Source organism: Camellia sinensis, chromosome 11 (assembly GCF_055761805.1).
Source record: "Camellia sinensis isolate YWXY chromosome 11, ASM5576180v1, whole genome shotgun sequence".
In the NCBI taxonomy this organism is placed as follows: Eukaryota; Viridiplantae; Streptophyta; class Magnoliopsida; order Ericales; family Theaceae; genus Camellia; species Camellia sinensis.
The window spans coordinates 108,314,148-108,386,236 of record NC_138971.1 but is presented as its reverse complement, the minus strand read 5'-3'; the positions used below and the strand labels follow the sequence as shown (position 1 = coordinate 108,386,236).

The following is a 72,089-nucleotide window of genomic DNA, read 5'->3' as shown; positions in this document are numbered from 1 at the left end:
CAGTACTTAACGGTGAAGCCATGTAATTTGGTGGATCTGGCCCAGTACAAGAAAATGGCATAAGAATGGTTCCAAATCCCATGTTCGAAGCCATACCTGGCACAAGAGGGTTCACTAATCCTTTATTCGAATTTATACCCGGGGGGTTAAAAGTTTTTCCTACAAATGGAAGAGACACAACACCAGTTCCAGCACTTTTCGCAGGTCTTTTCGCAGGACAGGCTCAAAGGGGTCAACCACACCCCCAACAACAACCTGCACCACAGGGACAACCAGTCCCAAATATACCACCTTATGGACCAAGAGGACCACAGGCACAGTTTTGCCCACCAAATCCTTTGTTTGCCCCTCCAGTAGTGGTTCAGCAAGCACAAAATATGGTCCCTAGAGACCAAATTGCTGATATTGTTACAGAGATGTGTAGATCAATGGCTCGGGGGGTCCAGACTTCAGTGTACAAGAAACCATACCCAGAATGGGTGGACAGGGTACATGAATACCCAAGAGGTTTTAGGATACCAAATTTTGCCCCTTTTTATGGGAATGGAAACCAATCAACAGTGGAGCATATTGCTAGGTTTGCTGCTCAATGCGGTGAATTTACTAATAATGACTATATGAAGTTAAGGTTATTCTCAAATTTCCTAACTGGGGGAGCATTTGTATGGTATATTAACCTTACACCTAGCTCTATCCAAACTTGGCAACAAATAGAAGAGGCATTTCATGCCCAATTCTTCCAATCGGAACCAGAGGTTTCCATGGTAGACTTGGCAAGATTGAGTCAAAGGCCTGACGAAAAGGCTATTCAGTTTATTGCCAGATTTAAAGGGGCTCGAAATAAATGTAGAGTCATCCTGCCAGGGTCAGAATTTGTGAAATTGGCTCAAAATGGCTTAGAGTTTAGGCTTTGAAAGAAGTTTAACTCGACTGAGTTTAGAGACTTAGTGGAACTCACTTATAAGGTGTCTAGATACGAAGCATTACTAGAGGAGGAATAAGATCGAAATAATGCATCGTACAAGACATATTATAGAGATCCTAACTATGAGATCGATGTAGCAGAGATTGTAAGGAAGGAACCTGTGATCTATGAAGTATTGATTCATAAGGATACAACAATTGACCAGCAGTTTAAAAAGAAAGACCTTCACAGGAAATACTCTTTCGATTTAACTAAAGCAGATGACATTTTTTATCATTTGCTTGCAGCCAATTTCCTTAAGTTACCAAAAGGGATTAAAATTCCATCTCTTGATGAACTTAAAGGAAAAGTATATTGTAAATGGCATAATTCTTGGTCTCACTCGACTAAGAACTGTATTGTTTTTCGAGACAGGATCCAAGAACAAATTCGGCAAGGAAGTTTGAAATTCCCAGCCAAAGCTGAAAAGGCCATGGGAATCGACAGTAATCCATTTCCAAAAATTGGAGAGGTAGCAGCCAATGTCATTATGTCGGACTTTCAGAACCTGTCTTTGAAAGAATTGGAAGAAGTCAATGTGCAGATGCATGTGGCCAACCAGACAGCTATCAAAAAAGACACTGAAAATCTACCAGCTATTGGACAAGGTTTCTCATACCAAGGGGAAGACTCTGATGAAGAAGCACTGGATGACGATTCCTTAGAGGCAGCTGTAATGCAAAGGATGTGTCCTAGGTGCGGACTAAGCGACAAGTGGTTGAAAGGACTTCCAATTGATGGGAAGCAATATTACAAGGATGTGCAGAGACGTCCTAAACCAACCAATACTTACAATAAAAGGCCATATCCATCTGGTGTCAGGCAACAACCATTGAGGGTTGAACCAACAGCTGATAGAAAGCATTCCAAGGGCAAGAGGCCTTTACATGAGTCCAGGCCACCTAATTATTATAGAATGGAGGGCAGTCATTCTGAGAGAAGACTGGAGAGGGGTTCAGTTTATGGGATCAAAGCCAGAGATTGGCCCCCTAGACCAGCCTCACGCAGGACAGAAAGTGGACACCTTCATCAAAGGCCTGAGTTAGGCCCAAAGCATGAAGCCAGGGCCAAACAGTGGCCTTCACAGCCAGCTTCGAGAGTGGCTTTGAAGGAAGGAAGAAGCAGTTCAACAGCTGGGTCAGTAAGTTCGTGGGTACCTGGAGTTCCAGATTGGTTTGTGATGCAGAACAAACCTAGGGAAGTGTTTACCCAAAAAGAGGTAATTGGAAACCAAGGTAGGATGGTCAAACCTCCTTTGGTGGCTCCAAACAATTGGGTATTGCTTAAACACCCAAAAACAAAGGAACTAGATATGGTCCCCATAATTTCTAGATTACAAAGGAGGAAAATTCAGCGTAGGTACACTCAGTACCAGCAAGACCTGAAAGAGAGTGGAGAGAGTATTTCATTGGTACAGACAGAAGGAAAGAAGAGTCCAAAGTCAGACTATAATCCAAAACCAACTCTACAAGGTAAAATAGGTTGCAGCAGAGAACAGTTGGCCAAAGTTCACTCTGAACTAAAAGCCAGAGAGAAGTCCAGTTTAGCAGGATTGGAGAAGACATTGATGGAGAGTGACAGCGAGACAGAGAAAGAAGTTGGCTTAGGCCAAAAGAAAGAAATGGTTGAGGAAGAAATGTTCAAAGCCTTCATGGCTGAACAAACATTTTTGGTTGAAAAGCCAGTCGTGACAGACCATTCAAAGGATGAAGTGCTAGAAAGCAGCATGGAGGATGCTTCTGGCGTAACTGAACAAGGTGGCCAAAAGGAGAAACAGACACAGCCAGCCATCCAATTTGGCTCAGTGTCAGTGAATATGGTACACATACTACCGCATGAATTCCAAGCTGGAGATGAGAACCAAGAGGGGCAAGAAATTGACCCAATTCCAGTCTCTAGTGAAGACTCACAAGTGAGTATGGTGCAGGATGAATCCGTAATGGCTACCCCAATGGAAACTGAATATGAGAGTGAAGAAGAGGTAAGCATTAACCTCTCATATCCTTTTGAGTATCCCTCGGATTCTATGACACAGCATGTCAAGCTTTTGTATATCAAGGCGTTTTTTGATGGGATACAATTGAACCGAGTCTTGGTGGATAATGGGGCAGCGGTGAACTTACTACCGAAATCTTCTTTGAAGAAACTAGGGAAAAGGAATCTCAGGTTAATCCCAACCAGTACAAATATTGCTGGTTTCCCTGGAGACAGAGAGATGGCTCAGGGAATTTTGTCCATCAACCTGAGTGTGGGAACCAGGGACTGCATGACGGCATTCTTCGTGATCGACAGTAATGCTAAGCACAATGCTTTACTTGGTAGAGATTGGATCCACACTAACAATGTGTGCCTTCCTCTTTGCATCAAAAAATAATGATGGCCTTGGGCAATGGAGAGACAGAGGAAATTGATGCAGATCCTCAACTTTTCATAGCCTGCATAGACTTCGCAAAGGCCAAGTTGTATATTAAGAGAGTGACACCACTTAGTATACTGAGGAAATTTGATGGCTCAGCTGAAGTGACGGCTGATGAGGAAGTGACACACCCGAAGCACTTAGTCCAGGAGAGTGCTGATGAAGAGGTTGTTGTTAAAGATAACAATGATGCTTGGTTGTAAGCAAAGAGGTGAAGCACAAGGAGCCAAGTCTTTGGCTCTAATTAAGTTCTCAATATTGGATGTAAAATCAATAGTCCAGAAAGTGCAAGAGCAAGAGAAAGATGCCATGATAATTGGCTGCAAGTAGGAGCAGCAACAGGCCAGAGTTTTGGCCCTTGATAAATACTGTGCATTGGACATTGAAACAAAAGTCCAGGAAATACAGGAAGAAGAAGCTTTGTGGACAGACTTTGTCTATGAGGAGGAGGGTAAAGATGTTGAATCAAAGAATCTGGGAATAGAACACAGCAAGGAGATTGCTTCGAAGCCAGAAGGAATCAAAGAAGGAGCTTCAGTAAGTTCTCAGATGCAAGACCCCTTAGAAGAAATAAATTTAGGGGAAGGTTCTATATAACAGCCCATTTATATAAGTGCTTGGTTCGGCTCTTCAAAAATTCAAATAAACATCATTTTTAAGGGCCGCGGGGGTAATGTTAGCACCATAAATCTGCAATTATTATTATTATTTATTATTTATATAATTGCAGGACGTGTGGCATCCTCCTACTCATTTGGAGGTTATGAGAAGTTATGAAGGCATGGAGGGTTATGTGGCATTATGGGAATGAAGATGGAAGAGTGGGTAGTTTTAGGTGGTTATTGGGTAGTTATTACTGGAAGTTTTTTCCTACAAATATTTGTCTATAAATAGTCATTCATGGCTACATTGTAATGGACCCAGAATTCATAATCAAAGACAATTGATTTCAACATTTCTTGTTATTTTCCTTATCTTAGGAGTAGTTTAACATAGATTTATATTTCGAAGCATTTATTTTCAGCATTTCCATTTCGAAGCATTTTATGCACTTTCTTTTCGAAGCATAGGAGCAGAGGTAAGTAATTATTACTTTGATTGTTTACTCAATCATGTTTCTCCATCCCTCTTTCTTCTTTTACTTTTTCTTTTCTCTACACTTGACAATTTTGAAGTCCTCTTCGTTGAGGCAAAAGAACCGTCAACACAATCGCTTGATAATTGCCTTGAATTTAATCTATAAGGATTTTTCAATCTTTGTTGGCACGCTCGCATTTATGATATTTTCCTTCGTAGGAAAAATAAGCCAATAGATGTAAAAAGATATAAACAAAGAAAGTATGCTAAGTTTTAATTTAATATTCTATCACCAAAATACCACCTAATAAAATTAAAATACAAATATCACTCTCATCAAAATATTTAGGGTAAATTACAAATACATCTCTTGAGATTTGCTTAAAATACAAATTGCCCCTGTGATTTGAAAAATTATAAATACCTCTCTGTGAGAATTTTTTATTTAACAAAATTAATTAAAAAAGTAAAATTTCTAACTATTCACCTATACAATAATAAAATTATCTGAATTATTAATTGAAATAAAATTTTAACATTATTAAAAACTATTAATTAATTTGATGATTTATTAATAAAAGGACCAGTTTGTTATGAAATTAGAAATCGTAGGGGGTATACTGTAATTTCTAGAACCACAAGGGGTAATTTATAATTTAAGTAAATTTTAGAGGATGTTTATAATTTACCCAAATATTTAATACTTAAAAAATAAGGGATTTCAGAGGTAATTGTAGTAGAAGTAGTAGAGGGGATGGTTGATATAGTTATGGTGGCATTGTGATTGCCATGGATTCGAAATTGCTGATGAGAGAGAGAGGCATTGTAAATTGCTGAGAGAAAGAACAATGCAAGAAAAAAAATTAGAGATAAATTCTAATTATTTACCTTTTTTTATTCATTTGAAAAATAAATAATATGTAAAAAATGAAATTTATACATTTTTTTAAAATTAAATATAAGGATGTGGTTGTTGGATTAAGAAAGAAATATATACAATAATTATGTAGCATATTGATTTTTCATTAATATCTTTTTAAATTAGAGAAAATTAGTGATAAATCCAATCTAAAGAAAGTAAGACATTAGTTCTAATGAATATTTTTTTGTTGGTGAAAGGTCTGCACTTTGTAAAATAATTTGGTTAGAAGTGTTGAAGGACATGTTATTTTCAATTTTACCTATTGACTTTTTTTATCTGTTTGACTTTTCATGGACTATCTGTTTAAATTTTTTTAACCTGTTCAAATTTTATTACTATCTGTTCAATTTTTTGCTCTTAAATGCTATCTATATGTTTACTTTTTTCCTGAATGCTATCTATTTGTTCAATTTTTCTTATCCGTTAAAATATCAATTTCTTATCGGTTACTTAAATTTGGAAGCCCATTTTTCCTATTTGTTTGAAATTCACAAACTAATTTTTCTATCTATTAGAATTATCCACCACTAACACTCAAATATTATACAAAAATTCACAGACTATTATTATCTATTCAAATATTACACAAAATGATTGTAATTTTTTTTTTAATCTATTCAATACAACAATGATGAATCTAATTTTTATTTTATTTTATATAATCTATCTGAACAAATCAAGAATGGTGAATCTAATTTTTTTATCTGTTCAAATCTCTCTCTCTCTCTCTCTCTCCCTCTCACACTCTATTTGTTGCAGTATGTTTCATCATCATCAACAACAAGAAGAAGAAGTTTCAACAATAACAACAACAACAACGAAGTCGTTCAAAAAAAAAAACTACGATGAACATCTTCAAATCGATTTGAGAGAAAGAAATAAGATGAACATCAAAATATTATCAGTAGTAATTGATTTTGACAGTCCAATACTACAAATCCCAATTTTTTCGGCATTTTTCCAACTTTTCTCAATGACCAAATAGAGTATAAATCACCTTGTTAGTGATAACAATTCAGACAGAGTAGCCACAAATTAAGAGCCGGTTCATGATAGCGAGGCCGAGGAACGATACGCTATTAGTGACGCAAACTAGTTTCTCTTCGGCGACGACGTCGTCTCCGCCTAGCGCCGCTGTCACAAGTTAGTCCCTGAACTTCACTTTGTGTTTCCTTGTTTGAACCTCGCCAGCGTAAGATAGCAACATCAGATCTGGGCGATGGTGGCGCGGCGGTGAGAGAGAGAAGGGAGATGAGCTGCAGAGAGGGAAAGAGATGTTGGACAATCTTCACTGTATTTGAAATTAAATTCTGTTGTGTACTTAACAACAACCAGAATACAAAAGAAATAAAAAAAAAAATGAGAGAATTCGTTTGATTACAAAAATCAAACCAAACAAATAAAATAAAATAAAATAAAATAAAAAACAGGTTTTTATTTTGTTACAAAAACAAAATCAAAATATGATTTAAATAAAAATAATAAAATAGAAAATCAATAAACAACTTACTTGATTAATTCTTGAATAATACTTTGATCAAGTCCAGTGTTCGACATTGTGTCCTTAAGACAGATTCGTCCTCTCCACAGTACTTTCAGAATACGGACATCTATCTCCCAGGATAAAATGATCAAACAACAAATAAATGCAGCACTACAATTTATTTGTACAACGAACACACTAAGTGTATATACTCTTTCTCACAGAAAACTAATGCAGCAATATGAAGAGAATAACAGCAGAATTATTTGGGACAAAAATAGTGAATGAGTTCATCAAATGAGGGCTAGTCTATTTATAGATGTAGTGGCACCTTTTAATTTTGAATTGAATAGGTAGCATATCTGTTTGAACAGGTACTGAACCTGTTGGTTTGAAATTGGTACTGTTTGAGTTCAAATTCAAATAGATGAAACTGAATTGCACAGATTTAAATATGTCTGGGTTTTCTGAAATTTAAACAGATGTAAATCTGTTCGGGTGGGAGAAAAACGGACCCAATTTTGAATTTTAATTTCCGAAAAACAAATTGGAAAAATTTGAATTTAATTTTAGAAAAATAAAATTCAAATGTTTTTGGCCAAAAAAGATAGGTATTGTGCCGGACAAGCCCAACCCAATCTCGCACCACGCACCCGCACCCAAGCCAAGGCCAGGCCTGGCCCAGCCTAGCCCGCCCAACCGGACGGACGGCGGTGGCGGCATACGCGCGCGTGTGGTGATTTTTGGGTCTAATAGGTCTAGCCCATTTTGCCCATAACCTTCCTCTCTACAAAACTTGGGTACCCCTTGAGACACATCCCAAATTCCAATCCCATGCCTTATAAACCCATTCAAAACTTCCCACCAAATCAATGTGGGACAAGCCATTTTTCAAACCTTTAAGAATTTTTCACCAAAACTCCATTTCCTTGGAGCACACTTTGGCTTCAATTTCCCATTCACTCGATAATGAATTTTAGCAACCAAATATACCACGTGAATCACAACGCGGCATAAAACGCGTTACCACTTTGACCTGCAAAAATCGACGCACGGGTTCCACCTAAATATTAGACCAAAGTTAGAAAAAAATTCTGTTTTACCCAGAATTTTTCCAACCATTTCTAACAATCCCCCACATGAATGGAATTTGATGACAACGGAAATGCAACAATATGCAGACTTTGTTCAAAGAATATAAGTCGAAAATATCTTGCATCAGGATAGGTAGCTTTCGGCCTTGAACCTTTCCTAGTGATAACTTATCAAACTTACTAGCTAACCAATAGACGTGATGCCTTGAATTGTTCAGCCATTTGTGTAAACCAAGACAATAGATTTCACACAAAATATCTTCTAACACATCGTGGTTCTCACCGTTGTGTTCATTTTGGCCTTGAACGCTCCTGGTTTTCATGAGTGCTTCTAGAGAATGTAGCCTTTTCATTCTCATAGAACCGGTCCCAGCTCAACACTCATATAGGTGATTCTTATTGTGAGTATCTCCTTATACTCGTCTTGATTTTATGCCTTAATCAAGATGTAAGTAATCATTAAAAGCAAAGCTCATCCTTATACCCCTGCAAACAATACATGTTACAGATATCACTCTCACCATAGGAATGAGTAAGGAATTTTAATCCCTTGGTAATTTCTGGCGAGCCATACATAACTTAGTTGTCCCTTTGAACTTAGTTCTTGGGGATCTGTAGTCATATAAGTAGGGTTACCATTATGACAACTCTTATGTAATAGGCTTTAATCCCATCCCCTTCGATGAACTATACACTTACTCTTTTGTCAAACCTTTTGTTAACGGATCCACAATATTCCCTTTAGATTTTATATAATCTATTGAGATTATTCCATTTGAGAACAATTGCCTTATGGTATTATGTCGACTACAAATGTGTCTTGACTTACCATTATACATATGATTCTGTGCCCTGCCTATTGCAGATTGACTATCACAATGAATGCAAATAGCTGGCATATGTTTAGGCCACATTGTAATGTCTTTTAAGATGTGACGAAGCCATTTTGCTTCTTTTCCTGCTTTGTCTAAAGCAATGAACTCGGATTCCATTGTGAATCGTGCAATGCATTTTTGTTTCATGGATTTCTAAGAAACAGCAGCGCCTCCCAAGGTAAAAACATATCTACTAGTGGATTTTGAATCTTTAGTATTTGATATCCAATTGGCATCACAATAACTTTCGAGTACTGCTGTATATCGAGTAAAGTTCAAACCATGATCACGAGTAAATCTTAGATATCTAAGAACCCGAATGATCGCTTTCCAATGGTCTTCTTCGGGATTACTAGTGTACCTACTCAATTTACTGACTGCATAAGCTATGTCAGGACGAGTACAATTCATTAGGTACATTAGGCTTCCAATGATTTTGGAGTATTTTAACTGAGATACCGCATCACCTTTATTTTTCGATAAATAATGACTGATATCTACAGGTGTTCTAGCTAAATTCATGTCATCCTTGATAAATTTGCCAAGAATTTTCTCAATATAATGTGATTGAGATAATGCATATCCGTCAGATGTTTTAGTAATTTTCATTCCTAATATAACATCTGCGACCCCCATATCTTTCATATCAAATCTTTTGTTAAGCATTTGCTTAGTTAATTTGATCATGTTTTGACAATGATAAGCATGTCATCCACATAAAGACAAACTATGACATATCCTTGGTCAGTGTTTTTAACATAGACGCATTTGTCACATTCGTTTATCTTAAACCCATTAGTAAGCATTGCATGATCAAATTTTTCATGCCATTGCTTAGGTGCTTGTTTTAATCCGTAAAGAGATTTTACAAGCCGACAAACTTTCTTTTCTTGCCCTGTCATTACAAACGCTTCGGGTTGCTCCATATAGATCTCTTCATTTAGATCACCGTTTAAGAAAGCTGTCTTAACATCCATTTAATGTATTTCTAAATTAAACAACGCTGCTATAGCAATAAGCATGCGAATGGATGTTATTCTTGTCACAAGGGAATATGTGTCAAAATAGTCCATACCTTCCTTTTGTCTGTAACCTTTAACTACAAGTCTTGCTTTATACTTTTCAATTGAACCATCTGCTTTCATTTTTCTCTTGAATATTCACTTATATCCAAGAGGTTTAGAACCAGGTGGAAGATCTACCAATTCCCAAGTATGATTTTGCATAATGTATTCAATTTCATTATTAATAGCCTCTTTCCACAAAGGTGCTTCAGGACCTGTCATTGCTTCCTTAAAGCTTTGAGGTTCATTTTCTAACAGGTATGTCAGAAAATCTGGATCAAAGAATTTTGATGTTCTCGCTTTCTTATTTCGTCTTGGTTCATCATCAGTTAAATCCTGTTGGTTGAGACCATTACTAGTCTCTTGTGTTTGATTGTCATTAGTCTCTTGACTTTGTGTACAATCATAAGTTCTTTTCTATGAACTTAATTCCTGTCCTTTCTTGTAAGGAAAGACATGTTCAAAAAACGCAGCATTCCTTGACTCTATAATAGTGTTCATATTTATATCAGGTATTTCTGATTTATAAGTCAGAAACCGATATGCACTACTATTCTGAGCAAAACCAATAAACACACAATCTACTATTTTTGGTCCAATCTTAGTCTTTTTAGGAACATGAACTTCAACTTTTGCCAAACACTCCCACACTTTTAAGTATTTGTAGGAAGGCGGTCGACCTTTCCACAATTCATAAGGAGTGCTGTTGGTTTTCTTGTGGGGTATTCTATTAAGAACATAATTAGCAGACGATATTGCTTCCCCCCACAAGTTCTGTGGTAAGCCTGAACTTAGTAACATGGCATTCATCATTTCTTTAAGGGTTCTATTCTTTCTTTTAGCAATTCCATTTTGTTGTAGAGAATAGAGTGTTGTAGTTTGGTGAATAATGCCATGTTGTGCACAAAATTTATTTAGTGGTGCATCATATTCACCACCCCTATCACTTTTAACCATTTTAATGGTTTTACCAAGTTGATTTTCAACTTCTGTTTTGTAGAATTTAAACATTTCTAAGGCTTCATCTTTACTTCTAAGTAAATAAACATAATAATATCTTGTGCAATCATCGATAAATGTTATGAAATAATTTTTGCCTCCTCTAGTTTGAACAAATTTAAAATCATATACATCAGTATGAATTAATTCTAGAGGTTTGGTTTTCCTTTCAACCGATTTAAATGGAGCCTTAGTTAGTTTCGCTTCTACACAAATTTCACATTTATGATTAGGATCAATTTCAAACTTTGGTATATAATCCATACCAATTAATCTACACAAAGCATCAAAATTCACATGTCCTAATCTACCATGCCATAAATTCAACTCAAGAATATAAGCAAAAGATGTGTTATTCTTATTCATAGCAATTTTTGGTACAACTGTCATTACATTTAATTTGAAGAGACCATCACTCATGTATCCCTTACCAACATACATACCACTCTTTGATAATACAAATTTATCAGACTCAAATACAAGCCTAAAACCATTTTTACTTAACAAAGAGCCAAAAACCAAATTCTTCCGGATGTCAGGTACATGCAGTATGTTGTTGAGGGTCAGTTCTTTCCCTGATGTCATCTTCAAGATCACTTTTCCTTGTCCAACCACAGTAGAAATAGAAGAATTTTCTATGAAAAGTTGTTCACCATTTACAGCCTCATTGTAGGTAGTGAATATTTTCTTGTCCGCACATATGTGACGAGTTGCTCCAGTGTCAACCCACCACTCCTGGGATTTCCAACCAAATTAGCCTCAGACACCACAGTAGAGAGGTTGATGTCATTCACCTCATCAGAGATGTAATCTAGTTCAGTTACATTGGGCTGATTGGTAGTCTTCTTGCTTACACTTTTGCGATCTTTCTTAGGGCAGCGTCAATCAGAAGCTTTATGTCTAGTCTTGCCACAATTATAGCATTTTTCTTTGAACTTCTTATTGCCATTGTTGTCACCTTATTTAAGACCATCTCCAGTAAACTTCCTCTTTTTGTTATGTGGTTTATGAACTTGTTCAACCATATTAGCCTTAGACACAATGAGATTTTTCCCATTTTTCTTTTCAACCTTTCTGTTATCTTCCTCCATTTTCAATCTTACAATCAACTCATCCATGGTCATCTCCTTGCGTTTATGTTTTAAATAATTTTTGAAATATTTCCAAGCCGGTGGTAACTTTTCCACTAGAGCAGCGAGTTGGAAAGACTCGCTAAGAGACATACCTTTTGAATGAATATTATGCAAAATTATTTGAAAATTTTGAACTTGAGAAATTACCGTTTGGAAGTCTATCATAACAAAGTCTAGAAATTTACTGATAACAAATTTATTTGTGCCGGCATTCTCTGTCTTGTATTTCTTCTCCAAAGAATCCCATAATTCTTTTGCTGACTTCAGAGGGCTGTAAACATTATACAGCATGTTGTCAAGGCCATTGACGATGTAGTTTCTGCATAGGAAATCTGAATGTTTCCAAGCATCTACAGCGACAACAACTTGCTGATCACTTTCACCCTCTTTAAGTGCTGGAGCCTCTTCATGGAGAAACCGGGCCAAATTTAGAGTTGTAAGATAGAACAACATCTTCTGTTGCCATCTCTTAAACTCAGTACCGTTAAATTTTTTTGGTTTTTCTCCATGATTTATTGGTACTTGAACATGGCTCTGGATAGGGACCGGTGTTGGTGTAACAATTGGAATACTACTTCCAGTTGCAGTTTCAGTTGTAGTAGCCATAATATCTAATTACAAAAATCAGAAAAACAAACCACAAATTAATTTTCTAGTTACTAAAATCAGAAAATAAATTATAACACAAAATAATTTTATTTTCCTTATTACTAAAACTAGAAAAATAAAATACCAAAATAATTTTCTGTAACACAAATTAATATTCTGCAATTGTTAATGACACCAGTATATTACTACTAGTTGTCAAAGAAACTAGACAGTATATTACTACTATCTGTCAAATAGTTTATAAATACTATTTATATTTTCCAACAAGAATATCACTTTGTGAAAACATAGAAAATTAAATACAATAAAGATACAAAAAATATTTATGTCTTAAGATTGTTGGACAATCTTCACTGTATTTGAAATTAAATTCTGTTGTGTACTTAACAACAACCAGAATACAAAAGAAATAAAAAAAAAATGAGAGAATTCATTTGATTACAAAAATCAAACTAGACAAATAATAATAATAAAAAAAAAAGATTTTTATTTTGTTACAAAAACAAAATCAAAATATGATTTAAATAAAAATAATAAAATAGAAAATCAATAAACAACTTACTTGATTAATTCTTGAATAATATTTTGATCAAGTCCAGTGTTCGACACTGTGTCCTTAAGACAAATTTGTCCTCACCACGGTGCTTTCAGAATACGGATGTCTATCTCCCAGAATAAAATGATCAAACAACAAATAAATGCAGCATTATAATTTATTTGCACAACGAACACACTAAGTGTATATACTCTTTCTCACAGAAAACTAATGCAGCAATATGAAGAGAATAACGGCAGAATTATTTGGGACGAAAATAGTGAATGAATTTATCAAATGAGGGCTAGTCTATTTATAGATGCAGTGGCACTTTTTAATTTTGAATTGAACATGTAGCATACCTGTTTGAACAGGTACTGAACCTATTGATTTGAAATTGGTACTGTTTGAGTTCAAATTTAAACAGATAAAATCGAATTGCACAGATTTAAATCTGTCCGAGTTTTCTGAAATTTAAACAGATTCAAATCTGTTCGGGTGGAAGAAAAACGGACCCAATTTTGATTTTTAATTTTCGAAAAACAGATTGAAAAAATTTGAATTTAATTTTAGAAAAATAAAATTCAAATGTTTTTGGCTGGACAAGCTCAACTCCAGCCCGACCGACCGGACGGTGGCGGGCGCGCGTGATGATTTTTGGATCCAATGGGTCTAGCCCATTTTGCCCATAACCTCCCTCTCTACAAAACTTGGGTACCCCTTGGGGCACACCCCAAGTTCCAATCCCATGCCTTATAAACCCATTCAAAACTTCCCACCAAATCAATGCGGGACAAACCATTTTTCAAACCTTTAAGAATTTTCCACCAAAACTCCATTTTCTTGGTGCACATTTTGGCTTCGATTTCCCATTCACTCGATAATGGTTTTTAGCAACCAAATATACCACATAAATCACAACGCGGCAGAGAACACGTTACCACTTTGACCCGCGAAAATCGACGCACGGGTCCCACCTAAATATTAGACCAAAGTTAGGAAATTTTTTTGTTTTACCCAGAATTTTTCCAACCATTTCTAACAATCCCTCACATGAATGGAATTTGATGACACGGAAATGCAACAATATGCAGATTTTGTCGAAAGAGTATAAGTCGAAAATATCTTGCATCAGGATAGGTAGCTTTCAGCCTTGAACCTTCTCTAGTGATAACCTATCGGACTTACTGACTAACTAATCGACGCGATGCCTTGAATTGTTCAGCCGTATGTATAAGTCAAGACAATAAATTTCACACAAAATAAGAAACTCAATAAAATTAATAATTAAAATATAAATAAGGTAGATGTAAAAGTAAGAAATATATTTAATATTTAATTTTAAGAAAATTGAATATTTGAATAAAAGAAAAAAATATAATGAGTACTTACAGATTAAATAGAAATATTTTACATAAAGATATATTGTTGTGACATTTGTTAAAAAAAAAAAAAAAATGGGAAAAAATAAATAAATAAGAGAAATGCGTCACATGGAAAGACAAAAAAAAAAAAAAAGGAAGATAACAATGTTTTTAATAATATATACTCTTTCCGTTTCAAAATAATAGTTTTTTTTGAGAAATTTAATTTTTTTTTGTAATACAATTATTACACTTTAAAAAAAATTAATTTTTCAACATTACCCTTTGATAGTACATGTTTTGAAAAATATTAATTATCATAATTATATTTTTTGTGTTGTTAATGAATTTAAAAGAAGGGCAAAATAAGAAATTCATATTATTTTAGTCCTTGATTTTTGAAAATAGACTAATATTTTGAGATAATAAAAAATAAAATAAGGAATTAATATTTTTAGACGGAGGGAGTATATAAATAATATGATATAATTGTATAATATATATATATAGAGAGAGAGAGAGTATCTTTTTTAAAAAAACTTTAAAAGCAAACACTATTTTTTAAATTGTTTTTTAAGCAATGTAAAGCCCAGCGTAAGAGGGATAAGCTTATTTTCATAACTCTATCTCTCCATATTTTTTTATCCTCTTTTTATGGGTTTTAATTTAAATCTATATTAATGATTCGAACTATTTATCTCTTAGGCAAGGTGATCTATATAAAAAATTACAAAAATTATCTTTATTACGGTGCATTTTGTTTTATAAAATGTATGATTTAAATTTAATTATATTTACTGTTTATTTTATAAAATAAAAATGTGATTGTTCCCCTTTTTGTAACTGTCCAATATAACATTTTTTTGCATGAATAACCTTCATTACAAGACTTACGAAATAGACAATTTTAATCATCAATGTAAATCCAAACTAAAATTCATAAAAATAATATATAAAAAACTATAAAGTGATAAGGTAGGAAAAGAAGTTTATTCTTTACGTAAAAACTCCAACCCGGTGCGTGAAGGGTGTTTCACAATACCCAAACTCAATGAACTTGTTTTTTATTAATATGTTTCATTTCAATACTTATAGAGGGTTGGGCTTCTTTAGAGTCTGTATCAGACCGGAGGATACTGTTCGAATCGTGGGAGTTCACTATAGGTTTCGTTTCAATAATCTGAACTATTTAATGTGTAAAATTCATTGAGTATTATATGCTTGTAAAAAATCATATTAATTAGATATCGGTAGCTATTTTATCGGATCAGATTTCAGTCAACCGTTTATTTTTTTACCGTCTATTTTTTTTTATACAAAATTGATTTGATCACGTACTTATCGATATCCGATCAACGTGATTTTCTATGAATGTATAGTACTCGATGAGTTCTACACATTGAACGGTTCAGATTATCAAAATGGGATCCATAATAAGCCCTCACAAGAGCAACAATACTCTCAAATTCGATCACGGGCTGGAGGGTAGCCTAATAGAAACAATTTACTTTATCATTTTATTTTATTTTATTTTTCCATTTTGAGACATCAGCTGGTAACAATTTTGTCAAACAAGCTATACAGTTTCAACCGAAGCCTCAGGAAGAGTAACTCAATTTTTCTTTGATTTTAAGGGGATGCGCCAAGCCCAGAAAAATCTAGGTGAACCCCAAGCTTAGCTCATTGTCAGAAATCAGAGTGTAAACTAGTCAAAACCAATTAGTACAATGATTATAATCACGTCTAAATTTTAGAGCAGTGATTAAGTGTTATAAAATTAAAATTTTAATTTGAACTATAGTGATGAGACATAAAAAAATATATATATAAACATCTTATCACATGGTGAGTCTTATCATTAGAATTCCTCTTAGATCTCTAAAATTAAAACTTTTAACCATTTTTTTTGTGTAAATTTTAACAAGTATGATTGCCAGTGTGAACTAGTGAAATCAAATTAATTAATCTATTATTTAAGGTTATTTTTGAAATTTAATAAGTTTAACTGTGAATGTAAAGTAGTCAAATTAAATCAATTAGTAAATTATTTAAGATTGAGAGGATGTTTGACATGCGCTAAATTAGTATACTTTTAAATTTTTTACGAAAAAAATAAAATATGGATTGAATTTGAAATGATGTAATAGAAAGGTGATACAACTCGAATGAGATGACTGTGACTCAAATAAGATAATGTGCTAACATAGCACATATCAAACAGTGCCTAAGAGTTGTTTTGAAAAGTGTTAAATAAGTTGATTTTTTTTACTTGTTATGAAAAAATATATAAAAAATAGAGAGATGATGTGACTTAAATAAGCCAAAAAATTAATAAATTGACTTATAAACCAAAAAAAAAAAAAAAAAAAGAGCTTAATTAACATTTTAATAAGTTTGGCTAGAAGTATAGGGTTAATGAGTCAAATTAAACCAATTAGTATATTATTTATGAGAATTTTCAGTGTGCATCATTTTCATGATGTATATTGTAAGAAATTTATGATTTTTTAGAATAAACGCAATGAATGTTTATGGTGTATTATGTCATTTTGTGGTAAAATGGGCCTGGTTACATAGGCCTATTTTACATTGAACCCGAGTTTGAAAAACACAAGTTGAGAGTATGTTCTCCCTCTCTTTCTCTACCAATGTGTGTTTTAGGGTTTGTGATTCGCTGAAGGCAATTGTATGATGTTATTGATGTTTATTTATTTCTCATGGTACAGTTGTTCAAGATGGAAGATGTGAGCATAGGCATGTGGGTAGAGCAGTTTAACAGTTGCATGCCAGTTGAGTATGTGCACAACGGGAAATTCTGTCAGTTTGGTTGCATCGACAATTATTATACAGCGCATTACCAGTCTCCAAGACAGATGATGTGCATGTGGAACAAATTGCAACAAGAAGGGAAAGCCCAGTGCTGCAACATGAGATGACCATGGTCGTCATCATGAGGGGTTAGCCTAAATCTTTTAAGCTAGGATGGGGACAAGTTTTGCAGTCATAGCTTGTATATGTTTAGTGTTGTTAACATTAGAATATTGGGGCTCTCTTCTGTTTACTTTTTTAATCTATTCATTATTCAATTTTTATTTTTCTTTTTCTTTTTTTCCCTCTCTAAGGCCCCCTATTTTGGCTTGACCGGAAGATATTGGAGGAACAAGGTTGTTACTGGAAATAGGTTGGGAACAATCTTTAGTTATTTTGGTTCTGTATCTAGAGTTGAAAAACAACAGAAGCAAACACAGAAATGATTATTTCATGTTTAATTTCTTTGATTTCAGAGTGAAATGTCACTAAGAGAAATTTCGATGTGCAAAGTTAGTAAAATATATATTTTTTTTACGCTAGAACATCTAAAATTGATTGTTGATTGCAAAAATTAGGTGCTTAATTCTAAATTTATTACTAAAAGTTCAAATTAAAGGTTCTAAAATAACAAATTTTAATTTTTTTTTTATATTAAATTAGTATGGTGAAATTTCTCTGTATATATGGTGAAATTTCTCTGACTCTGCACAGTGAAATTTTATTGTGCAAAATGAGTGAAAAATACTATGAACTCTACAAGATAAAAAAAAAATTGAAGGTCAATTGTAAAAGTTAGGTTCATAATGCTAAGAAATTTCACTGGCTGACGCCAATGTAATTGTACAAGTCAAGTAAAATATCATAGGCATCAATTAGAAATTGACAGACTTGGCAAAATTTCACTTATTGAAGGTAGTATAATTACACAAGTTAGACAGTGAGTCAGTGAAATTCCATTGATTGAAACCAATGCAATTGCATTAGTCAATGAAATTCACTGACTAAATTCCAGCAAAAATCTAAAATCAATGAACTTTAAAAAAAATAAAAAAACACAACTCAAATAACATAATCGAATCTTTATCAATCAATAACATATAAACCAACTAGATCGATAGTAGATAGATGATATTGGAGCGAGAAAGAAAGAGAGAGAGAGAGAGATATATGAAGCAAATGATGGGATCAACTACATCAAAATTAGAGATGTAAAACAGTAACAAATGTTGGTTAACGGTAGAGTGAGTTGTATTGAACGATGGTGGAACAATATTGATGGATACAGCGATCGTAATGTCCCAAATTCCGGGCCCGTAATAAATTAAAATAAACCTGAAATTTATAATTTTAGATAACTAATAACTTCAAATGTACAAATCATCTCAAAAAATAATTTACACAAATGTCTTCAAAATATAATTTATATAATTGTCTCTAAAAAATAACATAAATTGGTAGGCCCAAAATATCTAACTTAATAAATCCCTTTAAATGCTTTAACTCAATCCCCACTAAATTTGTTTCGCACCTAAAAAATAAATTAACTCAGCAAGTATACAATACGACAAGAATAACAATATTCGGATAGAGAAGAAAATGACAAGGATCCAACAAATTTACAATATCGCACAAGTGATTCAATTCAATAATCCAATAAATTATCAAATTATATAAACAAATCAATTTAACATATGACAACTTGCCCATGACTAAATATTCAATCATACTCAGTACATGACCAGTGATCGACCTCACTCACCTTACCCAAGCACAACTGCTTCTCCGGACATATTGGTGTTGCTTATTATTAGGGTCCACTTGATCCATGTACAGAAGATTTTCACGTCATTTAATCAAGCAAATCAACATTTCAATATAGAAGAACTTTACAAAATTTAATCAATTGAACAGAATAATCAAACATATCAACATAGAATGTTTTCACAAAATTTATCAAATGATCAATATACCAAATGAAGTACAAATTGAAAATAATTAAATTAAAACTCTTTGAGAAAAGATTTAAAGGAAGTATATTGTATACCACTAAAATTACCTCAAAACAATTTCCTCTGTCACCAATTCTTTAATCATTTGATATTTCACCATAGATTTTAAAAAATGGTAGATTATAACTAGGGGTGCAATTTGGGGGGACTCAATCTGGGCTTAGTCGGAATTTTTTTAGGATTTGAGCAAAATATTTTTGAATTTGGTATGAGTTTGGACAAGCCCGAATTAAATTTAAGGTGGGCTTAGGCCTACATCAAAAAATTCGAGTAATCCGAAACCCGAATTATATATAAATATATAAAAATATTAAATATATATATATATAAAATTTATTAGCCATTGGATAATATGAAAGCAATTTAAATCATTATATCATATTTAATATATATTATATATATAAGTAACACAATAAAAAATCTTACTCTTTTTTTTTCTTTTTCTTTTTCTTTTTTTGACTCATAAATTGTAAATACTACCATAACGACATCTTTCTTCTATTGTATAAATTTTTTGTTTTGATATTATTAATGATTTTATAAAAAAGAAGAAAATAGTTTAATTTTGACAAATTAATTAACTTAGTTGAACTAAAAATAAATAAAATTGAAATATTTTATGTGTAATTCAGGCAATTTGGATAATTTAGGTTTAACTCGGGTTTGGTTTAGGTAGACAATTTCGAGTTATAATTTGAACTTAAACAGGTCAGAACGGTATCCGCATAACTTGAGTTAAGTTTGGATAACATCTCAATCTGTCTGAATCTGTCCGAATTGCACCCCTAATTAAAACTCTAAAGCATAATGTAGGTAAGGTTTAATAAAATTTACAACTCTCCTCTTAAATTAAATTGCTAACTCTCTAATTTTGAAAAGTGAGGTAAAAGTCACTTCCTAATTTTTAACTTATTTCTCTCTCTCACAAAAAAATTATAAAATAATTTTTAATCATCTTTTTAAAATACCGAAATATTTTCAAATTAAATTCAAAATTTATATTATAACAATATCAGGGAGAAAGAGAACAATTTAGAGATATGAAATGAAGCTGAAGCAGAAGATGGGGAAGTCATATATTTGGAATCCGGATCCTCGGCCGCCCTACCCGGCAGCCCCCCAAAACGACGTCGTTTTGGGGGTTTTTTTTTTTTTTTTTTTTTTCCTGTTCTTCTTCTTCGTTTTTTTCTTTTCTTCTTCTTCGTTGCCATAACCAGAGGGGAGGGGAGAGGGAGAAGAGGGAGCAGCAGCCGTCGCAGCTCATCGCCTCGCCGCCGGCCGTCGCAGCCGTCCGATCGTCGCCCGATCCAGCTCGTCGCAGCAGCTACACCGCCGTCGCCTTCGCCTCCGGCCCCGCCTCCTCCTCCTCCTCCCCCCACTGGTTATGGCCCCCTCCAGTCCGACCCTTCCCTTCCTCCTCCTCCTCCTTCCTCCCTCCCTCCCTCTTCCTCTCCTTCCTCCCTCTCTTCCTCTGCGTTTTTTTTTTTTTGAAAATTTGCCCCCAAAACGACGTCGTTTTGGGGGCTGCTGGAAACGGCCGCCAGGTAGGGCGGCCGAGAATCCGGACTCATATATTTGGGCTCTCAATTAGTCATGATTGAGACCCAAGCCCTACATGTGAGACGCCTATAAATTTAAATTATTTATGATGTGAATCTTTTATATATATATATATATATGAGTGAGTTTTATATATCTAGAAGGTCAAAATCATTGAGAGTGTGACGTCATTCTAAAAAGAGTCACAAACATTTTCTTTTCAATTTATATGGCAGTGACTTTTTTTTTTTTTTTTTTTTGGAACGTACGGCAGTGAGCTTGTTGCACACGTTTTAACATATAACCCCATATATATATATATATATATATGGCATCGTTTAGAAAATAGGTTGATTTTTTAAGTTTTTTAATTATTTTTAATTATTTTAGTTGGAAATTAAAAAGTCTGATTTAAAAAGAACTTTTGACTTTTTTATAAAAAAAAATTAATAATTATGAGTTATATGTGATATTTTATTTTATTAGACTAAAAAACTTATTTTATTTTTTATAACTATTTTAGTAAAAAAAAATCTTCAAACTCAACTTCCCAAAGCTATATATATTTGTTTAGTAAGGATGAAAGTTAGGAAATTAATAAAAAAAAAAAAAATGAAGGATCGAATAAACTATTAATAATAAGGAAGTGGAGGTAAAAAGATATAAACAAAGGAAGTATGCTAAGAAATATCACCTAATAAAATTAAAATGTAAATATCACTAATCAAAATATTTAGGGTAATTTATAAATATGTCTTTTGAGATTTTTTTAAAATATAAATTATTCCTATGATTTAAAAAATTATAAATACCTCCCTATCAGAATTTTTTATTTAACAAAATTAATTAAAAAAGTGATATTTCTAACTGTTCACCTATACAATAATAAAATTATCTGAATTATTAATTGAAATAAAAATTAACATTATTAAAATATGTTAATTAATTTGATGATTTATTAATAAAAGGACATGTTTGCTATGAAATTAGAAACCATAAGGGGCTGTAGACGTCCCCGAACGCCCCGGGAGGAACGAGCTCCCGTTCCGTTCATTTTGGGGTCACTATAGCTCAGGACTCTCAAATTTGTCACGGTTCTAAGTCTGAACCAAAGAGTCCAAATCCGGCAAATCGTTTTGAGAAAACAGATTTTGAAAGAAGTGCCAAACATGGACTGCTTTGCCAGATACAGAGTCGCCACCTAAATGTTTTTTAATGGGAAATTTAGGAAACCCTGACTCGGTGCCAAAGGCCACGTGTCCGTCATCACCAAAGTTGCCTCGGCTCGGGAACTTGGGTACGATTGGGGAAGGTCACTTCGTGAGCACCCCCGCTCGCCCGATCAAAGATCGGCCTCTACTAACCATGATATCTATTTTTGAAAACATTGTGAGTTCTTATTCCGGTTATTAGCTTAGGTTACTATGTGATGCACACAGCATATAAGTATAGACTGGGTCGCCCGAATTTGAACAAAACATTTCATGTTTATTTTTTGAAAGATGGTTTGCTACTCGCAAGTAGGCTTAAAATACAGATTTTGCCACCCGCAGGTGGGCTTAGAAGAGATGGTTTTGCCACTATCTAGTGGGCTTGAAACAAACATTTGATGATTCATTCCAATTCAAGTAACCCAACCTTCACCCACAGGCATTCAGGCAGTTATATCACATAAGCAAATAGCCTCATGGCAAGCATGCTATTCATGGCAGTCACTCACACGCATGCAAGGATGCTAAAGCATAGAACTTACCGAGTACTCCAAGCCAAAATAGAAACTCATTAGAAATCATGCATGAATCCTAAGTATACAGAAATGCCTAATGCAACACATGCAAGAATGCGAACTATAGCAGGCTCGACTATTTTAAACATAGCATATGGAATGCTACAACTAACATGTATTCAATTTGGAATTGAAAATACAATGCAGTTAGTATGATGCGCCGAGCCCGGTGCATGCAAAACAGATGAATGATGCAAACATACTGTCATACTGTATGCTAATTGAAATATGCCCTAATCTAAACATCATAAGCGGATAAATAAAAGGGAAGAAAGACGTGGGGTAGGAAGACATACAACACACACACGCACACTTATTACAGTTTTGCCCTCGCACGGAGGGTCCGAATAAATAATACAGTTCCAAATGAAAGAATATTACAGTCCAAATATTACAGTCCAAATAATATACAAATTCCTAATTAATTAACAAATTAACTAAGAAAGTAAATAAAACTGGCGTGCAAGCCCGGGATTGCCTTGCTTCTGATGAATGATGCATGTCTGGGCTGCCTTGCGCGGAAATCCACTGGGATGCCCCAATTAGCCTCTGTTTACGCCTGTTCTTGAAAAGCGTGCCAAGCCCCGAAAAGTTGCTGATTCTTCATTTTGCTGCAACAGAGAGCAGGAAAGGGGCATAGCAATGTATTTTCACAAATATATGCATGCCTCGATCCTCGTGCCACCAATCACGCATACCGAGGCGTGATGGCCGAGGAGTCGAAATGCACAATTCAATATAGGATGAATGCACATGAAAACACAACAAGAACCTAACTCCATCATGGATAATCCGGAGTGCCGATGACTGGAGATGGAGACACGTTCCGTCACTCGGAGTACGAAACGCACCTCGTTTCCCGTGCCCGGGCTAACTCCTATCCCGAACACGATGCAATATGCATGACATGCATGAAATGCAACTAAGATATAATCCTAGTATGCACTATGCTGTGAAAAATGAGATGCCTCGAAATGCGTGCACACGGGCACGCAAATCGAGAAAATGACATACATAATGCAAATGACATGGAAATATGATATGGGCTTACACTAACATGAGAGAGCCTCAGCCACACTCACATAAGAGGCCGATGAATGAAAATGAAGTGCCTCGAAATGCGTGCACGCGGGTACGCAAACCGAGGCAATGGCATGCGCAATGCAATGGCATGGAAATGGCATATAGAATGCAACATGGACTTATACTAACATGAGAGAGCCTCAGCCACACTCACATAAGAGGCCGATGAATGAAAATGAAGTGCCTCGAAATGCGTGCACGCTGGCACGCAAACCGAGGCAATGGCATACGCAATGCAATGGCATGGAAATGGCATATAGAATGCAACATGGACTTATACTAACATGAGAGAGCCTCAGCCACACTCACATAAGAGGCCGATGAATGAAAACGAAGTGCCTCGAAATGCGTGCACACGGGCACGCAAATCGAGGCAATGGCATACGCAATGCAAATGCATGAAAATTGATATGCAAACATGCTAATGGATTTTCAGCAATGAAAAGTGGGGGAAAACAGCCCCGAAATGAGGGGAAAACAGCCCCGATGCAGGGAATAGTCCCGAAATATGAATTTTGGCACCCGAAATGGCCTACAGCTATACCAAACATACAAAATTGGCACATGCAATGAATAGACAGAAGCAAGGCAGCCCCTAAATATGCACTTTTCCAGTTTATAGTATGGCCAAACAGCAAACCAAGACAGGGCAACAATGGCATGCAAAAATGGCCCTAAACATGAGATTGTGAAGCAACTCATAGCTGCTAACTCCGAATAGGTTAGGGCCCTTCAACAACATTGAAGAGGGGCCAAAAATAAGCCACTTTACAGAACTGTAAAAACCTCAAAAACAAACACAAGTATGGCTGCACTCCCATGCAAGAAAAAGGGCCAAAAGGTGGCCAAAGAGGCAAGTGGTATATGCAAAGCCCAAACTGAAAAATTCCCTTCTACAACATTGAAGAGGGACCAAAAATATGACTATTTACAGAACTGTAAAAACCCAAAAACAGTATACAAACATGCTAGAAATGCAATGCAAAATGAGGCCCGAAAGAGGCTATAACACAAAGTATGCAAAATATTCATCAAACAAGAAAAGACTCTGAATAAAACATGTTAAGAAGGTCAAAATAAGGCCATCTCTAGGCCTGTAAATCATCCAAAAATGGAAGCATAGTGGGCTGCCAAAGCATGCAAGAATGGGGACCAAAAGAGGGATATTGAAGCAAGTACAATATGGGGGCCTCAAACACGGTTGAGCCCTTAATGAAACAAGAAAATGAGCTTAAAATAATGCCACTTTCAGTTTTGGTTGGAGCTCAAATCAGCAAGCATGTATGGCTTAGAGATGGTGCAAAAATGAGCTAGAAAAGAGGGCAATTGGACTTGCCTTTGAAGACCAACACTCTTGTTGCTTCTTGGACCAGATTTGGTGACTCTAAGCTGCTGGAATCCCCTCCTTTGCTGCTGGAATGGAGGGGTGATGGTAGAGCTTGAAGATGATGAAGAAATGGAGCCCAAAACTTGAAGGAAATGGGGTACTATGCATGTATATCTTCCAAGCAACCCTTGTAACCCTTTTTCTAGAATTGGGAGGCCAGCAATATCCAAGAGAGAGGGAGAGAAGAGTCTAGGCAAAGTGGTGCCAAAATCAAGCCTCTTTTTCCCCCACAAAATATCCCCCGGATATAGATATTTTCTGGGGGAAACAGCTGTACAGCTGTAAAGTGGAAGCTGAGAGAAAGCAGGCTGGCCCATTACTTTTGCTTCAGGTGGCCGGCCGGCCACCACCCCTAGCCGGCCGGCTAGGGATCAAAAAGGTCAAGAATAATTAGTGGCCGGCCACCACAAAAAGGTGGCCTCCCAGGTCTCCTCTTCACAACCCTGTGGTTCGAATTTGGAAACTCTAAAACAGGAGAGAGAACAAGCCATTTTGAGGAGGGGTTCAAAAGGTTCAAATGGAATTAATGGCCGGCCATCAACTTTTAGGGTCCTCCCATGTGTGTACAACACAAATATGTGGTTCAAAGTTCAAGAAAGTGGCCCAAGGGTGTTCAACATTGGCTCGGAAGGAGGGGTTCTGTCACGACCCAAACCCGGCCCTATGGGTTTAGTACCGTAACCGGCCAGTAATCCGAGATTACCGAAGGCCTGCTTAACAGTAATACAGTAAAACAGAGTACAGGGCCTGGCGGAAGCCAATACAGTAAATAAACAATGTCCAATGAGCCGTGACAGTCTGTATGCCAAAAAGATTTTTCATGCATTCATACATAAACAGTACAGAAAGCATTCCGTCTGTACAACACAGTACGGTCTATACAAAATTTACAATCACACAGTACAGGGACCTAATCCCTTGATAACAGTACGGTAACAGTCAGTCTATACAGAACAGTCAGACAGTATGGAGACAGGCGGGGGAAAAACAAACAAAACACCCCCAAGCCATAGCATGGCAACTCGGAACCTCGCAGTGAGGCACAAAGGCTGGCTTGACAAAACTGGAGTTACCCTGACGCTCCTAGCTCCGATCTGGTGCCTGTACACCTACATATATATATGAGCAGTGAGCTAAAGCCCAGTGAATAACATAATGCGTAAAGGGGTTTAGAATGAATGTCCTTACAGTAATGAAAACAGTTCAATTCAACCAGTATTTCAGTTGTTCAGTACAGTACACAGTCATATGTGGTACATCCATTAGCATAACAGTAACAGTAGGTCTTAAAAGACCGAACAGTAATGATGGCCATCAGTCAGTAAACAGTAGTGGTTCCACGAGGGAACCGACAGAGAATTCTGTCGCAGTAACAGTAACAGTAAACAGTAGGTACTAAGGATGCCACAGTACAGTTCAGAAATAAAGGACATACATTCATTCAGTAAATAATACCAGTTCAGTAAACAGTTCAGTTCAGTATTCAAAAGATAATCAGTTGAACATATCTTTACACAATTGTTACTCACAGAGTTCTGGGCTACAGTATGCTAGAGCGTGTCTCCCCAGTTGCCAACCCTACACAGTTCACAGGTTGAACACACACTAAGCTACACAGTTGGGCAATATCATAACTTAATCCCTAATTTGCCTTGGTGTGTTCTACAACGATATCCTCATCTAAATGCCTTAAACTAGGCCTAAGAATGCCTAGGATGGGATGAGGATGCAAAAATGCACATTTAAAAGCATTTTCAGGATTTTCAGAAAAACAGAGTCCCGCTCGAGCTCAGGTTTCCCCGCTCGAGCGTACAGGCAAACAAAGGTACACGCTCGAGCGCAAACTTTCCCGCTCGAGCGTACTGTAAAAGTACTGGATGGGTGAAATCCCCGCTCGACGCCCGCTCGAGCTTGAGACATGACTCCGCTCGAGCGCCCAATACTCCGCTCGAGCGGACTGTAAAACAGTGCAAGATGCTGGAAGCTCGATTTTCCCGCTCGAGCGGCACTTCCCCCGCTCGAGCGAACGACTGAAATCTGGAAATCCCAGATTCGATCTCCAGGTCTAAAACCAAGCTCAAAAGCATCAAAACCGATCCTCTTGGGCCCATTTTCTGGAAGACACTTAAAAACACATAGGATATCATGTTTCAAAACTCAATTTTTAAGAAATCAAAGCCCAAGGGTGTTTAATTCAAACCCAATTTCAAATCATTTTCAAGAACAATCTTCAAACATGACATGCATGATCTTAAATCATTTTCAAAGCTTAATGCTGTTTCAAAAGAGCTCAAACCTTCAAAGATAGGATGAACTCATGGAGTATGACCAAAAGATGGACATGCATGTGAGGTATGATGAACCACAACCTCAAAACTTCAATATATGTACATGCATGCAACACTTAAGCTTCAATTCACCATTAATGACCCAAATCATGACTTAGCTCTACCATCTAACATGGACCATGCAACAATCAACTCAAAACATGGACAAGAAGACAATGGAGCTACCTTTAGTCTTGTAGTTCAAGAAGGGAGCTCAATATGCAATCACTCCAACAATTTCTTCAATTACCAAGCAATTCTACAAGCAAAATTGAGATGAAATCAACTCCTCAAGTCTCCCTCTCTCTAAGGTCGGCTAGGCACAATGAGAAATGGCTGATGAAATGTTCTTGGCTCAAGTATAATGAGCTCAAGGTATAGAGGTAGTGGCCCACTCAAGGTCAAAACGGTAATTAAGTCCAACTCTTTAATTAGCTTAATTTAATCTAATTAATCATACCTAATCAGTTTTCAGATAATTATACTATAAAATCACATTAATTCTAAGGATCATTAAACATCAATCGATTTCGGATTCGGCCGCCGATAAGGCCTTCAATTAGCAGTCTAAACATATAAGCATGAACAGATAATCATACAGTCGAACAGATAGAATGCAATTCAAACAGATGTATTCATTTAATTCAGTTTAAAGTTCGGTCAGTCAGTTCAGTGCTTTAATCAGTTCAATTATCAGTCAGTTATCAGTCCCGTTTAGCAGTAATCGGTAATCAATCAGTCATTAATCAGTAATCAGTATGAGGGTTGTTACAGTCTCCCCTCCTTATAAAGAGTTTAGTCCTCTAAACTCGAGTTACCTTCATTCAGGAAGAAAACAGGGTTCAGTGGGAACAGTTCAGGATATCTTTTAGCCATGTCATCTTCCCTTTCCCAAGTGGCATACACGCCACCGTGGTTCTGCCAGTCAACTTTCACTAGCGGGATCTCTTTGTTCCTCAGTTTCTTGATTCGTCGGTTTACAATCTGTATAGGCCGTTCCTCGTAAGTGTAGTCATCACTCAACACTATCCGAGTAGGCTCAATCACATGGAAGGGATCCCGGAGGTAATCTCTTAACATAGAAATGTGGAAGACGTTATGCATATGCTCCATTTCAGGGGGAAGCGCAACTTGATACGCCACCGGATTGATTTTCTCAATGATCTCATATGGTCCGACATATCTCGGTGCTAACTTGCCTTTGACTCCAAAACGAGTCTGGCCTTTCATTGGTGTCACTTTCACAAAAACGTGATCACCCACTTCATACTCTCTGTCCCGTCTTCTGACATCTGCATAACTTTTCTGTCTACTCTGTGCAGTTTTCAGTCTTTGCTGTATCAGTTTCACTTTTTCAGTTGTTTCATACACCATCTCGGGCCCAAGCAAAGGCCCATCTCCAACTTCTGCCCAGCAAATTGGAGATCTACATTTTCTGCCATACAATGCCTCAAAAGGCGCCATACCTATACTCGAATGGTAGCTGTTGTTGTAGGCGAATTCAACTAATGGCAGATGACTTTCCCAGTCTCCCTGAAAATCAAGGACACACATTCTCAGTAAATCCTCCAGAGTTTGGATGGTCCTTTCTGATTGGCCATCTGTCTGAGGATGATAGGCACTACTCAGTCTCAGTTCAGTACCCAATGCAGTCTGTAGACTTTGCCAAAACCTCGATGTAAACTTCGAATCCCTGTCAGAAACAATAGACACGGGCACTCCGTGCAGTCTCACAATTTCATCAATATAGATAACAGCCAATTTATCCGCATTATAGATTGTCTTGACAGGTAAGAAGTGAGCAGATTTGGTTAGTCTATCAACAATAACCCAAATTGAATCCATACCTTTTCTGGAGCGAGGTAATCCAACGATGAAATCCATCGTGATATGCTCCCATTTCCATTCTGGTATGGGTAGGGGTTGCAATAATCCGGCAGGTCGTTGATGTTCAGCTTTGACCTGTTGGCAATGAAGACATTTGGATACAAAATCAGCAATTTCTTTCTTCATTCCCGGCCACCAGAAATTCTGTTTCAGATCTTGGTACATTTTCGTATTCCCCGGATGGATAGACAATTTCGAATTGTGGCCTTCTTGCAGAACTCTTCTTTTCAGTTCAGTATCATTTGGTACACACAGTCTTTCTTGAAATTTCAGTACATTATTCTCAAATTTGAATCCCGGTCTCGGTTTAGATTCTCTTTCTTCGATGATCTTCTTCAAGAAGTCATCCAGTTGCTGTTTCTCTTTAATCTCTTCAACCAGTGCTGGTTGAGCAGAAATAGCAGCCAAGATTCCACCTTGTTCTCTCAAAACAATTTCAATCTCAGATTTTTCAAGGTCACAAAGCAACTCTTTCTGTCCGGTAAGCAAACATGCTAAGTTTCCGATCGATTTCCGGCTCAATGCATCGGCAACGGTATTGGCTTTTCCCGGATGATACAGTATCTGTAGGTCATAATCTTTAATCAGTTCCAGCCATCTCCGCTGTCTCATGTTCAGTTCTTTCTGTGTGAAGAAATATTTTAAGCTCTTGTGGTCGGTATACACTTCACATGTCACCCCATACAGATAGTGACGCCAGATTTTCAGTGCAAATACTACTGCAGCAAGTTCCAGATCATGGGTCGGGTAGTTCTTTTCATGTGGTCTCAACTGTCGGGAAGCATAAGCAATAACTCTCCCATTCTGCATTAAAACACATCCCAAACCCTTATGAGAAGCATCACTAAATACAGTATAACCATCCGTACCTGAAGGTAAGGTAAGAACTGGTGCAGTCACTAATCGAGTTTTCAACTCCTGAAAAGCAGATTCTCTTTGGTCAGTCCAGTCAAATGATGTCCCCTTCTGAGTTAACTGAGTCAATGGTAGGGCAATTTTGGAGAAATCCTTGACAAATCTTCTGTAATATCCAGCCAGTCCCAAAAAGCTTCGGACTTCAGTCACATTGGTCGGTCTAGGCCAGTTCACTACAGCTTCAATTTTCTGCGGATCAACAGAAATTCCATTTTTGCTAACAACATGCCCCAGAAACATAACATGGTCAAGCCAAAATTCACATTTAGACAGTTTAGCATACAGTTTCTGTTCTCTTAAGGTTTGTAGGGCAAGTCTCAGATGATGTTCATGCTGTCCTATACTTTTGGAGTAAATCAATATGTCATCAATAAATACTACAATGAAGTCATCAAGGTATGGTTTAAAAATTCTGTTCATGAGGTCCATAAAAGCAGCAGGGGCATTCGTGACTCCAAAAGGCATAACCAAAAATTCATAGTGTCCATACCTTGTTCTAAAAGCAGTTTTATCAATGTCTTCTGGTTTAACCTTCAATTGATGATATCCGGATCTAAGATCAATCTTGGAAAATACTTTAGCACCCTGTAACTGATCAAACAGGTCATCAATACGCGGTAATGGGTATTTATTCTTTACAGTTACCTTGTTCAATTCACGGTAGTCAATGCACAGTCTCAGTGAGCCATCTTTCTTCTTTACAAACAAAACAGGCGCACCCCATGGCGAAGTGCTGGGCCTGATAAACTTCTTATCCAGCAGTTCCTGCAGTTGCACTTTCAATTCTTTCAGTTCAGTTGGGGCCATTCGGTACGGAGCTTTAGAAACTGGTTGTGTTCCGGGAATCACATCAACGGTAAATTCAATCTCCCTGTCAGTCAAATCTCCTGGAAGATTATCTGGAAAAACATCTGGAAATTCTCTGACTATAGGAATACAATTCACATCAGTTTTAATACTATCATCAGTCGACACAGTCAGTACAGAACACAGATATCCTTTACACCCCTTTTTAATTAATTTAACAGCTTTCACTGACGAAATCAAATACGGAGGAGGTACTACTCCACTCCCATTAAACACAAATTCAGGCAGACCAGGTGGACGGAAAACAACTTGCTTGGTCACACAGTCAATAGTGGCATGATATTTTGTTAACCAGTCCATTCCCAATATGACATCAAAATGATCAATGTTCAATGGCAGTAAATCAATAAACAGATGCATATCCCCAACAATAATTTCACATGCGGGGTACATATAAGCACATGTCATGGATCCCCCTACGGGTGATGATACGGCTAGCAGACAGTTCATAGGTTCTAAGGGTCTATTCAATTTTCGTGAAAAGGCATGCGACACATATGAATGCGTAGACCCCGAATCAATCAGTACATATGCATTTTGCGTACAGATAGAAAGGATACCTGACACAACGGTCTCGGTATTCTGCACATCTCCCGGTACTAGTGCGAACACTCGGCCTTGCCTCACAGGCTCTTTCCCGGTAGCTTTAGGGTTAGGCTTTGGTGGAGCATTTGATGCTGCGCCGCTGGCTGCAGCTTTGCTATTGCCTTGAGGAGCAGAAGGGCAATCTTTAACCATGTGGCCCACCTTGCCACACCTGTAACAGGCTCCAGATAATTTGTGACAAACCCCTTTGTGCCTGTTGCCACATACAGAGCAGGGTGGAATGAACCCACTCCCTTGGCTGGGGCTAGTCATTGATCCCGTGTTCTGTTTCTTATTGGCTGGGTTGTGCTTGCCTTTCTTGAATTTGAAACCCTGTCTTTTTCCATGCCATTCAGTTGTTGGTGTTTCAGATTGTTTCACTGCTGCAATGTTCGACTCGGCCATCAATGCCCGGTCGAGAACACCCACAAAAGTCGGTAGTTTCAAAACATTTATCCGGTCAAGTATTGCCACATTAAGGCCACCTTCAAATTTTCTGACCTTCTTATATTCAGTATCCACCATGTGCGGCGCATAACGGGCAAGTTCAGTAAATTTTGTTTCGTACTCTGCAACGGACATTGTGCCCTGCTTCAGCTGTTCAAATTCAGTCACTTTTCTATCCCTGACACACTGAGGGAAGTACTTTTCAAAGAAGGACTCCTTGAACTGAGCCCAAGTCATAATAGTGCTTGTATCACGGATTAACATCTACCACCTTCTGGCCTCTTCTTGTAGGGTGAAGGTAGCTAACAATACCTTATTCGCTTCTGAGCACGGAAACACTTCAAATAGTTTCTCTGTTTCCAGAACCCAAGCTTCAGCTTTTAACGGTTCAAGGCCTCCCTGAAAGGATGGCGGTTTCATTTTGCTGAACTTCTGGGTCAGAGCAATAATATCCCCATCATTCACATTAACATTAGGTTCCGGCTGTACCGGAGGAGGAGGAGGTGGGGGCGGTTGGTTCTGTTGTTGTTCAAGTCTAGCAGTTATCAGTTCTATCATTCTTTCCATTCTTTCCATTCTTGCCTCAGTAGATGAGGACTCAGGTTCATTTGCATTGTCCATTTCACTATAAGCAGTTATAACGGTTTTAAACATAAGCAGTCATTTGTTTCACAGTTTAACACATTAACAGATATTCAGTCATAACATAACCACACACTTATCATGCTCATGAGATGCCCTAATTACTTTTCTAGGACACCCTATAGCTCATTTGGACACGTGTGTGCGGTATAACTCGTGGTTAAGTATCGCTCTGATACCACTCTGTCACGACCCAAACCCGGCCCTATGGGTTTAGTACCGTAACCGGCCAGTAATCCGAGATTACCGAAGGCCTGCTTAACAGTAATACAGTAAAACAGAGTACAGGGCCTGGCGGAAGCCAATATAGTAAATAAACAATGTCCAATGAGCCGTGACAGTCTGTATGCCAAAAAGATTTTTCATGCATTCATACATAAACAGTACAGAAAGCATTCCGTCTGTACAACACAGTACGGTCTATACAAAATTTACAATCACACAGTACAGGGACCTAATCCCTTGATAACAGTACGGTAACAGTCAGTCTATACAGAACAGTCAGACAGTATGGAGACAGGCGGGGGAAAAACAAACAAAACACCCCCAAGCCATAGCATGGCAACTCGGAACCTCGCAGTGAGGCACAAAGGCTGGCTTGACAAAACTGGAGTTACCCTGACGCTCCTAGCTCCGATCTGGTGCCTGTACACCTACATATATATATGAGCAGTGAGCTAAAGCCCAGTGAATAACATAATGCGTAAAGGGGTTTAGAATGAATGTCCTTACAGTAATGAAAACAGTTCAATTCAACCAGTATTTCAGTTGTTCAGTACAGTACACAGTCATATGTGGTACATCCATTAGCATAACAGTAACAGTAGGTCTTAAAAGACCGAACAGTAATGATGGCCATCAGTCAGTAAACAGTAGTGGTTCCACGAGGGAACCGACAGAGAATTCTGTCGCAGTAACAGTAACAGTAAACAGTAGGTACTAAGGATGCCACAGTACAGTTCAGAAATAAAGGACATACATTCATTCAGTAAATAATACCAGTTCAGTAAACAGTTCAGTTCAGTATTCAAAAGATAATCAGTTGAACATATCTTTACACAATTGTTACTCACAGAGTTCTGGGCTACAGTATGCTAGAGCGTGTCTCCCCAGTTGCCAACCCTACACAGTTCACAGGTTGAACACACACTAAGCTACACAGTTGGGCAATATCATAACTTAATCCCTAATTTGCCTTGGTGTGTTCTACAACGATATCCTCATCTAAATGCCTTAAACTAGGCCTAAGAATGCCTAGGATGGGATGAGGATGCAAAAATGCACATTTAAAAGCATTTTCAGGATTTTCAGAAAAACAGAGTCCCGCTCGAGCTCAGGTTTCCCCGCTCGAGCGTACAGGCAAACAAAGGTACACGCTCGAGCGCAAACTTTCCCGCTCGAGCGTACTGTAAAAGTACTGGATGGGTGAAATCCCCGCTCGACGCCCGCTCGAGCTTGAGACATGACTCCGCTCGAGCGCCCAATACTCCGCTCGAGCGGACTGTAAAACAGTGCAAGATGCTGGAAGCTCGATTTTCCCGCTCGAGCGGCACTTCCCCCGCTCGACCGAACGACTGAAATCTGGAAATCCCAGATTCGATCTCCAGGTCTAAAACCAAGCTCAAAAGCATCAAAACCGATCCTCTTGGGCCCATTTTCTGGAAGACACTTAAAAACACATAGGATATCATGTTTCAAAACTCAATTTTTAAGAAATCAAAGCCCAAGGGTGTTTAATTCAAACCCAATTTCAAATCATTTTCAAGAACAATCTTCAAACATGACATGCATGATCTTAAATCATTTTCAAAGCTTAATGCTGTTTCAAAAGAGCTCAAACCTTCAAAGATAGGATGAACTCATGGAGTATGACCAAAAGATGGACATGCATGTGAGGTATGATGAACCACAACCTCAAAACTTCAATATATGTACATGCATGCAACACTTAAGCTTCAATTCACCATTAATGACCCAAATCATGACTTAGCTCTACCATCTAACATGGACCATGCAACAATCAACTCAAAACATGGACAAGAAGACAATGGAGCTACCTTTAGTCTTGTAGTTCAAGAAGGGAGCTCAATATGCAATCACTCCAACAATTTCTTCAATTACCAAGCAATTCTACAAGCAAAATTGAGATGAAATCAACTCCTCAAGTCTCCCTCTCTCTAAGGTCGGCTAGGCACAATGAGAAATGGCTGATGAAATGTTCTTGGCTCAAGTATAATGAGCTCAAGGTATAGAGGTAGTGGCCCACTCAAGGTCAAAACGGTAATTAAGTCCAACTCTTTAATTAGCTTAATTTAATCTAATTAATCATACCTAATCAGTTTTCAGATAATTATACTATAAAATCACATTAATTCTAAGGATCATTAAACATCAATCGATTTCGGATTCGGCCGCCGATAAGGCCTTCAATTAGCAGTCTAAACATATAAGCATGAACAGATAATCATACAGTCGAACAGATAGAATGCAATTCAAACAGATGTATTCATTTAATTCAGTTTAAAGTTCAGTCAGTCAGTTCAGTGCTTTAATCAGTTCAATTATCAGTCAGTTATCAGTCCCGTTTAGCAGTAATCGGTAATCAATCAGTCATTAATCAGTAATCAGTATGAGGGTTGTTACAGGTTCAAAAGGGTCAAGAAACATTAGTGGCCGGCCATGAACTTTTAGGGTCCTCCCATGTGTGTACATCACAAATATGTGGTTTGGGTTTGAAGAAAATGGCTCCAAGGTGTTCAACATTGGCTCGGAAGTGCGAAAAACGGGTGTCGGAGGGCGAAAATGGAACATAACTGGTTGCCAAGATAATTGCTGGCCTCCCACCCTCCAGTGACCTCTCTGGTGATGAAACAGAGGCACCTGCCAAGAAAAGAACGAAAAGCAATGCAAAACGAATGCTCGAGGGCCAAAACACGCAGTTTGGGGTCCCGAAAATGGGCTGTTAAGCACCGAAAGTGGCGTTCGGCCACGAAGTGGGTTTCTTAGGCCCCAGTGTCCCTTGAAAGGGAGTAAATAAGATGTATGCCAAAATTTAGAGCAAACGGAGATGGTTAAGCGGTCCCGAACCGAGGCACACGGCCAACGGTCCCGAAAAACCGGAAACCGGACTCCGAAATGGGCAAAATGGCCTGCGGCCACAAAATGTAGCCCACGGCCACTGAGAGATGGTCTACTGGACCTTTACCTTCCCTCAGGAAAAGAAACCGAGAAAACCGAGTCTGGTTCGCAAACCGAGGCAAGGCACAGAAGAGGGTTCGGAAGTCCGGAGGCAGGGCTCGCAGCCAAGACTCTGAAACTTTTGAACGAGCACATTACGCAATATCACCAAGTGCTCAACTGGTGACGTCTGAGTCTCAAGGTCGGTCAAAAATGGGGTGTCTACAGGGGCGTAATGTAATTTCTAAAACTATAAGGGGTAATTTATAATTTAAAAAAATTTCAGAGGATGTGTTTATAACTTATCCAAATATTTAATACTTAAAAAATAAGGGATTTCACAGTAATTATAGTAGAAGTAGTAGAGGTGATGGTTGATACAATTATGGTGGCATTGTGAATGCCATGGATTTGAAATTGTTGATGGGAGAAAGGCATTGTAAAATGATGCGAGAGTGAACAATGCAAGAAAAAAATTAGAGAGAAATCTTAATTATTTAACTTTTTTTATTCATTTGAAAAATAAATAATATGTAAAAAATGAAATTTATACAATTTTTTTTAAAAAAAAAATTAAATATAAGTATGTTATTGTTGGATTAAGAAAGAAATATATACATTAATTATGTAGCATATTGATTTTTCATTAATATACTTTTAAACTAGAGAAAATTGGTGATAAATCTAATCTAAAGAGAGTATAAGACATTAGTTCAAGTGGATATTTTTTTATTAGTGAAAGGTTCACACTTTGTAAAATAATTTGGTTAGAAGTGCTGAAGGACATTTTATTTTCAATTTTACCTCTTGACCTTTTTTTTATCTATTTGACTTTTCATTAACTATCTGTTTAAATTTTTTTAATCTATTCAAATTTATAACTGTTTGTTCAATTTTTTGCTTTTAAATTCTATCTATCTGTTTACTTTTTTCCTAAATGCTATCTATTTGTTCAATTTTCCTCATCTGTTAAAATAACAATTTCTTATTGGTTACTTAAATTTGAAAGCTCCTTTTTTCCTATCTGTTTGAAATTCACAAACTAATTTTTCTATCTTTGGAATTATCCACCACCAACACTCAAATATTTTTTCAAAAATTCACAAACTATTATTATCTATTCAAATATTACACAAAATAAATGTTTTTTTTTTAAATCTATTCAATACAACAATGATGAATCTAATTTTTTATTTTATTTTATATAATCTATCTGAACAAATCAAGAATGGTGAATCTAATTTTTTTATCTATTCAATCTCTTTCCCTCTCTCTCTCTCTCTCTCTCTCTCTCTCTCTCTCTGATGTAGGACAAGATTTTAAGAATTTTTATATTTTTAGTTTTAATATTTTTGATATATTATTTTATTAGGATTCTTGTAATTTAGTATAAATATTTTAGAAATATTAAGGTTTCTTAATTTTATTATTTTAGAATTAGATTTTGACTAAAATTTTAAATAATTTAGAATTTTAGTTTCCTATTCTCTTAGGTTTTCTAATTTGTGTTGATTTAAGTTTCTTAGTTTATTTTAGAATTACATCTGCCATCTTCCATGCCAAATAAAGAGATATTTTGAATGTTTCACTTGCTTGCCCCTTTTCCAAAAGTTGTATATAGAAAAGTTTTCTTTCTAAAAGTTCTTCTCTATATGCTTCAACTGGTTGGCAAGATTAATTAGATAAGTATTGAAAATCAAATTAAAATGCTCCACACCAAGAAAATCAACAAAGTGTATTTTATGTTGATGTTGGATACTCTCTGGACTCTGCTCTATCTTAGATTCAGTTGGATATTCAATTATCAATCTTGGAAAATCAAGTGTATCCTCAATCAACTTCTTTGGTTTTATTATCTCATCTTTTATTTCTTCTTTTTCATTGAGTTCAACTTGATCTTCTTTTGCGATCTCATAACCATCATAATAATCATGAGATGATAGTTCCGTTATTAGAAGCTCTTGGCTAATTTCAACAATTTTCTCTTGTTTCACCTATTCATCGTCTTCTTCAAACTTCTTGATCAAAGTAATTTCAGTGACCTCTTTTTCATCAATTTCAATGTTCTCATTGTTGTTGAAATCAACTTGATTTTCTACTTCAATAGAATGTCTGTTTAGGTCTTCAAAATTTTGAAACATCGAGGTACTCAAAATCTTTTCTTCTTCAATGTGTGGTTGAGCGTGACAAATTTGTTGACCTACAAGACTTGGTTGACCCAAACTTGGCAGAACCGTAGTCATGTTCCTCGAATAATCTGTATCCACAATTCCATAATAATTATTGAATTGCGAAGAATATTGTGAATCAAAATTACCTTGGAACAATTGTTTTGATTCAAGCTTTCTTTGATATTGTAGATACAATATTTGCCCATGATTGAAATTACTTTGATCAAGAAGTTTGAAGAAGACGATGAAGAGGTGAAACAAGAGAAAAATGTTAAAATTAGCCAAGAGCTTCTAATAACGGAACTATCATCTCATGATTATTATGATGGTTATGAGATCGCAAAAGAAGATCAAGTTGAACTCAATGAAAAAGAAGAAATTAAAGAAGAGATAATAAAGTTAACATGTGCACCAAAGAAGTTGATTGAGGATACACTTGATATTCCAAAATTGATAATTGAATGTCCAACTGAATCTAAGATAGAGCAGAGTCCAGAGAGTATCCAATATCAACATAAAATACACTTTGTTGATTTTCTTGGTGTGGAGCAATTTAATTTGATTTTCAATGCTTATTTAATTAATCTTGTCAACCAGTTGAAGCATATAGAGAAGAACTTTCAGAAAGAAAACTTTTCTATATACAACTTTTGGAAGAGGGGCAAGCAACTGAAACATTCAAAATATCTCTTTATTTGGCATGGAAGATGGCAGATCTCTAATCTGAACTTGAGGACGAGTTCTTTCAAAGAAAAGGAGTCTGATGTAGGACAAAATTTTAAGAATTTTTATATTTTTAGTTTTAATATTTTTGATATATTATTTTATTAGGATTCTTGTAATTTAGGATAAATATTTTAGAATTATTAAGGTTTCTTAATTTTATTATTTTAGAATTAGATTTTGACTAGGATTTTAAATAATTTAGAATTTTAGTTTCCTATTCTCTTAGGTTCCCTAATTTGTATTGATTTAAGTTTCCTAGTTTATTTTAGAATTACTTTTCCAACAAGTATTAGGTTTAGTTTATTATAAATAGTTATGTAAGCCTCATGGCAAAGACAACTTTATTCAACTTTTATTCATTCAATCAATAATATTGAGATAGACAATGGAGAACACACAATCCCTATTGACGTTGATCGTAAGGTAAAAGCCATATGGGATGCGATTGAAGAACATCGGCTAGAGGTGCACGAACTTCGCAATGAGATTTGTAATCTACTTGCTGATTTGGGACTAATCATTAACCAAAGGCAACCAACAGTTGACAGCAATTGTGTCGGAGGATTCACCCGAGGCCAACCTGTTAGCTTACATTATTTTGCAGAAATTTCATATTTTAACGGTTCAAGTAAGTTTCAAAAAGAAGATTTTCTTGATTGGTTTCTTGATCTTGAAAATTTCTTTAAATTCATGAAGATTCCTCATGAAAAGAAGGTTATATTCGCATCCTACAAACTTGATAAAATTGCCTTGAAGTGGTGGAATGGATTACAAGATTATTGAGTTTGCAAAGGTAAAGACAAAATTCATTCATGGTTAACAATGAAAAAACTTTTAGCATCAAAATTTTACTTTCATGATCATGAAGATATATTGTCATATACAAATCAAGATACTTCCATGGAGTTGGTAAAAATTTGCAATGAAATTGTAGTTGTGAAAGAAAAGAATTCACATCCAAATATTATTTGTGGTGAGATTGTTTGTAAAACTAATGAAGAAAATACAAAGTCTTGTTCGAGTGTTGATAATGTATTAGCACATGCTAATTTGAATATTGGAGAGAAAGTTTTACAAACAAATCATAAAATATTGAGGAAGAAGAAGATCTGATTGAGCCTAGTAACAAAAAAAAAATAGAAGAAGAGATAATACAACCGTTGCATAGAACAAAGAAATTGATTGATGCTACACTTGATATTCCAAGGTTGATAATTGAAGGATCAATTAAATCTGGGATGGTGCAACGTCAAGAGAGCATGCAAGTTCTACACAAGTTGAAGCATATAGACAATAACTTTCAGAAAGTAGACTTCTTTGCATATAATTTTTGGAAGAGGGACAAACAATTGAAATATTCAAAATATCTATTTATTTGGCATGGAAGATGACAGATCTCTAATATGAACTCGAGAGCGAGTTCTTTCAAAGAAGAGGAGACTAATGTAGGACAAGATTTTAAGATTTTTTGTATTTTTAGTTTTAATATTTTTGATAAATTATTTTATTAGGATTCTTGTAATTTAGTATAAATAATTTAGAATTATTAAGTTTCTTAATTTTATTATTTTGGAATTAGATTTTGACTAGGATTTTAAATAGTTTAGAATTCTAGTTTCCTATTCTCTTAGGTTTTCTAATTTGTGTTGATTTAAGTTTCCTAGTTTATTTTAGAATTACTTTTCCTACAAATATTAGGTTTGGTTTATTATAAATAGCTATGTAAGCCTCATGGCAAGATAACTTTATTCAACTTTTATTTATTCAATCAATAATATTAGGATATTTTTCTCTTCCTTGTGAATTCAAGGTTATATTTTTCTCGTGGATTCGAGAGTCCCTTTCATCTACTAGAATGATATCTAGTCCCGTGTATTCCGCTGTGTCACTCTCTCTCTCTCTATTTGTTGCAATATGTTTCATCTTCATCATCATTATCATTAACAACAACAACGACAAGAAGTTTCAACAACAACAACAATGAAGTCGTTCAAGAAAAAAAAAACAAACAAAAAGAGCTAAGATGAACATCTTCAAATTGATTTGAGAGAAAGAAATAAGATGAACATCAAAGTAGAATCAATAGTAATTGATTTTTAGACAGTCCAATACTGTAAATCTCAAATTTTTTGGCATTTTGCCAACTTTTCTCAATTACCCAACAGAGTATAAATCACCTTGTTAGTGACAATGATTCAGACAGAGCAGCCACAAATTACGAGCCGGTTCACGATAGCGAGGCCGAGGAACGATTCGCCATTGGTGACGCAAACTAGTTTCTCTTCGGCGACGCCGTCGTCTTCGCCTAGCGTCGCCGTCACTGGTTAGTCCCTGAACTCCACTTTGTGTTTCCTTGTCTGAACCTCGCCAGCGTAAGATAGCAACATCAGATTTGGGCTGGGATGAAGCGATGATGAGAGAGAGAAGGGAGATGAGTTGCAAAAAGGAAAAGAGAGAAGCTGAACTATAATGCTCCACTATCAGATCTAAAATGAGAAGGAAAAGATGAAGCGTATAAAGAGAGAGAGAGAGACAATTAGTCAAATTTACCGTGGGCGTCGCATATCTGAGATTGGAGAGAGAGAGAGAGAGAGAGAGAGAGAGAGAGAGAGAGCGAATGATCTGAGATCGGAGACCGATATGATGACGATAGGGGTAGGAGCGGCGAGGTTGAAGTGGCTGACGAAGGAAGAGTTGAAGTTGGTGCTGCGGTGGTGTAGTTGAAGTTCATGCTCTACAAAGTCGTCGACAAGCTCATGGAGGTGCTGCGGCGGAACAATTTCGTTTCTGGAAAGAACTGGCTAGAGAGAAAATAGAGAGAGAAAATGAGTTTGAGAGTGTGTAAAACAAGGATGAAAGAGAAAAGTGAAATTAAATAGATAGAGAGAAAGATGGAGGAGAAACGCATGAATTTTGTACAGGCATGTTCTTGTGGACACACAGCATTTAAGTGTGTAGACTTTTGGACAAATAAAATATTATAAATTTAAATTGGTCACATTACAAAAAAAAACCCAAGGTTTAGCGTGTTTTGCAAATTCAACCCCAGGTTTTTAATTTTGACAATTAAACCTTGTAATTCATTTCGTGTCACAATATAAGCGCCCCTGTCAATCTCCGTTTCATGACGTTATGAAGAAAATCATTTCTGGCGCCTAAACCAACCCAAAATGACGTCGTTCCTTATTAGACCCATATAAAAGCCCCCAAATCCTTAATTTCACCAATTAGGGCTACAGTTTGCCCCAATTTCTTCAATTTTGTCAATTTAGGGAAATACGAACGACGAATCCACTGCTGAACGAAGCTCCATTTTCAGCCATTACGAAATATGAGTGAAGGAAATAGCTGAGGTGGAAACAATTGGGGTGAAGCGATTCGTTGTAGTTGTGGAATGAGAGCAAAAATTCGAAATTCATGAACCCATGCGAACCTAGCTAGGAGGTTCCTTGGTTGTCCAAATTATGGAGTAAGTTTCCCAGTCCCCTGAGTAATATGAAATTTGTGTATATTATTGTTCCCTAAAACCTGGCTTTGATTAGTATTTTGTAATTTATTTACTTGATTTTTTTTTTTTGGGAAAAAACAGGGCTTGTGGCTTTTTCTATTGGTATGATCCACCCACTTGTCATCGTGGTAGACAAGTGTTGCCGAAGTTGGTGGACAAGATTGCAAGCTTAGAGGAAATGATAACTGAGATTGCAAGATTGAAGGAGGATGTTCAAACTTATCGCCGTAGACAGAAGTGGATTGTAGGTGGATTAATTGTTGCAGTGATTGTAATTGAAATGTTAACAATGAGCAATTAGGGAATGTAGGTTAGTTAGTTAGTTAGTTAGTTAGCATTTATGGTTTAGGAAATGTAATGCAACAACAGATTAGGAAATGAAATGTAATGCAACTATGCATTTGCTAATGTGAACTTAATGTATAATTTTGAATGCAATGATAAATCGTTGTTTTGTTTTTAATGTGTGTTCGGATTGTGGTAATGTTTGTTTGGTTGTATTCATTTTGTAATGAATTTGATGCATTTGCAAAGCCAATGCTCCGAATGTGCTTGACAAAATGTCCAAGTGAAGGGAAAACAGATTACAAGCTTGTAAAAAACAGATTACAAGCTTGTAAAAAAACAGATTACAAGCCATTGTTCAACCTGTTTCAAACCAATATACAGCACAATCCAAGCATGTATAATAACCATTCAATTGGTCAACCTATTCCACTTGTTCAACTTGTTCCAAGTGTGTAAAAAACCAAGCATGTCAAAAACAGATTAGTAGCCATTGTTCAACCTGCTCCAAACTAATATACAACACATTCTAAGCATGTATAATAACCATCCAATTGGGTACATCATGTATAATAAACATATATAATAACCATCCATATATTGCTCTAAACCAATATACATCTTTCACCATTACAAAAATAAGCAATTCACCATCCATAATTTGTCTTCAGGTCACATGGTCATTACAAAAAAAAAAAAAAAAAAAAACCAATTCATAATTATAACATTCAGTTCACTGTGTCTCTATTAACACTAGCCTGACTATTTAACACCTGTTCAACTTTATTCCTTCTCATGGTTGCTGCTGGTGTTGATATCCTCCTTGTTGATGCCCTCTGTGGTGGCTGCTGCTGTGGCTACCGGTTGATGCTTCCCCAGATATTGCATCTGATCTGAATCCCATGAAAGTTTGTCGACTCCTCACCTGTTAACAAAAAAATTGTTAAACCACAGTTTGAGCATATATGGAGATCAATTACAAGTAGAGCATACCAATACATTACTTACATTCTTTGATGAACTTACAGCTCCATCCTTTTTACCCTTGACAAGCCCCTTGCATGTTCTTTGATTATGACCATTTACACCACACTTGGAGCATTTCAGGCTGGTACACTTCCTCTACAACTTGAATTGGTTTTGAGGCTCATTTGGGCCTCTAATTCTCTGCTTTTGAGGCTTACCAGTTAGCGTTTTCAACTTAGGAGAAAGTAAAGGCTCAGAACCTGTCTTAGGCCACTGATCTTGGCCATTAAGTGGATTTATCAGTGTCTCATACGTTCTCAAGTAGGTCTTTTTTTTTGAAAGCCACATGCACATAATCCTCAACTCTCTCTTTTTGAAAGAAAATAGCAGCCACAGTATGAGGACAAGGGATTCTAGTTAGATCCCACTTGAAATAAGTGCATGTCCTATTATCTAAGTTGACAACATAACCATGTACTCCATATCTAACTTCAAATAGAGCACCTTTTGAACAAGTAGGTATCCATACTCTAGATTTTACCTTTGACCGCTCAACCTTAGTTTGTATATTTGCACATATTGGCCCTTGGTACTTCAACATTTTGTCCCTACATTCATGTAGCCTCACCATCAAAGCCCTCCTAATCCACTCTAACATGGTGATGATGGATCTATCTCTAGCTGGCAAGACCCAATTGTTAAAAGACTCTGAAATATTGTTCAACAATCAATTACACTTTGTTTTGGGATTAAATGCATACCTACACCACTGAGCTGGATTAAGTCTCATCATCCAATCATATGCTCTACTGTCTACACTATGCAACTTAGTCATATGCTTCTCACAATCGGCCCTTGTATATGCCTTTGCAACTTTCTATTCACAACTCTTTAGCTCATTCCCTCTAAACTCCTTTTTAAAATTTGCATAAAGATGTCTGAAACAAAACCTATAATGGCCTTCAAGGTACAATTCTACAAGACTTGGAACCAATCCCTGCAAAACATAAATGTCAAAACCATGACTAACACTTGTGCCAATACATTCAAACAAATTCTCTACAAACCAAGTCCAACTTTCGTTATTCTCACTCTTAGCTGCTGTATAAGCAACTGGATACATCATGTTGTTTCCATCCCATCCCACAGTAGCAAACAATTGTCCTTGACAAGGCCCTTTCAAATGATAAGCATCTAAGCCAATCTATGGCCTCACACCAGCTAAAAACCCTCTTCTGATGGAGTCAAGGCATACAAACATTCTCTGGAACCTAGGCTAAATATGAAGTTGGGGCCTCTATACATTGATGTCAACTCTTGAACCTAGATTGGTCCTTATTAACTCAGCAGCATAATCCCATAGTTTCGTATATTGTTCAGCATTTGTTCCATCAAGTTGCAATGATACTTGTTTTCTAGCTTTGTAACATTTCATTTTGGATACTTCTACAACACAGTCATCTTTCACAGTGTCCTTAAATTCATTTATTTTCCAAGTAGGGGTGGCCCTGAATTTGTTCACATACTTATATGCCAAAAATGTACTAGTTACTTATCTGTTCTTGTAACTTCTGTTACAAGTGTATGTAGGTTTGTATGTCTTAATTTTAATGTGTTTTCTTCATTCATCTTAGAGGCATAAAGCCTCCACTCACACCCATCACTACAGTTGACTTGAACCTTCCATGTCTCACTTTTTGTGAATTTGACATCATAGCCCCCTTTCACTGCATATTCTCTCACAACATCTTTAAATTCAATGGCATTATTAAACAACATTCCGATTTTAAATTCAAACTTAACTATATCAACCTCAGGCCTAAATTCAGGATACTTTGGCTTCCCATTACCCTCCTCATCAGATCCTTCAGGGGTTAATAATTCCTCATCAGATGAATCCCTATCATTCATAACACATTCCTCAAATGCATTGCTTCCTTCTCTATTTGGTTCTTTCTCTACATTGCCATCAAACATGATATCATCCTCAGTTGGGTTATCCTCATCCTTAGTACTCGCAAAGAAATCACTATCTGATGAGTCATTATTTTCCTCATCTTTATTGTTTGCTTCACCTTCATAGTCACGATACTGAGGATGTTGAACATTTTCATCATCATTTACAGGGACATCAGTAAGGAACGAAACAGGGTGAGGGGTGTCTACATCGTGTGGCACATGATGCTCAACAAATAATTCTAATGTGTTTGTAGAGCTTAGATATTGAAACATTTCTAAAACATCTTGGTCAGTACCTAATCTTCTTAACCCTCTAACCAGATCTTCTGTGGGAATCCTATAAAAAAACGGTTTGTAATCACATATCCCCAACTTCTTCACCATATATATTAGCTCAAGCACAGAAAATGTATCAACATCAATAGTATCAAACACATGTACCTTACCTCCAAAGTAACTCCTAGGCCTACCTTCACTATCCATAAAGTACCCACTATGATGTAAAACCAATTTCATATTTATATTATCCATTGCTGCATTCACAAATAAACAAATATATCACAAACAAAAAAAAATGCATAAAAAATCAGTGGATTGAACAGAAGGCATAGGACCAACAATGGAGATAAAAAAAATTTGATAAATCAGTGGTCCATCACTCAATCAATGAAGTGGTCCATCAATGGAGATAAAAAATTTCATAAAGCATCCAAGACATTAAAGTAACCAACACACGGATACCCATGCAATAAAGTAATATACAAACACAGAGTTTGCCATTGCTTTATTCACAGAATCATAAAAAGAAAAAAACAGAACTTCATATACAAATTACAAGAAGAAAGAAACAAAAGAAATCGTATAAATCACTTACCAACACTTCAAATAACAGTAACCAGTAGTACTTCAAACCTTGGTCCAGATTTTCTTCCAAATCACAACAACCCCTTTGTCCTAAATCGACGAAATCGAAGAAATTTGAGCAAATTGTAGCCATAATTGGTGAAATTAAGGATTTGGAGGCTTTTATCTAAGACGTCGTTTTGGGTTGGTTTAGGCACCAAAAATGACTTTCTCAGTTACCTTATGAAACGGAGATGGACGGGGGGCTTACATTGTGACACGAACTAAATTACAGGGTTTTTATTGTCAAAATTAAAAACCTGAGGTTTAATTTGCAAAACACGCTAAACTTTGGAATTTTTTTTTTGTAATTTACCCATTTAAATTTATGTGCAGAGTGCCTTTTAAAGTATTCATACATATGACATATAATTATATATATAAAGTTAAATTAAATATAAATCTTTAGTAATAAAAAATTTCATATTATATAAAAAACTCAATAAAATTAATATTAAAATATAAATAAGGTAGATGTAAAAGTAATAAATATATTTAATATTTAATTGTAAGAAAATTGAATATTTGAATAAAGTGAGAAAAATAGAAGAAAATTGACACTTCAATTAGTTTCAAGTTTTTTCTATTGATCTGTTAAGTCCTATTAGTGGAGAGTTTCTTTCCTTGTCATCCTATTTTTGATTTTGATAGTGTTTTTGGTGGATAACTATACCCTTTTATTAATGTGACATGTGTGATGTGATACTCCAATGTGACATGCATTAATGTGACACTCTAATGATGTGACACTCCAAAAAAAATAAAAATTTCTTAGTGTACTTTTCTTAAATGTAACAACGTGATAGGTATGATGCGACACTCTAAAACTTTTACTCCAAAAAAATAAAAACTTCTTACTCCCTCCGTCCCAAAATAATGGTCCCTTTTGGGGAATCCAACTTTTTTTGGTAGTACAATTATTGTACTTTTAAAAATTTGATTTTCCAAAATTACCCTTTGATAGTACACTTTTTTGGGAATATCAATGTCATAATTGTACTTTTTATATTATTTATGAATTTAAAAGAAGGACAAAATGGGAAATTTATATTATTTTTGTACTTGATTTTTAAAGAGGGACTAATATTTTGGGACAATGAAAAATGGAATAAGGGACTAATATTATGGGACGGAGGGAGTAGTATACTTTTCTCAAATGTGACAACATGGTGCGTATGATGTAACACTTAAAAAAAATAAAACAAAGTTCTTAGTGTATTTTTTCCAAATGTGACAATGTGATGGGTATGATGTAACACTTCAAAAAAAAAAATTAGTATATTTTTCTCAAACGTGACAACGTGGCGAGTATGATGTGACATTTTAAAAAAAATTAAAAACTCCTTAGTGTACTTTTCCCAAACGTGACATCATGGCGGTTATGATTTAACATTCTAAAAAAAATTAAAATTTCTTAGTGTATTTTTCCCAAACGTGACATGTGACATTCCAACGTAGCGACTATTATGTCACTCTAAAAAACTTCTTAGTATACTTTTCTTAAATGTGACAACGTGACGGGTATAATGTGACACTTTAAAAAAAATTAAAAACTCCTTAGTATACTTTTTCTAAATGTGACAACGTAGCGGGTATGATATAATACTTCAAAAAAAAAAAAAAAACTCCTTAGTATACTTTTTTCAAATGTGATAACGTGGCGGGTATGATGTGACATTCTAAAAAAAATTAAAAACTCCTTAGTATACTTTTTCCAAACATGACAACGTAGTGGGTATGATGTGATACTATAAAAAAATTAAAAATTTCTTAGTGTACTTTTTCCAAACGTGACATGTTACACTCCAATGTGGTGAGTATCATGTGACACTCTAAAAAAATTAAAAACTCTTTAATGTACTTTTTACAAATGTGACACTTTAACGTGGAGGGTATAATGTAACACTAAAAAACTTTTTAGTGTATCTTTTCCAAATGTGACAATCCAATGTAGCAGGCAAATGAGTCATTAGACATCCAAAAGGACTAAATGGATTATAAGAAAAAATATGGGATTATATGAATTACAAGTCTAAAATATGAGATTTATTGGTTAATCTCCCTTGTAAAATATAATAAGTACTTACAGATTAAATAGAAATATTTTAAATATTAAATTTTAGACATAATTAGATATAAGGATTTATTGTTGTGACATTTGTTTTTTTTAAAAAAAAAAAAACAGAAAATTTTATTTTTGAAAAAGAAAAAGGAAAATAAGAGAAATGCGCCACATAGAAAGACAAAAAACGAAGGTAAACAATGTTTTTAATAATATATACTCTTTTTATCCCAAAATAATAGTTCTTTTTGAGAAATTTAATTTTTTTTTTGTAATACAATTATTACACTTTAAAAAAATTAATTTTTCAAAATTACCTTATGATAGTACATTTTTTGAAAATATCAATTACCATAGTTGTACTTTTTGTGTTGTTAATAAATTTAAAAGAAGGACAAAATAAGAAATTCATATTATTTTAGTCCTTATTTTTTAAAAAGGACTAATATTTTAAGATAATAAAAAATAAAATAAAAGACTAATATTTTGAAACAAAGGAGGGAGTATATAAATAATATGATATGATGGTAATAGTATCTTTTTTTAAAATTTAAAAGTAAACACTATTTTTTTAAATTGTTTTTTAAGCAATGTCAAAGTTCACGTAAAAGGGATAAGTTTCATAACTCGTCTCTTTGTATTTTTTTATATTCCTTTTATGGGTTTTAATTCAAATCTATATTGATGATTTGAATTATTTATTTCGTAGGCACCATAATGAAAGTAATCCATGTAAAAAATTACCTTCATTATGGTGCATTTTGTTTTATGAAATGTATGATTTAAATTTAATTATATTTATGATTTATTTTATAAAATAAAAATACGATTGTTCCTGTGTTTGTAAGTGTCCAATAAAACTTTTTTTTTTACATGAATAACTTCTATTACGGGACTTATGAAATAGACAATTCGAATCAGATCTAAACTAAAATTCATAAAATATATATATATATATATATATATATATATATATATATATATATATATATATATATATATATATATATATATATATAAATATGAAGTAATAAGGTATGAAAAGAAGCTTATCCTAAACTAAAACTCCAACCCAGAGCGTGAAGGGGTGTTTCGCAATACCCAAACTCAATAAACTTGTTTTTTATTTATATTTTTCATTTTAATCCAATAATATAAAGGGTTGGGTTTCTCTCTAGTTTGTATCAGACTGGAAGATATTGTTGGATCCATGGGAGCTCACCACGGGTTTTGTTTCAATAATCTAAACCGTTCAATGTGTAGAATTCGTCAAGTACTATATACCTATAAAAAATCACATTAATTGGATATCGATAGCTATCTTATCGGATCAGATTTCTGTTAACCGTTTATTTTTTCATCGTCCATTTTTTTTAATACAAAACTGATTTGATCATATAGCTATCGATATCTGAGCAACGTGATTGTTTACAAGTATATAATACTCAACGAGTTTTACATATTCAACAGTTCAGATTATCGATTGAAGGGAAGCCAGCCCCTAATAGAAACAATTTACTTTATCATTTTATTTTATTTTTTCATTTTGAGACATTAGAGCATCTCCAATGGAGCTGCTATATCAGTTGCCAAAGCTAAAAAATGACAAGAATGGCAAAAATGAGTCTCCAACGGTCTGCTATTTCACTTGCCAAAGATGGCAGATGCCATATGTGTTCTCAAATTTGGCAAGTGAAATAGCAGATGCCAACCTTGCCAGATCAGCAAAAATAAACAGGAATTTGGCACCAAATTCGGTTAAGAAAACAACAGAACTAATCCAGTAGGGAAGCTATTTACCAAAATCAAACCCAATTTTCACAATCAAGCAAATTTCAAAATGAAATTGACAAAACACATGAAGACAGATAGAATATATATATATGATCAAACCCATGAAGACAAATCGTATATATATATATATATATATTTATGATCAAACCCATGAAGACAGATCGTATATATATGTGATCAAAATCAAACCTAAAACATATATATATATATATAATCAAACCCATGAAGCCATAGCAGACCGTATATATATATATATATGCAGACAGATCAAAACATATATGTATATAGATGAAGATCGTACCAGAGACGGAGAGTACACAGATCGGAGGGAGACAAAGTCAAACCAGAGAGAGGGGGTTCCGATCTTGGAGGAGAAGGGAGAGATCGGGTCCGATCATGGAGGAGAAGTGGTTCCGATCTTAGAGGACATCATGGAGGAAGGGGTTCCGATCTTGGAAGAGAAGGGGAGATCGGGTTCCGATCTTGTGCTCTGTTTGGTTTGTGCTCTGTTTGATTTCGGCCATAGAGGAGAGGACAGAGTGGGAATGAGAGGGAGATGAAGAGCCGCGGAGGAGATGAGAGTGAGAAGAGAGTGAGAAATTCTAGATAGATGTATGGCAAAATAGTGATGCCTCATCAGTGTAAATAAAGAGCCGTTCGGCTCTGTTTGGTTTGTTCAACCAAAAAAAAAAAAATGAAATTATTTTTTACAACGGCTCTTTAAACGGCTATTTGCCAAACAGTAATATATTTAATTTCTATAAATTGAAACCTTCCATGCCACTTTTATTTCACACAATAGTTACATTTAGTTTTTCTTTTCTCATCTCTTCTTTGAATCTGATTTCACAACAAACCTCTTAAAATATTTTCTTTTTAGTTTTTTCATCCAATCACTATGGAAGGTTCATCAAAAACAAAGAGAGGAAAATCATTCACCATTGAAGAAGATATGACAATTTGTAAATCTTGGTGTCACATTTCAGAAGACCCAATTGTTGGCAATTCGCAATCGTATGCTTACTTTTGGGAGAGAATTTACGAAATTTTTTGCCTGCTTCAGAATGATCAGTCAAGAACACAAGTGTCTATTCAATCTCGATGGGATATAATCATGAAATGTTTTAACAAATTTCGGGGATATTTAGCTCAAGTCGAAAATCTTCACCCAAGTGGGATTTCTCAAGTTGATATAGTAAGTTTTTATTTTCAATTATTATGTTTGGTTTTTTATTTTCGTATCGTATAAAAATAAAGTAATTAAATAATGTTTCAATTTTTTTGAAACAGATGCTTCAAGCAAAACTGTTATACCATCAAGATGAAAACTGTGTGGGTGATTTTCCGACCACACTGCCCGCTTAGTAACCAGCTGGAGAGCACTGGCAGAATAGATGGCACCTGACTGACCTGCAACAGAAATATAAGAATCCTGCGGTGGTTTCGACCACCCGGGGGCACTCCGACGATCAAGTCAGTAAATCTCTCAAAGATAAATCAAGTACTAAACTCACAAGCTTGAGTATCAAAAGCATACCTTAGACCCATGGGGGTGCCTCTCTTTTATAGCCAATACAATCCTAGTCCCAAAAGGAGCCTGGCCCTAATGGACTTAGGATTACTGCTAATCTGGGACTCCCAGTGGGATTAGGATAAACTCTCTAAGAGTCTTATCTTTACCCAAACTGAAGTCTTCTTCCAATCTAGGACTCTTGTCCATATCCAAGTTGAGTTCCCTCTTTATTTTAGGACTCTTGTCCCTTATCCACTTATCTCGGATTCCGATATCTTCGGAGATAACCTCGTCCTTGCCGAGATCACCTCGGCGTCACGACCAGGACACGTGGCACCTCGGCTGACACGTCGGCGTCACCTTGCCACGTGTTGGTACTCAGAAAATATATCCCCACAACTGCCTCCTAGGTTCTATTACCTCGGCATTCTGAGGTGATGGAACCTACACTGTTCGTTCACCTGTGCCTCTCTGTCCGAGATCAAACTCGCCGACCTCAAAGTTCCCTGGACTTTACTGTCCACTGGTGTCAAGAGTCAAGTTTCATGCTTTCCAAGCTGCTTGAAATCGTACCTCCTAGCCGAGATTCTGGTTCCATTAATTCGTAAACTCCAAGAGTTTTTGCAACTGCTCCACTTACACTCTCTGGTGAGTTCCCGATTTCCAGTCACCTATTTGACTCCGACGATTTTCATATCGGCGTTCATTTCACTTTTGTAGGTTCAAAAACTCTTACTTTTTTATTAAGCTCAATCTTTCATAACTCTTCTGATTTACTTTGAATCTGTTTATTTGCCCTCTGTTGTCTTCTATTTTCGTCTGTCTTCAAGTTTTTGATTTATTGCTAAAATGCCTGGAACTGTTCTTGTCATATCCGCTTTCTGTTGCTAGCATCATGTCTGGTTCATTACTTTCTTGTTCTTCACATACTTACTTAGTACCTGTGTACTTGGCTTTATTCTTTGAACTTTGTCATCTTCTTGACTTTTGTTTTTCTCTTTTTTCATTTAATCCTCTGGCTTCTTCGCTTTCTAGCTCTTTTGCTTGAATCCGCCATTTGTTCCAAGCTTTCAAGCTTCTGCAACTGTCTTCGTTTCTCTCCTCCGGTGAAGCTTTACGTCATTCTGTCATTGTCGTCAGACTTCGGCAATTCTCATTTCGGATTCTTTCTGGTAAGCCACTGTTCCTCCTGTTTTTATTTCTTGTTGCTTTCCAAGAAGCTCTGCTTCATTGTTAATCACCATTGCTTGTTTTAACCGTTATTTCCAAATCATCTTCTTGAATACACACTATTCACACATCCGTTGATTTCTACCACTGTTCTTGGCTTGACACACTTGTGCAATCTTTTTGCCTTGATTTCTTGATAGCTTCATCATCATTCTTGATTACGAATTACATTCATGTTTCTGTTTTATGTGTCTTTTTCCAGATTCTTGCTTTCAATCTTTGCCTTCAAACTCCGAGGTGCCAATCGCCAAGAAGAGTTTTGATCAAACTCTTCAGGAGGTTGATGCTGAGTTTGTAGCTGAGAAGGCTGCTGAGAAGTTCTTTCCAACTGTCTTCTGGGGGTGAGATACAACCTACCGCTGATGCCGAGTAGTTTGTTTCCTTCTTGAAATTGATGCCGAAGTAGCGGTAGAGAAGCTCCTCCAACTGACTGCCGAGGCTTGAACCATTGTCGTCCGTCGAAACAGATTAGTCCGACGTTCTTGCTTTCAGTCCCTAATTCTTTAAGGTCTTCATTTTTGTACTTGCCAACCTTCTCAGCTCTTAACAAGCTAGTTGGTCATCTCGGTTGATCATATCTCAGAAACGTCTTTCAGTGTTTATCTCGGCTATACCAAACTTGTAAATTGCTACAAATTTCAACAAGTGGTAGATTTCATAATCTTCGGTTAACTCATCTTGTAATTTGCTCAAAAATTTCAACAAGTGTTAACATTCCTTGCTCCTTAATTATCATTCCTTCCCCCTACACCTTCTCCCTGCCCCCTAATGTGAACGTAAGTTGTACTTAGGATCACATTAGGGAAGTTGGCTTCGTGCCGTAGTCACAGACCTGATGTGTTCTTCTTTCGCCGATGTATTAAAACTTCTGGTATTTAATTCACCCCCTTTAGACCCTCTTTCTCTTGGCTTTTGCAAATTATCATCGCTGTTTCTTGAAGCATTTATTCCTTTCACAATTCTGGTCACCACTTCTGGCGTGCATTTAGTGGTTCTAATCAAAACGACGTTTGACTCCGGCAAATCTTTTTCCAACATTTAACTTTGTGCACTCTTGTAAATTCTCTCAAAATTTCAACAAGTGTAAAACATCATTTCGGTTTAACTTCGGTTAAGTATCATCTCAATTTAACTTCAGTTAAACATCACCTCAGTTTAACTTCGGTTAAACATCATCTCGGCTTAACTTCGGTTAAGCATCATCTCAGTTTTTGAAGTTTTTCCTTCTTTTTGTCACTTGTACTCTTGTACCTTTTTGTTCTTTAGATAATGTAAGCTCTGTATATGGCCGATGTGCCTCATTGTTCTTGAAATTCAATTTTCCTTCTTTGAATGGAGCGCTCTTCGTCGCCCTCCTGGACGAGGATTTTCTTCAGTGTCTCTTCACTTTTTTTGGCTGGCTCCTTGCCGACATCATCTAGGACCTCCATGTCCTCGTCTTCAATCTCTGCCTTCCCTGGTTCCTGAATGTTTGCAGGTAGTTTTCATTGCTGCCATGGAGCAATTCTTTGTCTGCAGTTGGTCTCTTCTGACTTCTTCAATCCCATGTTCTGTGGGGAACCGCAATAGTTGATGCAACGTTGAGGGAACTACCCCCATTGCATGCAACCATAGCCTTCCCGAGATGATGTTGTAAGGTGAAGGCGTGTCAATCACGATGAATTCTGTCTTGATCTTCTTCTAACTGCTCTTGCATGATTCTATACTTAGAATATTTTGCATGTCTTTCATACTTTGCCTCCTTTATGCAACCTTCTCGAGGTTACATACCTCGGGTATAAAAACTTTTACTTCGGTAAGATACTGACCTGCAAACTTTTCATAAATTCTAACAAGTGCGAAACATATACTACTCAATGTTAACTTTGAAAACTTTCTCTCAAGTTTCAACAAGTGTTTAAACGGTGATCTCAGTCTAGCCTACTTGTAAATTGCTACAAATTTCAACAAGAATCTACTGTAACAGGGATCAACAAGGATTATCATAACAAGTGTTAAACAATAATCTATTTGTAAATTGCTACGAATCTCAACAAGTGTGTAGATATACTTAGCTCTTTCCTCAACCTGTAAATTGCTGCAAATTTCAACAGATGATTACATGTCGGCTTAACATTATCTTGTAAATTGCTACAAATTTCAACAAGTGTTAAGCATCTTCTTTGGTTGGACCAACCTGTAGATTGCTACAAGTGTGCAAACTATAACCTCAGCTTCATTTCGACTTGTAAATTGCTACAAATTTCAACAAGTGAAGAGAAACAGTAATCTCGGCTTAACTTCAACTTGTAAATTGCTACAAATTTCAACAAGTGAAGATAAGGAATCAGCTTAACTCCAACTTGTAAATTGCTACAAATTTCAACAAGTGAAGATAAGGAATCAGCTTAATTCCGACTTGTAAATTGCTACAAATTTCAACAAGTGAATTAAGGAATCAGCTTAATTCCAACTTGTAAATTGCTACAAATTTCAACAAGTGAATTAAGGAATCAGCTTAATTCCAACTTGTAAATTGCTACAAATTTCAACAAGTGAATTAAGGAATCAGCTTAATTCCAACTTGTAAATTGCTACAAATTTCAACAAGTGAATTAAGGAATAATCTCGGCTTAACTTCGACTTGTAAATTGCTACAAATTTCAACAAGTGAAGATAAGGAACCATCTCGGCTTAACTTCGGTTAAGCATCGTCTCGGTTTCACTTCGGTTAAACATCATCTGGGCTTAACTTCAGTTAAGCATCATCTCGGCTTAACTTCGGTTAAGCATCGTCTCGGTTTAACTTCGGTTAAACATCATCTGGGCTTAACTTCGGTTAAGCATCATCTCGGCTTAACTTCGGTTAAGCATCGTCTCGGTTTCACTTCGGTTAAACATCATCTGGGCTTAACTTCAGTTAAGCATCATCTCGGCTTAACTTCGGTTAAGCATCGTCTCGGTTTAACTTCGGTTAAACATCATCTGGGCTTAACTTCGGTTAAGCATCATCTCGGCTTAACTTCGGTTAAGCATCGTCTCGGTTTAACTTCGGTTAAACATCATCTGGGCTTAACTTCGGTTAAGCATCGTCTCGGTTTAACTTCGGTTAAACATCATCTGGGCCTAACTTCAGTTAAGCATCATCTCGGCTTAACTTCGGTTAAGCATCGTCTCGGTTTAACTTCGGTTAAACATCATCTGGGCTTAACTTCGGTTAAGCATCATCTCGGCTTAACTTCGGTTAAGCATTATCTCGGCTTAACTTCTGTTAAGCATCATATTGGTTTAACCAACTTGTAAATCGCTACAAATTTCAACAAGTGGTAAACGCATTCTTCTTTTCTCTGCCCCCCAGTGTGAACTTAAAATTCACTTGGGTTCTCATCATACATGTAGCTTCGACCTTGTCGCCGAGGTTTAATTCAAGCCGAGGTTGCCGGCCTTGGTTTCTCTATTGATCTTACTTGGCTCCAACCTGAGTTTGATTTTCGGCCTCGCATCGGCGAGCCGTTTCTCTTTTCTTGTTTCGACGCCTTTGTTCCCGACATGTCCTCCTCGGCCCTAACATACTTCTCAATTCTGACCAACTTTAGTCTGATCTTGTGTGTTTCCTTTTTATCTTCTGGGATCTGAGATCTGCTCATTGTACTCTTCTCTTCTCGGAGTCAGGTGCCGAGATCTTATCTTCTGGAATCTTGGATCTGCTCACTCAGGTTGAGCTCTTCTTTTCTCGGACCTACTCATCTAGGCCGAGATCATGTCTTCTGGGATCCGGGATCTGAAATTCGGGGTCTGCTCACTTAGGTTGAGCTCTCGTCTTCTCGGGCCTACTTGTTTAGGCTGAGATCATGTCTTCTCGGATTCGGGATCCAGGATCTGAAATCCGGGATCTGCTCACTCAGGATGAGTTCTTCTATACTTGAATGTTATCTCCTTGGAAGCGCTCATGCCCCCTGTCTTTGCATCCCTTTTGGAAGGGTCTTCGTTCCTCCGCAGGTATCTATCCTTCCATACCTGGAGGTCTTCTTCGTTGCTTCGATCTGTTGTCTTTGGTGCGTCACCTTCCTAGTCGGCTTCTTTCACTCCGTGACTCTGGTCACGAGTTTCTGTGTTACGGTTGTCCCCTTCAACGTCGAGATCGATAGGTCTCCGACTCCCAGCAGGAGCGTTGTCTCCAGTCTGATCTTTCTATCCGTCATTGGCCATCTATTCTTCTTTCTTTCCCACAGACGGCGCCAAATTGTGTGGGTGATTTTCCGACCACACTGCCCGCTTAGTAACCAGCTGGAGAGCACTGGCAGAATAGATGGCACCTGACTGACCTGCAACAGAAATATAAGAATCCTGCGGTGGTTTCGACCACCTGGGGGCACTCCGACGATCAAGTCAGTAAATCTCTCAAAGATAAATCAAGTACTAAACTCATAAGCTTGAGTATCAAAAGCATACCTTAGACCCATGGGGGTGCCTCTCTTTTATAGCCAATACAATCCTAGTCCCAAAAGGAGCCTGGCCCTAATGGACTTAGGATTACTGCTAATCTGGGACTCCCAGTGGGATTAGGATAAACTCTCTAAGAGTCTTATCTTTACCCAAACTGAAGTCTTCTTCCAATCTAGGACTCTTGTCCATATCCAAGTTGAGTTCCCTCTTTATTTTAAGACTCTTGTCCCTTATCCACTTATCTAAGATTCCGATATCTTCGGAGATAACCTCGGCCTTGCCGAGATCACCTCGGCGTCACGACCAGGACACGTGGCACCTCGGCTGACACATCGGCGTCACCTTGCCACGTGTTGGTACTCAGAAAATATATCCCCACAAAAACAAACATTTCGCTTTTGAACATTGTTGGCCAATATTGCAAGACAATATCAGGTTGCAAGATGTAGCTCCCACAAATACAGTAAAGTCAAGGATGCATACAGTGTTTACCCCTAATTCAGCCCCTGATTTCTCTATGGAAAACTGCATTTCTCTTGAAGATGACAACAATCCATGTGTTGGTAACAATCCAACTGTTGATGAGGGCAGTGTTGCTGGAAAGGGTAAAAGGCCGATGAGTAGAAAATCTGCAAAAGAATTATTTCGGAGAAATCAAGTCATTGAAACTGAAGTCCAAAAAATGAGCATACAATTAGACACATTTAACTAACACCTTACTGAGAAAGAAAAGAAAAAAGAGGAAAGAGAAGAAAAAAGGATTCAGGCACTGCAGGAGATGAAAGAACTTGAGATAAAAAAGCATGAGTTTGAGATGAAAAATGAAGAACACCAAATAATGACTACAAACATTTCTCATTTGGACCCTCAGATGAAAGCGTATTACACAATGCGAAAAAATGAGATTTTCGCCAAGTGGTTCTCAAATGTGAACAGCCCAAATTTTTATTTCCTCCTACCTTCTGATGAATAATTACGGAATAATGTATTTTTGAAATTTGCAATATCTTTTATTTTTTGATGTAATTGTTAGTCTTTATTTGCAATGTAATTTTTATTTTGTAATGAAATTTCATGTTGTTTTATTTTATTTTTGAGTATTTTGTACTTCACAATGTAAAAAAAGACATTTTATGAAAAGGCATTAACTGACATTAAAAGACATTGTAAAATAAAAAGACATTAAATGAAGAACATTTTATTAGAATAAAAAGACATTAACTGTCATTAAAAAGATAAAATGCAAACTTAATCTAACTCTCCAGCTCAGGACCACAAGTGTTTAATTAGATCATTACGAATTACATTATGGGCTTCAACAGATCTAATCCTTTGCCGATTCAAAATAAATTGAGCATAATCCGCATTCGGATCGCGTGACACTTGACAGCCCAAATTACTGGTATCAGTCTCAAGTTGTGCTGCATTGCGTTTATTTTCTAGAATATCACGCTCGTTTTCAATGATCATGTTGTGCAAAATAATGTACGTCATCATGATGTAGTACAGGTCCTCATCACTCCAACCACTAGCTAGCATGCTGACAATGTTAAATCGTGCTTGGAGCACTCCAAATGCCCTTTCGACATCTTTCCGACATGCCTCCTGCATCATCGCAAATAGTTATCTCTTTGCGCCTTGCGGTTGAGATATTGTTTTCACAATCGTTGCCCAACGAGGATAGATACCATCAGCAAGATAATACCCTATGGTGTATTCGTAATTGTTGATGATGCAGTTTGCAGCAGGGGCACGTCCTCTAGTTAATTTAGAAAATAAAGGCGACTTGTCAAGAACAGTAATATCATTTAGAGAGCCAGGCATGCCAAAGAAAGCATGCCAAATCCACAAGTCATAGGTGACAACTGCCTCGAGTACAACTGTTGGTTTGTGATAGTGTCCAGTGTAAGCACCGGCTTGGGCACTTGGACATTTATCCCAACACCAGTGCATACAATCCAAACTCCCTAACATTCCAAGAAACCCGCGTTGCTCTCTCTCTTGCAATAATCTGGCGACATCTACTTCATTTGGAGATCTTAAGTAAACGGCTTCATAGGTAGCAACAATTGATCTGGTAAAAAAATTTAAGGTGGCAATTGTAGTACTTTCGCCGATTCTAATGTACTTGTCTACAGCATCAGCAAGCACGCCGTATTGGAGGATCCGAAGTGCTGCAGTCATCTTCTGTACACCGGATAATCTAGGAGCACCAATGGCATCACGGGTTTGGATGAAGTACTCATTCACTTGTTGAATATCGTGTAAGATACTAACAAACAATGACCGCCTCATTCGAAAACGTCTTCGGAAGTATTCTTCTGGATAAACAGGATTATCTGCAAAATAATCTCTATAAATTTGTTCGTCGCCTTTGACCCTCTCACGATTAATATATCGACGACCACTTGTGGAACCAACACGTCTAGTTTGTTAGTTTAGGCTTAACATCTGTAATCTTTGTTGTTGCGCTGTGAATAGTTGCATCATGATGATATCATCATCAGATGATGAAGATTCATCAAAATCTCCATTTAATATGGCTTTACTCAAATTGTTCATTGTAGGTGGATGGGTGAGTAGGTGAATATGAAATTTATAGAAAATCTTCTTGGTGGGTACAAAAAGTTTTGAAGATATGAAAATGATAGGTAGGTGAATATAAAAATTGTAGAAAATCTTATGTTATATTTATAGAGAAAATTATGGGTGGGTGAATGATGGATGGTTGTTTGGTGGGTGGCTGAATAATGGGTGGTTGTTGGGTGGGTAGATGAATAATGGGTGGTTGTTGGGTGGGTGAATGAATAATGGATGGTTGTTGGGTGGGTGAGTAAATAATGAATGATTGCTGGGTGGGTGGATGTGAGTGAATGAATGCTGGGTTAATAATGGATGGTTGTTGGTGGTTGGTTGTTGGTGGGTAATTGGTGAAAAATTATTTTTTATGTGTAGTTAAAAAAATTTATTAAATATGTAGTGATATGTTTTTTGGTGGGCTGAATTAATAATATATATATATATATATATATTTTCCAATTTTTCATTTTTTTTTTAATTTTTTCTATTTGTCTAGTTGGGAATAATATAAATATGTAATTTTTTTAACAAACAGGTAAAAAAATGTCACAAAAGACAAAAAATAAATAAAAATAAAATCACAAAAAACCTATATCCAAACAATACCTACAAACTTGAAAGGAAAGTTGGTTGAGATTTGTCAAAAATAACAAATAACTATTGGAGCACCATTGCTATAATTTGACAAAATAATATTATTTATTGTCAAATTATAACAATAACAATCCTAATATAACAATAACCATTAGAGATGCTCTTAATGGGTAACAATTTTGTCAAACAAGCTATACAGTTTCATAGCCTCGTGAAGACTAACTCAATTTTTCTTTGATTTGAAGGGGGAAGCGCCAAGCCCAGGAAAATCTAGATGAACCCCAAGCTTAGCTCATCGTTAGAAATCAAGTTTGTGAACTAGTCAAAACTAGTTAGTACAATGGTTATAGCCACTTCTAGAATTTAGAGCAGTTAAAAGCTCTAAAATTAAAGTTTTAATTTGAGTTTGAAACATATATATATATATATATGAAAAATGCTTAGGAGCACTAAAAGGGGATCACTAAATGGAGCACTAATGATGTGGCAGTAGGCCCCACCCACTTTCTATGCCTTGTTTTTATTTTTTTATTATTTTTTTTATCATTTCCAATGTATTAGTGTTATTAGTGGTGTATTTTTTAGTGGTCTAAATCATTGTTGTATATATATATAAAGGCATAAATATCTTGTCATATGATGGGTTTTATCATTAAAGCTACTTTTAAAGTTTTAAAATTAAAACTCTCAATCATTTTTTTGGAGATAAATTTTAATAAGTATGATTGCCAGCATGAACTAGCCAAATCGAATTAATTAATCTATTATTTAAGGTTATTTTTGAATTTTAATAAGTTTCTGTGAACGAAAAGTAGTCAAATTAAATTATTTAAGATTAGGCCTTGTTTGAGAATAGGTTTTTTTAATAATTTTTTAGCTTTTTAGTTAAACTATAATGTAAAAAAAATTAGTATATTTAGGATGTCTTTTTGATTTTTTACGAAAAGATGTGTAAAAAGTAAAGAAAAAAAGAAAATTTTTGACTTTTTGGTATAAGTTGTTGACTTTTTGACTTTTTTAGTAACTTTTCAACTTTTTGACTTAAAAAGTCACTTATCAAACGAGATCTAAGCATTTATTTGAGATTTCTTAAAAAAGTTAAAAAGTCAAAAAATTATTAAAAAAAAAAATCTATACTACTTGCAAGAAATGTGTGGGAGAAGTTAGAGGGCAAAATCGTAATTTTACTCTTTCAATTGGCCAGGCCGACGGTGCACTCCAGTGTACATGAAATTTACATTTCCGTAGTGGTGTTCTACGTGGTACAATGCAAGCCACCAATTCCCATTAAAAAAAATAAAATAAAATAAATTGAAATGTGGTGTACTTTAATTAGTCCACAGCACGTGGCCGTTGAATTAGTCAATGTACTTTGCATCCCAAATATTTTATTATATATTTTTTTTAAAAAGTTAAAAAATTATTTCAAATATATACATTTTTTTTTATCAAAAAATTAAAAAGTACACTTATACAGTTCATCTCAAACAACTTCAAGAGGATGTTTGACATATGCTAAATTAGTATATTTTTTAATTTTTTAAGAAAAAACGTAAAATATGAATTGAATTTGAAGTGATATAGTAGAGAGGTGATACGATTCAAATAAGATAATTGTGACCTAAATAAGATAATGTGCTAAAATAGCATATGCCAAACCGTGCCTAAGAGCTGTTTTAAAAAGTGCTAAATAAGTTGATTTTTTTACTTATTATAAAAAAATATGTACAAAATCAAAAGATGATATGACTTAAAAAAAAAAAAAGAAAAAACAAAGCGCCTAATTAGCATTTTAATAAGTTTGGCTACGAGTATAGGGTGAATGAGTCGAATTAAAGCAATTAGTATATTATTTATGAGAACTTTCGGTGTGCATCATTTTAATGATGTATATTGTAAGAAATTTATGATTTTTTAGAATAAACACAATAAATGTTTATGGTGTATTATATCATTTTGTGGTAAAATTATAAATAATAAATTTATGATGTGCATTCTAAATTTACAATTCATTTTTGTTATAAAAAAATTATGACATTTTGTATTTTATGTTACGAAATTTTATAATTCTTTATGAAAAAATTATGAACAACATATCATGTACACCTTCTTCGGATGCATAGTATCCTCTCCCTACCCAATTGTTTAAGGTTAATTTAGGAATGTAATATGCAACCTGGTATTTTTTTATAATACATCTACTTTTAGTTTATCCCGCACGGACACTAATTAATTAAATATAGAATTATAAGTTAATTCACACACAGACATATAGATATAAAGGGAAGTTTTTGAAGTGTTCCACTTCTAATTATGACATATATGATACTTGATTATAACTTTTTTTTTATTTTTTTATTATAACTGTCATAATATTAAATTATATTATTTATAATGACTAAATTTATAAATAACATAATTTGTATATACACTCTTTAACCTTAACCATATATATAATTTATGATTAGATGAGGTGATACTCTATTATTTTTACATATAAAGGGACAAACAGGAGTTTCTGTAAAATCACAATCCCACTTCAGTTCATTGTATATAAGCAAAAAGACAAAATGAAGGGGCTTAAAAATCACAACTATAGGAGTTATCATGCCTCCGTTTGGCAAGTCGGTTTTTAGAATTTTTTTGGATTATTTTAATTATAAAAAGTAGAATAAGTTATTTTAGTTAAAAAAATAAAATATTATATTTAATTTATAATTATTACACTATTCTTTTAAAAAAAATAAAAAAATAAAAAAATCTTTTCCAAACTAAACTTTTTAACTCAGATTAAAATAATTAAAAGATCCAAACAATTAAAAAATCAACAAAGCATTAAAAATCACAACGATGGCAGTCATCATGGTGTACGTGTTTGAATTTTAAGGGGTTTAAAAATCAGAACAATAGCAGTCATCGTGGTGTACGGGTTTGATTTTTAAGCAACATTTTAGCTAAATATTGAAAAAACGTGACTGTGCCCATTGGCTTGAAATATACCACTATCGACTAGGGGTTTGACAAGTTAGTTTGTGATTATTTTAATTATAAAAAATATATGGTCGTGTTAGGGAGCTTGGAAATGAGCTCTCTGAATCTTCTTAATTTTTTTTTTTTTTGTTTCAGAAGCAGAAAATCAGAAGAAAGAAGGAGAAGAGAAGGAAGGAGGGAGGAGGAGGAGGAGGAGAGGAACTAGAGGGGGCCATAATCACAGGGGAGGAGGAGGCGGAGACGAGGCTGGGCAGAGGCGGGGCTGCGACGGCGGGACTGGACAGAGGCGAGACTAGGCTGGGCGCCGATCGGGTTGGACTGGACAACGACGGGGACGACGAGCTGCGACATCCCGGCGATGAGCTCTTATCTGCGACGGCGACGAGCTGCGACCTGCCTCTCCCTCTCCCTCTCCCTCTCTCTTTCTCTCCCTCTCCCTCTCCCGGTCTCAGAGCTGCATGAAGAAGACGAAAGAAAAAGGGAAAAAAAAAAAAAATGTCCAAAACGACGTCGTTTTGGGCATTAGGGGGATTAGGGGGGAAGAATTTCGAGCTCTCAAACATTATTCAAAGAAAAAATGCTTGGGAGCACTAATTAGTGCTCCCACTAATTAGGTGGCAGTGGGTTCCGCCATTAATGATGTGATGTTTTGGTCTTGGAGTTGTATTTTTTTTTTTTTTACTTTTTTAATGCATTAGTGCTATTAGTGGTGATATTTTTAGTGGGATGAATCATTGTTGTTATTCAAAAATAAAATAGATTATTTTAATCATAACAAATAAAATATAATATTCAACCTATAATTATTATATTTTTTTCTTACAAAAAAAGTTAAAAAAATCTTTCCAAACTAACTTTTTAATCCAGACTAAAATAATTAAAAAAATAAAAAAAAATAAAAAATTAACCCACTTTTCAAACGAAAGCTAGCTCTATTAGACACTCCCAGAACATTGGCTCGTATAATACCCCTAATGACTATCTCTATCTGGCACTTCCAGAAATCTCGACGTAATACAATATTGAATATACGTTAGGAACTCATTGCGGTCGCCCCAATAACACCCAACCAACCATTAAAAATAAAATAAAATAAATCATTTAATACACATTAATATATATTTAAAAGAAAAAAAATTGAATATTGTTGGCTTTTTGGCTTTTCGAAGGGTATTTTTGTGAATGTGAGCGTGCCAGCAAGGATCAATCAGTCCTTACAGAAATTGTGATTGCCAACCAATTATCAGACGATTGTGTTTTAGTTCTTTTCGGCCTCAATGAAGAGGACTTTTACTGGTGGCTTGACTTAGGAGAAATTAAGAGAAATAACAGTGAAATGAAGAACAATTGAAGTATTTCATAAAAATGAACACTTACAATGGTCCGAACTCAGCCTCGGAGAGGTTTACAACAGCAATCTACTTGAATCTACTTGAAGCTACTCCTATGAATCGAAGTGCAGTGCGAGTATTTAAAGTGCAGGTATTTAAAGAACAGGTATTTAAAGACTGGAAATGTAAAAGACTGGAAAGGAAAATATATGAAGTAAATGACTGATTTGTATGATCTGAGTCCGTCCTCTTTTTCTGGGGGTTGCCCTGCTATTTATATTCGTCAGTGATGACCTTCGAACTGCACTTCGAACCGTCGAACTGCTCCTCTATGATCGCTGATCATGCTTCCTTACAAGTAGCTCCATTACGCCATTACTGGCAGTTGAGCTTCTCTCTTGTACTTGAATTTGAATATGAGTAACCGTTGAAGACACGTCATCTTGCATCCCGTTATTGATCTAGTGTTACTCAGATCATGTGAGGACCAATATTTATTGCCACGTGTACGATCAGGATTAAAGGCTCGAATAACCTTCCTTTATTACCCTTACTCTGCCACGTGTCGAACTGTAACTGGCTTTTACAAAATATGTAGCCAACATTACCCCCCGCACTAATATACCCAATTCTTGGTGATATTAGTGGATTGCAGTTTTCCCGCGCCTCTAGAACGTGTATGGAGTCCATATTCTGGAAACACAACCGTCATCCATTTGGAGATCATCTGCATTAACTCGTCGAACATCCCAATACCTTAGTATTCGAACAGGCTATGGCTGCATCAACTTCCCTTTCTATTGATCAAGCATATGAAGAGCCTTTGAGTGATGTTGTTCTCCCTCGAAAGAACCTCCACGCATTCATTAGCCACCTTTACCCGCCCTTCTATATTCAGGTAATGGAGGCTTTTGCAGATTATAAACCTTTGGACTATGAACACATTGCCTTTAATCCCTTGGTTTACAAACTTACAGATACAGAGAGTTCTTCCCCTAAGCTCCCTTTGTATTCTGACCGAACTACCCTCGAGCCTTTGCTTCGACAAGTTGCAAATATGGATCTAGGAAACTCTTCTTCACAGACCTCTGCATGGGATGAAACTGTGACCTCTTCATCCTCTGGGGCTTCTGGCTGGACAAGCTGGTCAACTCCTGAGACTTATGATTTAAGGGAGTGAATCAATCACCATTTTGTTGAGTTTACTGACCCCTTGGAGTTTCCCTCCTACGCTCGAGGCTCAGTGGTTTACCCTTACGTGCCCATTGACCTTCGACGTAGCTTGGAGGAGAATCTGCTTGTGGCTTGGTATACTTCTTCCATGCCTACGAAGATAATGCACCCTGCCCAGCGTCCAGAAGAAGCACAAGGGTACACCCCTTCATTTTTAGCCAAAAAGGCGAAGATTTGTTCTTCTGATTGGCTTGACTACATTAATGCCTTTGTTCCTTCTGCTCCCGTGCCATCTCCCATAATAGAAGCATCCACACCTTCTTCTGCATCTGCATCTTCTGAGATAGAAACACCTGCTCCTTCCCCTTCGCCTTCTGAAGCAGAACCATCTTCTCCTTCTCCTTCTCCCATCCTTTCCTGGACAGAGAAACTAAGACTTGCCCTTCCAATGGACAAAGTCTTTCCACCTTACCAACCTCCGTCACCCCCTTCTCCAGCCGAGCGAAAGCAAGCTCAACTTTTGCTCGCGGCTTTCTCCCATCTGCCCTTCAATGTTCTTGAGGATGACATTCCTCTTAAGAACTTTCAATGGGCTTGTGATATCTTGACTAGAGGTCATGTTCTCAACCCTATCGCCCAGGCAGAGCTTCATTTGTTTTTGGACCAACTCCCAGTGCTCCTCTACTGGCATCGGAATTCTAAGATCACCATCCAAAATCTTGGATCAACTTTTATCTCTCCGAATTCATGCCCAATATGAAGCAGAGAATTTTATCGAAGAGTTCGATGACTTCAGGAATAAAGATTCTGCGTACTGGGATGATTTGGTTATGGATGAATTGGAACAAAAATCGAGGGAAGAGGCTTTCGAAGCAAAGGCTGAAGAACTCTATTATGAAGTGAGAGCTCATCCGCTTATGCAATCAACTTTAGAAGAGATAGAAGAAATAATAAAGAAAGAACAGAAATTTATTGACCATTGCTGGACAAAATTTCATGACCTTGTTATTTATTCTATTCCTTATTTTTATGAGCTTGAATTTGTACCCAGATAGAGTTACTTAATGTAATCATCTTGGCTTTAATATAAACAAAGTCTTTCTGTACTTAACACTGTTTGACTCTGTTTCCTTTCATCTCTAAAAGCTAACTCATAACTTCGAATTGAACAATCTCATCCTTCGAATCAACTGTTTAATGAAGTACTAAAAGAACCAATCATGTCTTTTTCCAATTCATGGAGTAAAATTGACAATTCTGGCAGATACTATTTTAGTACTTCGATTTCAATGACTTTACTTTTTCAACACTAACTGTAACCAATATATGGTCATGGTTGATATAGCCAATCAATTTTAAACTGATCTCTTTTGGCTTCGAAGGGCAACCTATGGCAATTCCCTCTTGCTCATACAGAAACCAATGATTGGTCTTGGATGTTTCGAACAGTGCCCCCCTTCCTTAAAGAGTCCTAGGGTTTGCTTCGAATGTTGTCATTTTGACTGATAACCTTCAAACGGGTCTTTGGATTTTTTGAAGTAGACCAATACTTTGAGCATTCAGGCATTTTTAAGCATGTACTATGCTCTGAACAGCGCTTCTCATACTCAGAGAATACTAGGGTTTGCTCCGAAGGTCGTTACTTTGATTTATAACCCCTAAACAGACCCATAATCAAGCAATTTAGCACCTTTAAGCATATACTAGGCTTCGAAGCTGACTTATGTATTTCGAAGCCGTTGTTATTTGATTTTTTGACGCCAAGATCTTGTTTTCGAAGCCAAATATTTCATTTCGAAGCTGGCCCCAATCCCCGGAATAAGCTCTTCCCTCCAAAACTATCAATTTGGAAGAAATTCCTCGCATTCGTACTTTTAGTACTTAACGACTTACGGGGTATAATTTCGGACACAAAGGTTTTAAAACCCTCTCGTTTTGTGTTCCGAAATCTCTTGCCTTTTACAAACCCTTCTCTCTACTGGTTCTTCTGATCTTCTTTGCTCTTCTTTTGCTTACTACCAATGGATCCCTCTTCTCTAAAAGTACTTGCTGGCGACCATATGAGCCCTACCATGGCTTTGAAATATTGTATCGATGAAGAAATCAGCAAGCTGACATCTGGCGAATCAAGTAACATCGATGGTCGTCTTTTCGTTCCTCGCCACAACAACAAACAGGAGTACGTCCTAGGTCCTATCTTCCGGGAAGCTCCTGCTCAACTCCCAGCTCTGTACCCTCGTTTGGAGGACCATTTCCTTCTCTACGAAGGAAGGCTTGATTGGGGAAGTTGGAGGGTAAATCGTCCTCATCGTTGCTGGCCGACATTGAGGACTGAATGGGAGGAATGGTATGACAGAGTGGTGCCTGCGAGGGAAGATGACCTGCAAGAGCTTTATATCCTCGATGCCCTTCGACTTTCCAGGTTCATTATTCCTGAAGACCCCTTTTTGATTCCTGCTGCCTTATGTTTTTGGAATATGGCTTTCAATTTCTTCCAGTTTCGGTGCGGTATGATGGCCCCCACCGTTCTTGATATTTGCCATCTCCTAGGGCTTTCACCCCATGGTTCTCCTTTTACTCCCAACTATCCAGACCTTCCTGTCAAATTTTCTCTTCCAGCCCTAAACTCTTCTTATAGTGACTTCATAAAGGCTGAAAATAAGAGAGAAGGTCCTGTGCGGGACAGAGAATTTTTCTCCTTCATATTATACTGGTTATGCAAATTCCTCTTTTGCACCTCATCTCAGAGGATTATGCCTGAGTTTGCTCCACTTGCGAAGGCACTTGTCTTGAAGAAACATATCGCTCTTGCTCCTTATCTTCTAGGTCATGTCTACAGAACCTGCTCCCAATTTTGCGAAAAACCCCTCGATGCTAACCAAGGAGGTCCCCTCTGGGTGCTCCAACTCTGGCTCTTTGCTTATTTCACTGACCTACATCCCAAGTGTTTAGGATTCCTTGTTCAGGATCCTAGTACTTACGGGGAAAAATATGCCAGGATTGCCCTTTACCCTACTTCCTTTGCTTATTATTTTACCTTCTTTTATCAACTTCCTATCTCTCCATCTGCTTCCTTCTTTTGTCCTTTCGAAGCCAATAGAGGGCCAACCTGGCTACAATCTTTTCTGGCTGATAAGGAATGTTCCACTTCTCCCCACAAAGATATGTGGGCCTCTATATTATTACCAAGGGAGCTGTTCATTGGCACTCTGAACCCTCGAGCCTATAAATGCATATCTGAGGTATACTGCCCTTCTCAATTTGCAAGGCAATTTGGGCTCTCTCAAGGGATACCTGTTCCTCTTTGCAGTCTTTCAAATGTCCATCTCACTGCCAGGGATTTGAGAATACCCAAATCCAAGCCAGAGGCAGCAGTACTCAGACTACTGAAAGAATTGAGTGAATTCCAATTTATCCCCTTTCGCCCCTTTGGCTCAGTTTTAAAAAGGTTTAAGAACTGGTGGACAGCCAATATGGAAGTGCGCCTCTCTGCACACCCTCATGACTTGTTAGTGGGGTTGGGATTGCCTTCGAAGGATAAGTCAGCAACAGCCCAGAACACTTCTCCCCCTCCTGAAGTTGTCACCACCACTCCTGCCACTTTACCTCTTCCAGCCAGGGTTACTAGAGCTGCTTCGAAGAAGGGTGAGTATCTTCAAGTTCTTCTCCTCCCCTTTTATTCCTGAATCTTTTGTTGGTTTCCTTATACTCATGCTTTTGGTGTAGGGTCTCCACAAGAAGAGTCCCCCAAGAGAGCCGAGACTTTAGCTATTCTCAAGAAGAAACAGCAACAAAAAACAAAAAGGAGACTAGTCCTTCCTCCTGAAGTACCTGAATCTCTTGAAGAAGAAAGAGAGGTTGAGCTAGAGAAGGAAGTGCCCTTACAAAGAACAAAGAGACAAAAGGTAGCTGTATCTTCATCTGATGCCATTGAAAGTCCTGTTAGCGAGGCAATCATCATAATAGCGGAGAAAGAACTTATCTCTGGAGAGTCTGAACCTCGATCTGAAGAAGGGGAGGTTGGAAAAGAATTGGTTGTATCTCTGCCGAGGGAGAAGAGAAAGAGAATGACTGTTCCTGTCACTGACCATGTTGAGGACTCTACTCATAAAGCAACTGCCAAGGCAGTCGTACAAGAACATTCCAAGGCAATCGTTGTATTTGAGAGGGCCAAGAAAAGATGGCAAGAGCAAATGCTAAGAGAAGAAGCTGCTACTGCCGATGCAACACAAGGGGAAATGGTAAGAAGGCAGCAGACTGCTGGACATTACTCTCTCCACAGTTCTCCAATCAGTACTAGCGCCTCTGGAACAAGTAATTTCTTTCATACCTCTGCTGTTTTTTACTTTGTCAGCTTGTGGTATTGAAGTTTAACATTGTTCTTCATTTCTTCCTTTTGCAGCGACAACTACTGCACTCACCTTTCCAATGAGACCTTCCTCAATTTCGGTTGAGGTTGACCAAATGCAGAATGTCAGGGTTGTTCGAGTCGTGCTTCCACTTCAAAAGCCTATATTTGTCGTACCTTCTTTAAACTCCAGTATTCCTGCATCTCCTTTTCTTGGATTAAAACCATACCTCCCTTTTTTGGCTCGTGACCTACCTCAGTCTACTTTTCCTTCGAGCCTTGCTCCAACTGCTACTCCATTCCCAATGGCAGTTGATTCTTCCACAGAAGACACTGGTAGCCCTTCAATTCAGGGTCCATCACCAATGCCCACTTCCAGCCCCTATTCTCTTGATTTGCTGGTGGCCAAGACCATAGAGGCTGCCAAAGATGCTCCATCCGTTTCTCCCATCCCTATGCAGCCCCTTGCGTCTTCCACCACAACACTCTCTATGCCCTTCATGTCAAGGGATGAGGTAGACATTTTTTAGGGAAGACTAGCTAGTCTCTTTGACATACCTTCTACCTCTCCCACCTCTACTGCTGAAGCTGAGCCATTAGCCTTGGCTGACTCCCTATTGGAAATCTTCGAGAGTTCTCCTTCCTCCAGCAACAAGCCTTTTGTACCTTCAATAGATTTGGACACATGCTTGCAACTGTTGACTTCCTTTTCAAGGATCCCCTTCGAGGCTCTACAAAGGCCTATCATCAGGAATGGGTTCCTTCAATGCTGTAACATTGCTGAACAGTCTGCCATGAGTGTCTCAAGTCATCTATCTCAGGCTGCAGCTACTATTGATTTTTATCTCAACATTTGCCATGCTGCTAAGGCTGCGGATGATAAGCTGGCTAAGGACCAGAGTTTTGTTTCTCAAGTGCATACTGAAGTATCAACTCTGAAAGAACAACACTCTTCTGCCTCCCACTTTCGAGTCCAACTTCTGGAGAAAAAAGCTCAGCTCGAAGAGGAGTTAGCCGCAGTAAACCAAGCCTTGGTTCGAACTGATAAGAAACTGCACATCACCAATCAAGGGCTGGCTAATCGAAAAGAAGACATGGCTGTGGCTATCCAATTATTTCCTTCCCTTAGCAATAGGAAAGCTATTGTACAAAAACAACTAAAGCATTGTAATGATTTTTGGGCCAATTTGTGGCACAATGTACTTGATTCTTTATGAAAGCACAATATTTTGTATATCATTTCAGCAAGCTTGTGTTTTTGCATATGATGCTTGCATATGATGTTTACACTATCCCTTGTGTTTCCCAAATGGTTGGAAAATAAGGTTTTAAATATCTGCCATTAATCCTTTTGGGATGTACATAACCATTCAAATTTCTTAAATGGTATGCTCCAAAAGGCAGAACCCTATGAATTTGGTATGGTCCTTCCCAATTAGGTGACCATTTGCCAAACTTATGGCTTTTAATCCCAATTGGGAGTATTGTCTTCCATACCAAATCACCTTCATCAAAGCCAATGTGTTTGACTTT

General features: G+C 36.5%; 1 protein-coding gene across 1 annotated transcript; it reads right to left on the bottom strand.

The window, feature by feature from the left end:
• Positions 1-59,162: 59,162 nt before the first annotated feature.
• LOC114304951 (uncharacterized) lies at positions 59,163-59,834 on the bottom strand. The gene has a single exon (XM_028250099.1). The coding sequence runs from the start codon at positions 59,832-59,834 to the stop codon at positions 59,163-59,165; it is 672 nt and encodes a 223-aa protein (XP_028105900.1).
• Positions 59,835-72,089: the final 12,255 nt, after the last annotated feature.

Coding starts and splice junctions, on each gene's coding strand:
- LOC114304951 (XM_028250099.1), bottom strand. CDS start 59,834: ATGAGGCGGTCATTGTTTGTTAGTATCTTACACGATATTCAACAAGTG.